At 36.9% G+C, this 72,089-nt stretch overlaps 3 protein-coding genes across 3 annotated transcripts in view; 1 reads left to right on the top strand and 2 right to left on the bottom strand.

The window, feature by feature from the left end:
- stard9 (StAR-related lipid transfer (START) domain containing 9) overlaps positions 1-10,974 on the bottom strand; it is a 45,963-nt gene extending 34,989 nt beyond the window's left edge. The window contains exons 1-3 of the mRNA XM_079632663.1: positions 10,680-10,974; positions 6,408-6,477; positions 1,395-1,523 (exon numbers count right to left, since the gene is read on the bottom strand). Coding sequence (XP_079488789.1) covers positions 1,395-1,523; positions 6,408-6,477; positions 10,680-10,726 — 246 coding nt within the window. The 5' untranslated portion in view covers positions 10,727-10,974. The remainder of the gene's footprint in view (positions 1-1,394; positions 1,524-6,407; positions 6,478-10,679) is intronic.
- Positions 10,975-11,977: 1,003 nt separating this feature from the next.
- Positions 11,978-24,599, bottom strand: cdan1 (codanin 1). Its single transcript, XM_079633235.1, has 28 exons — positions 24,437-24,599; positions 22,592-23,262; positions 21,117-21,308; positions 20,845-21,035; positions 20,110-20,229; positions 19,546-19,624; positions 19,341-19,461; positions 19,160-19,269; positions 18,978-19,067; positions 18,741-18,816; positions 18,456-18,661; positions 17,658-17,790; positions 17,429-17,572; positions 17,182-17,348; positions 17,022-17,103; positions 16,003-16,092; positions 15,824-15,878; positions 15,579-15,712; positions 15,383-15,486; positions 15,120-15,269; positions 14,978-15,041; positions 14,680-14,758; positions 14,348-14,556; positions 13,599-13,706; positions 13,408-13,471; positions 13,146-13,306; positions 12,677-12,784; positions 11,978-12,578 (listed from the first exon to the last, which is right to left on the bottom strand). The coding sequence occupies exons 1-28, from the start codon at positions 24,512-24,514 to the stop codon at positions 12,483-12,485; spliced, it is 3,882 nt and encodes a 1,293-aa protein (XP_079489361.1). The 5' UTR covers positions 24,515-24,599; the 3' UTR covers positions 11,978-12,482.
- A 2,660-nt stretch (positions 24,600-27,259) lies between these two features.
- Positions 27,260-52,382, top strand: rps6ka5 (ribosomal protein S6 kinase, polypeptide 5). The gene is made up of 17 exons (XM_079632959.1): positions 27,260-27,574; positions 31,151-31,222; positions 31,312-31,530; positions 32,820-32,935; positions 33,531-33,632; positions 38,845-38,928; positions 39,123-39,226; positions 40,285-40,435; positions 40,571-40,732; positions 42,347-42,472; positions 44,183-44,316; positions 44,426-44,519; positions 47,461-47,631; positions 47,937-48,128; positions 50,132-50,291; positions 50,392-50,555; positions 50,929-52,382. Exons 1-17 carry the CDS (start codon positions 27,505-27,507, stop codon positions 51,202-51,204), a joined length of 2,397 nt encoding a protein of 798 aa, XP_079489085.1. The 5' UTR covers positions 27,260-27,504; the 3' UTR covers positions 51,205-52,382.
- Positions 52,383-72,089: the final 19,707 nt, after the last annotated feature.

Here is a 72,089-nt window from a genome sequence, read left to right as displayed (position 1 = left end):
TACCTTTAAGTGGTCACGGCACGACGCAAGCTCACAGACTGTGAGCTGATCACTGAGCACACATGATGATTATGAGATTGTCTGGATTTATTTATTTTTTGCTTCAGATGGACACCCTCCCACAGGACTCAAAAAAAGAGGTCAGTTTCTCTCTTCCTGAGCAGGACCTGCAGGCCGCCTCAAGAATGCAAGCTACAGGCCTCTGCCGTAAAGCTCTGACTGTGCAAAATGAAAAGAGAGGAAGCGAGTGAAGAGAAAGAAAAGTGTTGTGCAGACAAGGTCATCCTCTGTACGTGGGCCATCACAGCTCATTCTTTCATACAGTGCGGACAAAGACACTCTGAGGGAAACACCAGGGCGGGACTGAGGAGACGATTCACTGCCTCTCTCGGTCTATCTCTCAAAAGGACAAAGGAAATATACAGTGCACTTGTTTAACAGTAAACTTGGTTAACTGTGAGTACTGCGTATATGAGATTCATGCTTGTTGTTGGTCTGAAGTTTGTGAGAACTTGTGATTTTTTTGCAGTAGTCCAACACAGTGTTCAATTTTTGTTGAATCAAAGATATCTTATTGTTTCAATATCCCACACAGCTGTATATTAAACATCAAATATGTTCTGATTGGCTGTCAGTTTGTCACTTACACTTGTGAATCAAATAAAAGGTTTATTTAGTTAAGGCCTGTTCACACCAAGAACGATAACTATAAAGTTTTAATAGTCGTTATAATTCTATGAGAATAGGGAAGTCCACACCACAACTATAATGATAACGACACAGGAATGATATCATTGAAGAAATTGTAAAAAGGGACTGCAGTGTGCAATATCATCCATTAGGTTGGACGCTAATAGTTATCGTTATAATTAACTTTAAAAGGTATTGGTCATGGTATGAATGAGCCTTTAAAGTAAGTAAAATAACCATGTGAACACAAAGACTTCCAGTTACGCAAGGTCTATTTCACGCACACAAATGTTTTCAAATACTTCATAACGCAATGTGCAAAGTACAAATATTCAATGTATTAAAATCATCTCAATTCATATGAGGTATTGATTAGGTCTTCACAACATGTGCAAACTTGTATAGAGTATGTTTCGTCCATCCAACAACACACCCACATACAAGTTAAAATGAACTAAATCTCAGATTAAGTAGGGAGGCGAAGACTCCCTTCACAGAGATGATGTAACATCTTCTAAGCAGTGTTTTGATTCTGCAGATCTTTTCCTGGTGGGTCAAGTTTTTTGATTAGGCTTGCACTTTTTTTTTGTCCTCAGGTTCTCATGCACTAGCCCCCACCCAGGCAACAGGAGATACACAATCTCATCAGCGTGTCATCAACATCAGCACAGATGCAGTAAACAGTCGTGAGAGTGGAAGCCCACCTCCTCTTGTGATGCATAGTTGGGAGCCGCTGGATCCACGGACCAGTAGCAGTAATCAAACCCGAACTCCATCAACTTCTCCCTGGAGTCAGCCAGTCCCTCCGATCGCCCGTCCAAACGCCCCTCCAACTATATAAAGGAGAGGGGAAAAAAGAGAGTAATAAACGGGAGGTGGTTAGCAGAATAATAGATTTGTACATTTTCTGAAGAGCGGTGGTTCCTCCTGGCCACAATGCTGTTCTGGGGTGCGTTTCCTGTACACTAATGTAACCCGCTGCTTAAACACAATATAACGATGGGTCATTGGAGAAACGAACTAGCTAGTAACGACAGGTAACTCGTTTAACATACTGTATATGATGTTGATGCCGTGGAGTAAAAACTTCAGTTAATTATTCCATAAGAGATTGAATTCATGTCAGATTATTGGTGTAAATAATGACTACATCGCTTTTTCTGTTTGGCTTTTGTTTTTAACTGATTGATTTAATGGCAACACAATTAACGCCTATATGACGCTCCAGCAGTCAGGTGGTAGGTGAGCGCTCTTTAAGTTGTTTATGTTCATTATTATTGTAATGTTATGTGCTTTGAGATATGAGGTAGTTAAATGCCGTCTCTATTGACCCTGCACTGCAGTGTTCATGTGTTTTGAAGGAGGAGTGGCTTTGAGGAGACGCTCTGAAGGGAGTGTGGGGTCACTAGCCACCCAGAAAACTGCCAACCCTACCTTTAAAAAAATGCCACAATGTTTGTTGGAACTATTATTTCAGGAAACAATTCAAACATATCAATGGAACTTGCGAACATAGCTGGCTGATGATGCTTCTCGGAAACGCACCCCTGGGTGGTTGCCGGGGAGTTGCTATGCTGTTGCTAACTCTCCTCAACAAGCCACACAATTTAAGGTCCATGCTAAAGTTGAATACTCAGGGTTAGTGGTTTGCTGAAATCCCCAAGTTTGAGCAGTAATGATATTTAACAACTTCACTAAAACACAAATCATATTACATCACATATAGTCACTGGCGCCAGTGATTTCATGTTTTCTGTTAAAATGATTGAAGAGGTTTCACATACTCCTCGTTATCCAGCCAGCCAAGTTTTCTATAATAGCGTTTTCGAATACAACAACACTCATAACAGCTGATAATAACCCTTCATTATGATTGCTTCTGATTAAGTGCTGCCACAAACTACATTGCACTCTATTGAGAAAATTGATTTTTCCATTGAAAGTCTATTTAGTCCATTTAATCAGTTACTGAGAGACCAGCCCTTAATGTGTTAAATCTCTCTGCTAATAATATTACAGCACACTGATGCCAAGAAGCAAGGCTGTGAGCCTGTAGCCTACGCCTGGGATACTCTTCAGTGCACTCAAAGACAACAATTAGGAAGTAGTTAGGCTGGGGGACAAATGACTTAAGCATCTGAGCATGACCTGACTGTCAGCATCAAGTTATTACCCAGATCTCAGCAAACAGAGATCACATAAACCTCAGCAGTTTATTCGCCCCGTCAAACAGATCTTCACTGCACAGCGTGTGCATTTGGAGGAGCGTGCAGAAACATGCCCGAGCATCGCCAGCCTATCACCCCGACAACGTTACTTTTGCGGCTCTGGTGTGTAATTATTCACGAAATGGCAATCCCGCAGCTGACTTAATGACCTCACAATATGGCCCAGCTACACTAATGAGCCCTAACATTGCACTCAGCACTGTTATATTTAGGCTCAATAATACTACACAAAATCAGATCTGATTATATGGCCATGCTCCTAGTAGGCCTAGTATCCTGAAACAATATGAAACATAAGTTTACTCCATGATGACTAGCATGTTCTTCCCACAACGGCACTGGCAGACCGGCTGGACCATCGTGAGACATGCGGGAATAGTCGTCGCGATAAAGAAGACCTTTTTCTTTAAAACTTGTGGTTTTAAATGTTTGTTAGTGTTAAATACTGCTACTGATTAAGTACCGGTACTTTAACTTCTCAAACTTTTATTTTCCACTGGCACAATGTGTTACTGTGATTTTACTGGTATGGCTGTAATTATTATTATTTTTTTGTTCATTGATGAAATGTGGTTCAGCAAAAGTAAAAGATGAAACCTGAATAAAGCTGTTGATGTGAAGCAATATATTGTGTTATTGAATATATAACAGTAAAATAAAATAAAAATAAATAACAGTATAATGCTGTACTTTATTTGACAGTATGCTTAAAGGGCAACTGTCGCCAAAATTGAACCTAGGCTCTTTTTGTTAATCTACCCGAGTCAAACTTTTGTGTAAAATCATAATTAGAATGGAAACGCCACTTTTAAGATTGACATCAAAATCGCTATTTTTAAAACACTAAGAAGGCTCAACACAACATGAAACTGTGCCTGAAGTATCACCAGGGGCTCTACACATTGACAACATTGCTTGTGTACACAAAGTTTACTAAAAAGAAAGGTTTTGTACGACTCACTTTATCAGTTAGTGTTTCCAGTGTCTGAAATATTGTCAGTCAAAAGTAGTCGATCTCCGAATGCAACGTAACATGAGGAGAGTAAAGATGGGAAGCTCCTAAAGCTTGTTTCCATTATATAAATTCTAAGTGTCTACGTTATCATGCTTTACATTGGAATTACAAGTTCATGACATTTCCTCATATGGAGTCAGTTCATTACGTTGCATTTAGAGATCGACTACTTTTGACTGACAAAATTCCAGCCACCGGAAACACTAACTGATAAAGTGAGTCGTACAAAACCTCTTACTTTACTACTTAACTTTAAATATCACTGTACATGAAACACTGTACAAGGCCATGGCTCTGACAACATGATTTATTTTGTTGATATAGATGGTGATATAAAACCAGATCCTAACTTTTTACTGAACAATGGATGAAGATAATACTGCATCTGATCTTTCATATTTCCTTGGACCTCTGAATTCTCATTCAAATGTTAACAATTTAAATGAGGTTCTGTTGACTGACACACACTGGACTCAAGGCATTCATCAATGTGACTGCCTTCTGCCCTGGGACTCTTGTATCAAAAATAACAATGACCCAGTCATAGACCACTTATCCTGTGTGCAGAATGAACAAATAATACAATGTCAATTTGTGTGGCTCTCTTATGCGGTTTTTATTTCTGTATGAAGTCTTCCTGTCAGCTTTCCACGCCTGTCTTTCGTTCGTTTATGTCAGCCCATCTTTTCCCTTGAAAACTGTCCTACTTTCTTTAAATAACTAGTGGAAAGCAAGTCTTTGTCTTGCTCTCGTGCTCACAGCAGGTGACCAGATGTGGCTCCTGCTATTTCATTAATCCATTAATCAAGTACTGAACGCAAGGGAGTATTTCCTGCTTCAGAAGTAAGAATGTAGCCTATGCATTAGTCTTAGACACACATACTTATTTAAATTTAAATACATTTAAATTAAATGTCTATTTTGGTCGGTAAAATGTTTTTAATGTAATTGAAAGAAGTCTCTTATGCTCAGCAAGGCGGCATTTATTTGATCACAAATACAGTAAAACAGTATTATTGTATTCCTGTAATGCAAGGCTGAAATTTCAGCATCATATGACCCTGAGATTTGCTGCTCAAGAAACATTTCTTATTATCAATGTTGAAAACAGTTGTTCTGCTTAATATTTTTTTGTGGAAACCATCATAAATTTTTTCAGGATTCTTTGAGAAAAAAGAAAAGAAAAAGAAAAAAGAATTATTTAATTGTAATGCACTCTTGCTGAATAAAAGTGTTTATTTCTTTAGAAAAAATATTTATGTATATCTTACTGACCGCAAACTTTTAAACAATAGTGTACATTTATTTTGTTATATTTTGGCCTGTAGTGCCTTATCACCCATATCATTTGATCCAGAGTCAGCCCATCTTAAAAGTCATCCCAGCGATCAGGTTTTGAAGCTCTTTAGTGAAGAATGAGGTGTGGAATGGCATTAGAAAGTGTAAGGCAAGAGTGCTGCTTGTTTAGGCATTTGGGGTTTTCAAGAGGAAAGCGATAATTGCATGGTCCTGCTATTCGAATGTTTATTCAGTTCATACATGCATGAATAAATAAACAACTGAGTAATCCAGCAGGAAGAGAATCATTTTTACTATAAACTTCCTGTCACTGAGATACTGCAAATAGCTGTAAAATAATCCTGACACTGACTCTTCTTCTATGTGAAAGAAAAAAAAATTCTATGCTTTCATTATTCATTAATCCCTCCATGTTCTAGCTTGTACTATTCTAAATGACTGCTAAAACTTTATGGCCTGGTTTCACAGACTGGGCTTAGTTTAACACCCCCACATTCGACACGGGGGTGCCCGCTATCTTGGAATGTGTCGTCACTAACAGTAAGAATCAGTGATGCCACAACATTGGATAGCTTCTGGGTTTGAAAAAAAAATTGGTTGTGCAACTGTCTAGAAGATATGGGATTGCCTTTCACAGGTGAGAATGTGTTGGTTTGCGTTTTTATATGTATTAACTCATTACAGGTTTTTAAACTATGCAAACATTTCAATGTTGTGAATTTGTCTTGTTGTCAATGTTGTGCATTTGTCTTTTTAAATTGTGTTAAGGCTTTTTCCGGAACTCCCAAAAATGAAATCCAAACGAACTTCGTTTTGGTCTGATTTTGTTCAAAATGACGTTACATTAGTTCGTTTCTTCGATTTCTCTTGGAAGCCTTAAGCAAAATCATCTGCTGGAGTCTATTGCAGATATAGATAATCATACAGGCATCTAACTACGGTTGCAGACTCAGTCAACTCGCTCTTGAGTATTCATGGACCGGCTTTGACCATTCCAAGATGGCAGATGACTTGCGTATCGCGCAACTGTGGTATTACCACAACTGTGGTATTTCTGTGTTTTATAAAAACAGGTACTTTCTGACACCATAAACTTTTAAACTGAAGGATTTCTCTAAATCTTTCATAAATAAGGCTCAATAAAATATATATAAAGAAAACTACCATGAATTTACCTTCACATTTCGGACCCTCACCACTTTGTCCTCCACTTGTACAGCTAACCGTCCTCCATCCAGACTCTCCCTGCAGAACAAAAACAAACAGACTGATATTCAGACACTGTACAGAGCACTGCTAAGTAAACATTTACAATACAAGCGTATTCATTATTTTTTTATAGTATCTTATTAATAAATGATCGCTTATTAATAAATGATCACTGTTAAAACACACTAAAAGATCAAGGTGACACCATAACAAGACGAGCAACAAAACCAATCAAATCAAACCAATCACAGCCAATCAGAAGAGTTTGTGGGCGGAGTCTCTCTGCAAACACACTGCAGTAGCAATGAAATAGATAATAACTATTACACCATTTTAACATTAGTAAAAATACATACTGAGTGACTGAAACAACCTTTGTCATAGAATGCACTTGTTTGTTTATATGGAGTATGTAAATACATTTTTGTGTAGTCATGATAGGGTGATGTAAGACATTTGAAAAATGATTTTGGTCAAACTCAGGTAAATAAAGTAACCATTATAAAAATTAAAAAAATTAAATGAAATGGAAATTCAAATGAACATATTAAATACGTATGATTCTAATGTATGGGCATTGGGCACTGTGTACATTATCTTAGACAATTCATGTACCGGCTTTGTCCATTAAAAGCACATTAGTTAATAAATTATCAGAAACTACAAATATTGTGAATGAATTGTACTTTCTCAAAAACGCACCATTTTATATTCTTCGTTTTCAGATACAAATGCCTGGAAGGTGTTTTTGTTTACTTTTTGAAGTACTGCAGCATTATTGATACTCAAGTACATTTTCTTTGTCACTGAATTATTAGTATGGTTTTTGCTGATTTTATGAAATTTAATGAAAGTGCTTAATAGGGTAGACAAAATAATAACAGGTTGGACAAGTGGTATAAAGAATGGAAGGAATGAAATGGATTTCCTATCTCTAACATACAACCAGTTACAATACTTTAGTTTGAACTGGATTTAGATGGGAAACAATAAAACATTGCCAAAGACCTTTTGTTCTGATATTGTTCAACGTTTTATGGCAGTAAGATAATCTTTATCATAATCTTTACTGGTGACACAAAAGGCACCGAATCCCAGGAATGACCACATAAACAGTACCTGAGATTATTATTGTCATACTTTTTGCTGTTCCAGCTGCAACGTTGCCGAAAAATATAATTTTTTTCTAAAATAGAATTGAGTATTGCCGTCGCGGCTGGTTGGGACAAAAACTTTGATTATGAAAAGACACCTTTTATCGCGTCACATCTGGTTAGGACATGGTGCGAAAGTGTAGAATGTTACGTTTCGAACAGTAAGCTACCAAGGTCAGAAATTAACCAAGAAGGCCATTAAAAATGTCAAAATATATTACCCATATATTTGAAATATGCATGCAAAAATCCCAAATAGAATTCTTCAGTTTTTTACACTATCATTTAAAAGTTTGCTATGTATGATTTTTTTCAACTTTTATTAACCAATAACTGATTCCATTGACCAAGTGACAGTAAAGACATTAACAATGTTACGAAAATATTTCTAAATATAAAATATGTTTTTTCAAATAAATGCTGTTCTTTTAAACTTTCTACTCAAAGAATCCTGAAAAAAAAATTAATCATGTGCCATGTGGCAAGATTAATTTCTGCACATTATTTTTAGACTTCTTAATTATATTGAATGGTTTCAATGACTCCAGGTTAACATTGAGCTTTGTAAACCCCGCAGAGGCATGTTTATTTGGCTGTGATCATAGACAGGGCAGCAGAGTGAGAGGCCAGGGGTCTGCACAGAGAAGGTCAGTTTTAAATGAAAACTCCTCCATGAGCCGCACAGCTGAGCTGAAGCAGGTGTGTGTGTGTGTGTGTGTGTGTGTGTGTGTGTGTGTGTGTGTGTGTGTGTGTGTGTGAGCGTGCAGGATATGCGTGTCAGTGTGTGAGAGAGCAGCGAGGACAGCTGTTCAATCTCTCCAGTATCGGGTTCCAGATAAACTGATGCAAGAGAATGAAATCCAGTGTAGGAGCATGGCTGTGTACAAACCGGAAGTCTGACAATGTGAGCAGGCTGGGAAAGGCTTTTTCATCTACACTGCATCCTAAAGCTAAAATGTGTCATTTTTCAATGTTAAAAATATGTTTTCTTCCTATCCAGCTCAATGTGCAAACACACGCACACACACACACGCAAGTCACTTGTATGTGGACTTTCACACTGTGGCACTTTCAAAACACTGCCAAACCAAATTCTGGCTCAGTTTGGGGTGGAACAACCTGTTCGTTGTTGATGTTTTTATGGAACCACAAAAACATAAAAAAGGCTATATATAAATTGAAAACACCAAACATTAATAAGAAATTAGATATTCTAAACATAAAATAATTAATAATGGCTCAAACAGTAGAGCATGGCGCTATAAGCACCATGCTCATCATGGGTTTGCTTCCCAGAGAACTGAAATAAAGATGTACACCCGTGAATGCGATGTAAGCTGCTTTGGATAAAAGCGTCTACTAAATGCATAAAAAAATGTAATAATATTGAATAAATTATTTAAAATTATTATTAAGGATGCACCGATATTAAAATGTTGGCCGATACCGATAACCAATAAATCTTTATATTTGAAAGACGATAATATATTGGCAGATAAATCTAAATCCACATTTTGAAGTACTTTGAGAGCCTGACAAAAACAAAAGGCTCACCATTAAAAGCCATATCCCAAACACTTTAACATAAATCATACAGGGGGAAAAAATACTATGGAAGTCAATGGCTACTGTCAACTGTCTAGTTACCAACATTCTTTAAAATATCTTCTTTTGTGTTCAACAGAAGAAAGAAACTCATACAGGTTTGGAACAACATGAGGTTAAGTCAATGATGACAATTTTCATTTTTGGGTGAACTATCCCTTTAAGAAATGGACTCATCCACCGAAGGCTGGGAGCTTGTTATGAAGCTTTTAGCTTGTGTAGATATGGGTTTGTTTCACTCTGCCAATGATGAATGAAGGCCCTGCCCACCACAACCACAACAACCTACCTCGCCTGTCAGTGTGTGTGTGTGTGTGTGTGTGTGTGTGTGTGTGTGTGTGTGTGTGTGTGTGTGTGTGTGTGTGTGTGTGTGTGTATACTTCTGCCTAGAAATGGTGCATTTTATCACATAATCAGTGGAAGGAGAAAATAACTCTCATTATGAGGAAAGCAAGTTTACAAACTTGGATTTCTGTGCCATTCCCACACAATTCCTGTCATCTCCAGCAATGAGTATTACTATTAGTTTGTTTCCAGCTGAATTCAAAAAGAAGGCAAAAATAAGTTGTATTTCAAGCATTTGACAAAAGCAAAAAAGTGCAAAGTCTCAAATATTTATTATGTGCATGCTCATAAAAACCAACGGCTGCCTATTAAAAGGCCATCTTCATTGGCACAATAGCGTTGGAAAGCCATGAAGTCGTCCTTTGTGATGCACACTTCAGGGAGACTCTTTAAATGTCAAGGCTAGCAGAAACGGCCAAACACACGCACACATCTTTGTGTCGAAATCTGGGAGGAGTTTCTTTACCCCCCTGTCCAGCACACACATACTGTAGTAATTTGGCTAATGCTGGAGGGTGGGGCAGTGGGCTCTTATGGGGCAAACTCTGTTTGAATACCCCCCTTTTAAAAAAAGTTAAAGCAAAACACATGCTTTGTATTTTTACGTACACAGCTTGCATAACATTTGTAATGCAATTTTGTGAAACTGATAAAAACAAGTTATTAAAATCACACAGTACCAGATAAACTTTTGGGGGAGGGGTTTTAAGGGGATTGAATGAGATTTTGGAGATTAAAGTAAATGTATTACCGGTATACACAAAAAGCAAAACACATTGTTCTTCAATCTCAATACAACTTAACATGCACTGCTGATACATTATCTCCATTTATGCACTGCTTATGCAGGTTTTTGAATAGGCTATGATTTCGGCTTTTTATCTCTAAATTGATGCATGTTAAAACTAGTTACATATATACATCACATTATATACATAACATAACATATGGAATATAAGATGTAGCTACGTTACGTGCAAAGATCAAACAATATTTTTTTCAGAGCAGGTCTATTCCCAGACAACAGTGTAACAACTCAACGCGGTGTATGTACTTCATAGGACATCATTCAGCAGTTCTTGTCATGCAATTTTACAATCAATTTCATATAAGATACATGAAAGCTGGTCGTACCTGGAGTTCAGCGGACGGACTCGAATCGCGACTTTCACGTTTGCCATTCGTTTGACACCGGGCGGAGGAGGGAAACGATGAATTGAAGTCCAGCTGTCCGTTAGAGTCCATTTATTAAATGCCTCCACAGCATATAATTATCCCGAGCAGAGTAATGAAACCGAATACACGTTTTTCGGGTCATGTTATTGATATCGTCAAGACAATAACAGAGCACATTATGAAGCCGTGGCCGCAGTTGAACTGCGCTAAAACTTCCTGCAGTCTCTTCAGGAGGGAGGATTAGACGAATCCTACTATAGCGACGGCTCTGCTCATGAATATTAAGAGTGCAACGTGACGTTAGTTCAATAGTACTTTCTGATTTGCGGAACGAGTAAGCTTACTTTGCATAAGGCGTGGCTTCTAAACATTCATTATGATTTTGTTACTAGACGCTCGTTCAGCTTTGCCATCGCCATAGTAGGAAACTAGGGCAAGAGAAACAAAGGCAAAGTGCTCGCCTGAAGGAACACGTTAAATGCCCGTCTGTCTCTGCTTTAGTCATTAAGACAATTGTTTTGAAAGAAATAAATATTTTCATTCAGCGAGGAAGCATTAAATTGAACAAAAGTGACACAGACATTTATAAAATTACTAAATATTTCCATTTCAAATAAATGCTTTTCTTCTGAATGCGGTTCAAAATTAAGCAGCACAACTCTTACATATGTAATGTTTCTTGAGCACCAAATAAGCATTAGAATGATTTCTGAAGCAATAGCTGCATTTGACCAATAATTTTCCATGACTTTCTGTTATTAGGACAAAAAAATGCATAATCCGACAGATATTGCACTCACATAGAGCAATAACTAGCCTACCTGGCGATGTATTTTAAAGCTGAGAGTAAATAAGCATGAATATCCACAATAGAAATTTCGCAGACTTCTTAGTTCACCCAAAAAAGAAAAATCTGTACCCATTGACTTATAGTATTTTTATGACACCACCCATATTTTTCTCTCTCTCGATACTATGGAAGTCAATGGGGACCAGCAACTGTTTGGTTACCCATATCCTTAAAAATATATTCCTTTATTTTCAACAGAAGAGATAACTTCATGCAGGTTTGGATCAACTTGAGGGTGAGTAAAAGACAGAATTTCCATTTTGGGAACTATACCATTAATGTATTAATTTCCATGACTTTACCCTTTTCACAACTGTCATGTACTTTGTAAGAGGTACAGCCCTGCATATGGACTCTAACTTTCCTATAAACCATATGAGGAATGTGAACAAAAAAGGAACTCACGCATGTTCACAATATCACATTTTATTACTTTAGATAGGTTTAGAATTAAACAGATAATAAAATTGTCCAACATGAACAAAGTGCAAATTTTTCACAAATATAGACTAAGAAATGCATACAAACCAACTCACCAACAAGCAGAAAAACATTTACAAACACTTAAAATAAATAAATAGAATTTCATGACAAAAAAAGCACAGTGAATGGTCTTTATCATGTTCTACTGAGAGGCTGTATGAGTGAAAATTGGCAAAGCCCTGTTAAAATTTCCCACAAAATGTTTTGAAGATTTATAATCAATGACTGGTCTATCAACTCAGCATTTTTTTGAGCAGCAAATATTCTACTTAATCAGACTTTAAAATATTTTTAAAATCATATATTTTGTAGGTTTAAACACTCTTTCTTTTGTTCAAATATTCATAACTCATTGCCTATTCATCCAATAGTGTTTGGTTGGGATTCATGTGTAGAGTTGGTAATGTCGACACGTGTCCCCCTAGTGGTCATTGCGAGACCTGCAGTATGTCCCTGTGGTTTGGCAGTGAAGGCACTGGGAACTGGGTGGTCAGGGAGAGCTGCTGAAACTTCTCTACAGACTCCTACAATAGCAAATGAGAAAAGCCAATTCCAGCCTCAGAAAATCATGTTTTGTTGTCTCTAAAATAATGAATGAACAGCATATGTAAGAAGCAATTACCTCTGGCCAAGATAACGCTGACAACTTCGGCCAGTTGGTGCCCACTACCTCCTCTCCTAAAAGGCCTCGCTCTATTAGCTGTCTTATCAGGAACAGGTAGTCAGTCCTCTGTAATAATAATGGATAAAACGCTGTTTAATCAACACGGTATACATATAAATATACAAATATGTCAACTTAAAAATAAATTTGAAATTTAGTTTTGGCAACTAACTGAAAAATAAATGTTTAAGTGCTAAATTTATTGTTATACAAAATATTTAATAACAAAAAAATGACAAAAGCACATTATAAAGTTATTAAACCTAGAAAATATAAAAACAAAAAGGCAATTGAAAATATGATTAAATATTCAAATAGTATATAAATAATATTAAAATAACTGTTAAATAAAATAAAAAAGCACAGGTAAAGAATGTAACAGCTCGGCAAAACTGCATCAACACCAAGGTTTGATCAGCGGTTTTACCTCACTATCTGTGGCACTAAAAATTGCAGTCAGGGTGGGTTCACTGTAGAGAAGGTGCAGAGGTGGAGAGGGAGTCCGAGTCCACAGAATTAAAAACTTTTCCAGAAGAGCAGGTCTCTTGTTCCCCTCGGCTGAAAACACCAGAGGAAGCTCCCCAGATACTGCACATGGAAACAAACCCAAACAGACACAATAGGGTATTGATCACTTTCAGAATTGACTTCTTGTACCGTTCTCAGTTTTCCATTAATTGTTCTCTCACCAAGTTTGCAGGCCATCTGAACAGTACAACGCAACAGCATCTGCTCGACCACAGGAGAGAGGAACTAGAAAAAGAGCAGGACACAGGAGAGAATTTGTAAGAAAGGTGTAAACCATTCTAAATAAAGGATTAAAAACTACTAAAAACATTGAATGATGTTAATACACTGTAGTAATATGGGGTCTGATTACTTTTCGGCATCCAAGTGTTTGTCCCACTCTGTCCAGCAGAGACTCAATCTGATGAACAGTGAAAACCTCCTCGTCAGACCTGGGTCCTACAGACACACTCAGAACCTCCTGAAACATGAGACAAAATTATTTGAGATCTGACAAAATTATATTAGAAAATTACTGTAAATTACCTTAGGTTTGCTTATTGCTGACTAGTCGAGGCTAATTAATTGGCCAAATGTCCTGATACTGCTGATCATTAATTCCAATGATTTCCAATTGATTAATTCCAAATTCAGCTGATAGCCAGTGTCATTGGTAAACAGTATTATTTATATACTATTATAGTATTTACTAATATTTTGAATTTGCCTTTATATATTTTCAGTTTTCAATTTAATCTAATTTATCATTTATATTAGTTGTTTGTAATATTTCTATTTAGTTTTTTTTAAATTCTGTTTTAGTCACTTAAAATTTATTTTTTTTGTAATTTAAATTTTAACTTCATTACAATTAACAAAAATGCTCTTTTTAATAGTTTAATTAACAATTACAACACTTCTAATGGCCTTGTCCAAGAATAAAGAAACATTTTATTGTTTAGCAAATTTGACTATTGGTGTGAATTATGCGTTTGATTTCAGCAATTTTGTGGATGTCTAATTTCTCACTCAAATTCTCTCACAAATTTATTATCAACCTCCCTTGTTAATGAAACCATTTTAATAGTTTTTTTACGTCGATTACCAATTCTCAATAATTACCTTAACTTCAATAATGATTTCTGATCCAAGTGGAACCTTGTGGTTGCAGTCTAAAACACATAAGGACCCAACACTGAGCCCTGAGGCACTCCTCTGGACCTGCTGACTCTTGCTTGATCCCTCACCCTCTTCAACATCCAAATTGAAGGTTGAGGGCACACTCTTAATCACCCTCTCAAACGCACTCTTCCACTCTCTCTTTAGCAGTGCTAAGGGAGACATTCATACAGGAATATTTAAGATCACTATATTTAAAAAAGCTACAAAATATGTAATAAGTCTAAATGGAGAATTTGTCATTTTAAAATGTGAATAAAATTAGGCTTCACTACTTGTGATGTTGGAGGACAGCCAGCTGCAAGCCTTTTCTGTAGCCAAACGAGTGGTGATGCTCTCAGCTGTGGTCAGGACCTAAAACACACAACAACAACAACAAATAATCATATCTCTAAGTAAATAAATTATAATCTTGAAGTCTTTTTTCTAAAATTAACCACAAAATGAGGTGACAAACAAGAGCATCACTGTACAGCAAATTTCCACCCAAGACAAACACTGTTTTTGAGCATCTCTATTTTTCTACAGGTTATTAAGTGGATTGAATTAAGGAAGAGAGACTGTTTAACTCACAGAAGGAGAGGTCTCCAGAGGAAGAAGAACTCGGACGGCTCCAGGGGCATTCTCACTGCAGAACCTATCATGGGAGAGGTGACTAGTCCAAAACATGTCCTACAACATGATGTATATGTAATGAGAGAAGAGAGCTGCTGACCTGGTGGCTCTCTCCAGAGTCTGCATGCCTGCGTCACACAGCTGAGCACAGATAGAATCGTTTAGTTTGGCCGTGTTGACACCCTGCAAACCCAAACTATCTCTGAGAGTTTTCTCTCCACCCTTCACAAGCTCCAACACAAGCGTAGCCCTGCCACAAGGAGTTAGGAAAATATGAAATTATGAAACGTGAATTCAAGTTGATTTACATGGAATAAAAAGCAGAAAGAGACAAAAAGACTGACAAAATGGCGGGAGACTAACTTGATGTGTTTGACGCAGTTGGAACCGACTCTTTCCGCAACAAACTCTACAGTGCGTCTGAGAGATGGTGGCTGGTTGTGAAAAAAGGCCTGTTCCAAATCGACCTGTTAAAACACATGGAAAAACATGGATGTCTGCGCATGGATGACATGATCTCAACTCTTCAACAGATGGAAGGCATTTTCTTGCAGCATACCTGAAGTTTTTGTTGTGAACGGGTGGTGGAGGGTCCCCTTAGTTCTGCAGATGTGGGGGTGATCTTGCGAATCAAGCCTCCGCTCTTGGACGTGCTACCAGCCACAAAAGCAGCAAGAAGTTTACGAAACTCCCCTGGAAAATGAACGGTGTAAAGGCACCTCAATCACCCTCAACTGGAATTTATTCCAACCAAAACTTAGTAAAAGACAGTGGATAATTTTTTTTCAAACCGTACGCTCTCACCTAAATATGGACAGCAAGTTAAGAGAAGCTGTTGGTCCACTAATGGGAGGGTGTCCTTCAAAGAAAATATACAGTATTATACACATTGTGAAGGAAAAGGAAAAGATAAATAAACATTTCTTTCCCTCCTTAAAAGGAAACAGTTAAATGTATCCAGAGCAGATCAGTGATCCACTAACCAGCCCCTGACAGCTTGTATTATTCTCCAGTTCCTTGATTTCTTCCTTTAGATCTGTGCTGAAGAAGAGATCTTCTGGGAAGATTGGGATCTAAAATAGGGAAAGCAACAGAAATATTTGACAGTCTCATTACCCCTTCTCTTTGTCCAGGCTGTATGATTTGGTCAATAATTGTAAATCTCTTTAAAAAAAAAAAAACCCACACACACATACTGAAACAGCACTTATTTCAAGTGTATGCAAAAACAAACTATCAAATGATGCCTTGTATCTCATACCGTAATTAAGTCCCATTTAGCCCATTTTCTGCTGTTCTTTACCAAAACCTGCAATCTCTTTGCATTCACAATGGCCTTTAACATTAAACTGGATCGAGATCACTATTTGGGTGGATTTTTATAAAAAAAAAAATTGCATTTTTTTTTTTTTTACTTTTTATATTATATTTAGGGCTGTCAAAAGATTAATCGCGATTAATCACATCCAAAATAAAAGTTTGTGTTTACATAATATATGTGTGTGTACTGTGTATAATTATTTATATATATAAAAACACACACAATCATGTATATATTTAAGAAAAATTGGTTATATTTATATATACAATATTTATATATAATATAAATTATATAAATGTATATACAGTATATAAATGCAAATATTTCTGAAATATATGCATGAATGTGTGAGTATTTATACATAATAATTATACACAGTACACACACATATATTATGCAAACAAACTTTTATTTTGGATGCGATTAATCGCGATTAATCTTTTGACAGCCCTAATTATATTATAGTATATCAATGTGGATTTATTATTATTTTAAATAATGCAACTTTCTTATGCAATATAATAAATTATGGCATGGTGTGATGTGTCAGAAGTCAATTTGTCCAATTGCAAACAAAGCAGGTCACACTGGAGGTGCCCATCTGCAACAGTTTTTACAGAATAGCAAAAGTTTTCTGCCTGGCGTTTGATTTTCAGCCCCACTGAAAATGAGACATCTCACCTGGAAGAGCCAGCCCAAAACTGCCACCATGAGCAGCTGATTCATGTAACACAGCTCCCCTCCTCGACCCAATACCATCCTCCTGAAACACACACAGAAGCATGATTAACATCACAATCACACAAAAAGATCATCTTTGACGTGTATGTGATAAACTCACTTGTAGATCTGGAGCAAAAGGCACAGAGCAGTCCTGTAACAAGGCAGAAATGGGCCGATATAATCCAGCATGGACAGGAACTCCACCATCCAGGGCACTGTCAGAATGGTGCGTCTCCGATACACTGAACTTCTCAACACCGCACATACATCCAGCACTGGAGAACTCTGACAAAACACGCAAAAAACAAATTAGGTCATGAAGAATACATAGCTTGCTGCCAAAATATAAAATCTGGCCTGTGTACCTTGCTCCGCAGAGTGACTGCAGCGTCCTGTATGTCTCTTGATGGCAGCTCAGAGGTCTGGTAAGGCAGAAAAGAGATGAAGCCCAAAAACTTGGCCAGAAGTCGTGCCGTGAGAAGCACAGAGGAGAAACGTTGCTTCTCGTCCTGAAACAAAGAGCCCAAAAATGTATTTTAAACTCACTTAAAGCCTTACTTTGGAGTGCTTGAATATTTTTCTTTCTGGTCTAACCTGTTGCTCCATGTCTCCATCACCGGTCTCCTCTCCCCGGGCAGGGCTGGCGTCTGGACCGAGGATGGACACCTCGTCTAACTTCAGCAGCTGCTGACACAGACCATCTTTCAGGTGCTGGTTCAACTGACAGCTAGAACAAAGACGACCGTAATTAGAGCCAAGAATCAAAATCACATTAAGACCGAAACCTTAAAGAATTGATAAAATCAAAATAAGAGTTTTGTGACTTTTAGTCTATTAAAATAAGCTTAGATACCATCCAAGCTACTGTACTCATAACAGCTGACAAAATGTACTTTAAGCTGGTATACACTAGCCTAGCATTTAAGTTAAGGGGTCAGTATTTTTTTTTTAAAGAAATTTTAACTTTTCAGAAAGGATGCATTATATATAAATTAAGTTTTGCCATCATAGAAATTAATTCGCTTTTTAAAATATATTAAAATAGAAAACAGTTCAAATGTATTTAAAAATAGTCATGTTACTGTATTTTTTAATTAAATAAATGCAGCTTGGTGAGTATTTTGAAATGTCCTTCATTGCTTTTGCCCAGCATACAAGCTGTGATTTTTTCTGTGCTGTTGTTAACAAATATCTATTTGCCATTTATACAAATGGAAAAGCACTTCGATAAGCACTGTCTTTTTCAACAGAAAATGCCTACACAGGAAAATAAACAGCACTCAAAGTAATTCATACAGCTGGAGCAAGACTTGCAAGCTTAAATTATGACATCATGAAAGCATCAATTGCACATCTAAGAGTCCCAACGAGTCCGGTGGATACAACATTTACCAGCTGGCTGTCTGAAGGAAGCCCTTGAAGAACTCCTGATGGCCAGGAAAGGAAGGTGGAGGGCAGGGACCAATGAGTCCCTGAGGCTGGACCAGACGCTGCTGCAGGCGCTTCAGGCGACACAGGCTGTCTGCCCCCAGCATGCCCAGGAGATCAGCGTCAGGAGCGTCACTGGAGGAGCCCAGCGCACTAGGGCTCTTACACATCTAGAAGAAGAGACAGAGATAATATAAAAGGGACAGATAGAGAATAAGAGGAAATGTGAAATCAGGCATTTTGGCTCACCTGGATCAGCTGTTTCTGGAAGAGTCTGGCAAAGTGAGAATTACTTCCTGCTGCTGTCAGCTGACTGACCATTATCCTGTGGGTATAAATCAAAACATTTTACATTTAGAATCAGAATCAAAATGATTGAGGGAGAAATTGTATATCATTCATATAAAAAGAGCAAAGAATATACTATTAGTTTTTACTATAAAATGTCCCTTTTAACACTACAAAAAAACAGAAAAAGAAAATCACCTGACTCTATTGCCTAATGCTGCCTCAAAATCCCAGCCAGGCTCTTTATGAGAGTCCTCCCATTCTCTGATCAGCCCGTAAAACACATCCCTACAACAGAGGAAGAAAAAAATAACATGTACCAACAACTGAAACATCACATATTTGAAACATATTTATTGTGTATTTATTGTTCAGCGTACCTCTGCTTTTTAAATGTGTGGAAGCCCCTATCGCTGCTAAAATTTGAGCGGTTATCTGTGGCGGCCTGGAACGGCACTGAATGAACGAACAAGGGTGGACTGGGGAGCACCTGAGGAAGTGAGGACATTATTCAGCATGAGCTTTCAAAGGTTACTTATTGGTTGCTTTTTTAATGCTTACTTTAGCTGCGCAGTTGTCCTGAGCTTGTGCCAGGCGATCTCTGAGGGATAAGGAGAAGGTCACCACTCTCTCATTCTCAGACAGAAGCCGCAGAGTGCATTTGTCCAGGTGTGACACCAACCTGACGAACAGATAAGACAGAAAGTCAGGCACATGGAATCCGATCTGAAGCAGCAAGCAGTAACGAAACTGTAATCAGACTTACTCGAACTGATTCTCCAACACTCTCACGGAAAAATACACACAGTTGTGGACATTTCCCAGGTAAGCTTTCTCCAGCACCTCTTCAAGACCATAAATGAACAGGACACAATCAGGACATGACCAAATTAATTAATTTTTAAATTGACCAGAATAAATAGCTAAAAACTAAAACAGAAATCATATTGTTTTGTTCTATTCCACTATGGAGTTAAAAACAATAATAATAATATAAAATAATTATATTGTAATTATTATTACTAATAAACAATAACATTATTACTATTACAAAAATACTATTGTACTGTAAAATAAATCAAGTATTTAAGAAGTTTAAAAAGGCAAAAAAAATAATACAAAAAGTGAATATAAATGTTTTAGCTAATTCAGCTTTAAGTGCAGAATAATGCACGAGTAATGCATTTTTAAAGCTGAACTCTACTAGCTTTGTGTTGACAGCAGGATTATGAAACGACTCATCTTTATGACATCTCTTCAGCATGATTTAACATGTAAGTGTAGTCAAAAGCCTTAAAGAATTAAATAAGCTTTTTAAATATTGACATACCTGGACTGTCTTCACACACACTGATTCCTGCCTCTGTAGATTCAGAGACAGACACAGCACGAGATGTCAGGAGCTGCAGCACGAAGAACAGCTCCAGGAAAACACACGGAACCAGATTCTCTACAAGCAAAATGCATTAAAACTTAAAACAGATGTAGCATGCTTATGTATATGCTTCTATCATTCAGAAGTTTAGGGTTGGCAAGAGACCCATTCACACTATAAAGATAACCATAACTATTACTATATTAGCATCAACGAACGAGAACACTGTTTATTATAAACGCGCACTGAAGTTTTGTCGTCTGCTGTTTTGCTCAAGCTCTTTAAATCAGGATGGATTGTGATTGGCTATCAATGTTTTTATTGTTAATCAGCTGGAAAAAAAATTCTGAAAGTGATTTCAACAATATAGTTTCTCTGTACCGTTATAGTCTGTGGTGCTATACTTTATATTTAGAATAATTTTTAGAACTACATCTTTATCGTCCTTTGAGAACGGGCCTTTATGCTCCTTTTTTATTTTAATACATGTTAAACTGTAATTTATTGTGATGGAATATAAAGTTCAAAAGAAAATAGATTATTTTGTAAATGTACAAGTCTTTACTGTCGCTTCTTTACTGGCTGAGCTGTGAATCATCACATTGCCAAATATAGTTTTCCCATTGCTGATTTTTTTGATCAACTGTAAATGAATAGCGCAGTATACAGCACCCTCTGCAGGCCACTTACCCGAAATGCAGGTACAATACAGCTCTGCCAAGAGATCCAACTCTGATTTCTGTGTAACTTTGTCAGGGTCAGGGCAAGGTGACTGGGGGTCAGGGGTCACTTTTGATCCCTGTCTGTGCACTGTTTTGGTTGGGGTACAAATGGCGGGGGTGGTTGTCAGTGGGGAGCTGGTCTGCTGGGCAAGTTTAGACCTAGAGAAGATGAGGCGGCAAATGATGACAGAACCACAGAGATATAATTCAAACTGAATATCACAACATAACCCAACATACCTTTCTCTCCTGAGCAACTCTCTCTCTTCCTGCAGACTGAGAGGACTGGCAGCCGTCAGTTTTGCCCTAGCGCTCTCTGGTCCGCTCTCAGGCAGGCTGAGCGGGGTGGACGTGAAGCAGCTCTTAGGTTTACAGTTAGGCCGCTCTGCACTTACAGGAGTTGGGTTAATTCTCCGTGAAGGTTTGGTTGCTCTGGAAAAACAGCAGAAAGTTTTCATTTTATCTCTCATATTTAATTCATCATGAAATTGCAAAGAATACACATTTGCATCACTAACTGGAACATTCAAAATATGCTAAATTAAAATACAGAGAGGATCTAAATTGTTTTATTACCAGGGTCAATGTCATGATGTAAAAAAAATAATTAATTAAAAAATACATTAAAAGCATGAAATGGAATTTGCCTTTATTTTTCCTTCCCTATTGTGACGTATATTCGATTAAAACAGCTTTTTTCCCTTCTTCTAAGGGGCATAATGCAAAATTGTCAGGGTGATACAACTGTCATAGTATTATAATGATGACGAAAAAAAGAATTTGACATATATATATTTGGTGTGTTTTTGTTATTTCTTGGACAAGACTTTCAAAACTGCTTCAAAATAACAAAACTGGAAATTATACATTAGCAGACTGTATGGGACAACAAGTCTCCTAAAACAAACAGAAAATTTGACCTATTTTATAACCAAACTAGTTTAACAAAGCTAATTCAGAAAACAAATATGAAAAATAAATAAAAATAATATATATATATATATATATATATATCAAATATACTGTATTTTTTATATATTATTTATATACTATAAATATATAAACATACATAAATACACATATTTGACAATTTTTTCATTATTTTATTGTCAATAAATGAGCTTGAAAAAGGTACCTGTATAAGGTTTTTCAAACCAATTTGAACCTAACATGAATCGGCACCTGTAGACTTTTTCATTTAATGTAGACGCTATGTTTTTTTCTTATATTAGTCACAGATGCCCCATTTTCCACCAGAATGGTTTGTGTTCTTGAGACAGAGCCTTTTCTCAGCCAGGCGAGCTGGAGCCTGCCACGAATCAGCCACGTGTTTCCACAGACTTGAGGAACGAACAGTAACATAACGCTGCTGTGTGTCGTTTACCTGACTATAACCAATCTAAAAAAAAAACATTGCGCATCCCAGTGTTTGTGCAGGCAGTGGTGCACTTGTTTTGCTGTTCACGGTACCAGGCGTGATTCTATCGAATCGGCAGCTATCATGTCTTTTTCTGAGATAAATTAAAACTGAAACCAGTTGATTCAATCGCTCTCTTGCACGTATAGTTTTATATATTTAGATATAAAAAGTAATATAGTGCAATGTTATTAGATTGCTCAACGAGACAGCGGTAGCGTTTCTCAGTTGTCAGTGTGTTTTTAGGGCTGGAGTTGAACCGATCTTTCTGGAAATTATGAAAAGATTCATCACTTACACTGGTGAAGACTTGGCGGCACCCACTGGAGGAAAGTCTTCCAAGTTATTGAAGTTGAGCTGCACCTGTGTTGGAGGTGACACTGGTTCAATCCTCGCTACACCTCTACTCCTCCTGCCACCTCCTTCCTCAGACACAGCAACGCGAGTTCCCGTCTGTCGGCCAGACGCGCACCCCCCAAACCCCCCACTCTTCCTGCGGCCTTTGTGCTGCTGTGTGGAGGAGCTGGGCTGGACCTCTGGGGGTGACGTCATGAAGTCGCCAAGACTGGGACGCTGGGCGGAGCGGCGCTCGGACGGGGTGTTGCGGGGAGCAGGGCTCCAGACAGAGCTGAAGGAAGGGCTGCTGAAGGCACTGACGCCACTCAAACGATGAGAGCTGGTAAATGGGGTCTCCTGCTCACTCCTCCCACTCACCGGAGACATAGATGGGGCAGGAGAGAAGAGCTGGACTCGGCTGGCGCTGCGCAGACCCTGGACTGGCGTGGATTTGTTGCCTCTCCGCTCAGAAGAGTGCTGAGTCCTGACAGATTTGGAGGTGCTGGGGGTCTTGGCAGGTGTGGTGGGGCCATGGGTCAAAGTCTGACTGCTCTGCTCTCGCAAAAAATTCAAAAGGAAAGGCACAAACTCCTCTCTGCTGACCTTGAATAGAAAGTCTTGAGATTCACAAACCTGCAAAAACAAAAAGAAACATCTAGTTAAGTCATGAAAAGACTTGAACAAACTTTGAACTTGAGCAAAACGAAATAAAACTTTTTTTTTTTTTACATTAAATTATCTGGCAAAAGAAGTAATTTCGCAGCAAAAGAAATACATATTTATGTCATAAAAATCTTTTTTTTTGCGTGAAATTCTAAAAACTAAAAACAAAACAAAAAACTGAATCTAAATCTCAATATATTCAATATTGCAATAAAACATTTTATCGTTTTATAGCGAGTTATAGTAATGCAACTTTATGTATGCATTACTTTATTTATGAATATGAAATATTATACTGTCTAAATAAGTTACTTCTCTTCTCACAGCAATTTTTTTTTTTTTTTTTTTGTGAAATATAACCCATCTATCTCTGTTTAACATTAGTGTTGTCATCATTAACTGAAACTAAAACTATTAATATTTGTTTTCAGTAATTGAAATAAAGCTAAAATATATAAAAATGTTGCCTTGGCATCTCACTGATATTAATCAGTTTCAGATAGAGTACTAAAATGACCAAAACTAAAGAAAAAAAATACAAATGTAACAAAAATTCAAAACACATAGGCTAATAAAATTACTTAATCTAAAATCAAAATGAAACCTGCTAAATCAAAATTAAACCATACCATAATTTTACTTAAATAATTCAAAAATAACACAATTATACCTCGTAAATAAGGCTTAGTTTTTACTAAAATGTTGTGTTTTTAAGACTAAAATGATTCAATTATGTTAAGAAATATTGAGAATGTTCTATTTTCAAATGATCACAAACATAACATTATGGAAGGTTACATTATAGCTCAAGTTAATGTTTTCAAATATTTACATTCCCCAAAACATGTTTGCAATTTCCCAGAATTCCCATCAAAAAGAAACTTGATGATGACAACGTTCCCCGTTATTGCTCGAAAATGTTCTGTGGCGTTAACAGTTACCATCCCAATGTAATACTTAAATTTAACTTAAAAAACAACTGTAAATAGCCACATATAAAATAATGCGACTCTTTAATGCTTGTTTGCTAACGTAGCGATAGATTAGCTGACTGAATTTCAGGAAAACAACCACTCATACACTCCGCTACGCAGTGACAGTTAAAAAGCACAGCAAAGAGAGAGAGCGCGGTGTAAACTCTTACTTGTTGTCCTTTGAGCCAGAGCACTGTCTCGCTTAACTCCACTTTACTGTGCAGTAACGATTCCAAAAGAGCCGCCATTCTTCTCGGAGTATCATGAGAGTCACGTGGCTCTTGTCAGGGGCGGGATTGGCTGAGCAGTGCAGCGCGCGCAAACCTCAACAACACTGAAGGCATTGCCAGTACTTCAAAATAATAGTTCAGAAAACACTTGCGTTGGTTTGTACCTTCCATGATTACTGAGTAGCCTATAACTTTTTCAGAGAGGGTCTTAAACATATATTTTTACATCTTAAAGTTAAAATGTTAACTTAATGTTAAATGTTAATTTAAATATACATACACAAATAAATTGTTATCTGAACAAATATAGGCCTACAAACATTTAACTTTAAGATACAGATTTGTTGTTGTTGTTGTTGTTGTTGTTGTTGTTGTTGGTCAAACTTAATTTTGTAACTCTTCTAACCCTTGTGTCCTTATGGGTTTATTTTGTTTTTCCGTTTTTTTTATTTTTATTATCATTTTGCCTGTGTTAATGTCAACTGCATACATTTAGGCACACTTTTGTATTACTACTGTGTTACTATTTCACCCCCATTTCCTTTAATATATCTAAAATTTTAATCCCTTGTCCATTTACATTTTAACTATAAAATGATGCAGGCTTTCATTCTGTTGACAAAATGTAAATTTTTACTATTTTACCAGATGGTGTCGTTTACTCAGGTTTGGCCTATAAAGCAAATACTCGCTTTATTTCTGTTTTTTTTTTTGTTTTTGTTTTTTGGTATCTGGATATTATAGAGCCAATTGGATAAATTATGCAGCTATATTATGTGGGTGTGTTGGTATGGATGTCAGAGTATGGTTTGTATGTGTGTAATATAAATTTCTTTGTGTGTGCGTGCATGTAATTTTTGAGAGATAAAAACAATACTGCAAATCACAAATCCAACCAAACGTGTATCAGTGGAGCTTTGCTGGCATCTAATGAGGAAAAAGGCATTATGTGTTTTTATTTATTTTTTTAGGCAACTGTGCCCTACAGACCTTCAGGGCCATATTTAATTATTCCACACACCTGTTTTGTACCTGGATGTCTATCATTATGACAAACAGATGTTTTATAACAACCTTGAACAACCTGTACGTCTAGCCTCATTTTCTTTTGCAGAAAATTGATTATAGTGTTTACTGTTTACCCTTAAAAAGATCTATTAAATCACTGTATTTGGAACAATTGAGATGTTAAGTTATGATTTGTACAAGCCAAACCAGAAGACTAATTCGCCATGGATTCCTTAGTAAAACCAGATCTGAGGTTAACATTGCAGTTTAACACTGTAAATTATCTTAAACAAACCTTAGCAAGTTGTAGAAGACCTGACCGTCTCTTAATGTTAACATTTTCTTCAAGTTCATGTTATTTTACTCATAAGTCAAAAAATGCTGCTATAAAAACCTATAAACAGTAATTTTTTTCATTTCTCAAAAGTGAAAAAAAAAATTATCTTCTGGGTTTTATGACTATAAACAGAACAGTTCTGTGCTGGATTAAATATAACAGAAGAATGCTGTTACCTATTGGCAACATGTAACCAAAAGGAACAACTTGTGTAGGAGACAATTATTGTCATATGGAAAACTGGAAACCAATAATTGAACCATTATCTCTGATGTAGACAATGAACAAACATTAAGAATAGTCATAAGAATACACAAGCTTTGCTTGTTTGCACTGCACAGGTTCTTATCCGTACATTGTGTAAACATCTAAATCAATATGTTTAGGGAATATTTACATTTCAAACTATCTATAACGTGTGTGGGCAGTTTACAACAAATACTGGAAGTACACTGGGTGTTTCCCATAGGATTGGACACGCCATTAACTTAAAGGTCCACATAATAGAAGTGCTGTACAGGCCTTTGCTTGTCCAAATGAGGACACAGGCTTCCCTTCCCCCCTGAGAAATTATAAACCTGCACTTTTCTCTCAGTACAGCCTAAGCCTCAGGCGCCCTTTACCAATCACAGTGTATGCACAATAACTAAATAAATAAATAAATAAATAAAAATAAAACAAAATACTTTGAGCTCACGCACACACAACAGAGTAGAAATAGGTCAATTTAAGTGCTCATTATATCACAACATTCTGTAGCTAATACACTACTAAACTGCCCGGGAAAAATATATATATTATTAAAAAATATATATTATTTAATAATACACTGTAAAAGGGAAAAGATACTTAAGGCATAAAGATAAATAAGCATATTCTGCAATAACTCTAAAGACTGCAGTCCTCCCAGTAACTTCTACCAATAGGGTAATGGTTTGGATAATATTCCTTATATATTCACGGACAAGGTTTAAGCCTAGTTCCAGACGAAAATGCATGATTGAGTTGAAAGCACTGAAAGCAACTTTTCCATCAATATCAGTGCCATTGTTTTGTCTCAAGCATAGACTGTAAAAAAAGTAATGTTTTTCTTTTCTTTTGAAGGCATCTTTATAAAAGCTACTTAATTGAAATAAGGCCTAATCCTGGTTTAATCTAAGCCCTCTCTGTGAAACCGGGCCTTATTTTATTTTAATCATTATAATAATGATAATTATTATTAATTTAATTTAATTTGTTTTAATATATCTAATATATTTGTATATATTTCTTTATTAATATTTATTCTTTAACAATGTAACATGTAATTTATCTGTTACATTGTTGTAATAAATATTAAAGTAGAACTGTACGATGGGCGGTGAGTGACAGTCGGGCGGTCCAATAGAGCAGAAGTATTTCTCCCGACAGCTCCAGTGGGCGTGTCTAATGGTGCTCGGCGTGTGGTGTGTGTATCTGTCTGTTAGTGTAGCTGTAGTATTTACAGCCCCACTGTCCTTCCCACGAGAATGCAGTTATTGTCATTTACATTATTTTCCCAAAGGTTGTTTTACTGCAGCAACTCCGTTTATATAATCCTGCTGTGATAGTCTGTGCTGTAGTATTTTGCATTAGTGTCGCGCAGCGAGCAGAGGAAAGAGTGTGCGCTCCGTTCACGCGAGTAATGCCGTCTACGATGGAGGGCTCGTCGGAGGAAGGTGACCTGTTTACCGTCAAACACGAACTCAGAAACGGTAAATGAACGCTTGCCAGTCCGTCCTACGCTTGTTTTTAAGAAACAGCGCTTATAACTTATATCTTGGACTGATAGTGTTTTCGTTATATAATGGAAGAGACAGCTTTAATGTTAGCTGGTCGGCTAGTGTAAATGCATTAAGTGCTATTAGCAGCCTATATTATTATACTGATATCTGTATCATCACAAATGTGGTGCTTTGAGGTTGGAGGATGTTCTACATGTGCAATTTCATATTTCACATTCACAACCGCAGAAGTGCACTTGCATTTTCAGTGCGTGTCGTGTTTGAAGCTGAGAAACATTAGTAAGAAATTAGATTGACATTAGAAGGGAAGTATTGTATTGCATGGAATGAATTGCATTTATTATGTGTCAGCGCTTTAATTAGTGTCTCAGTCATGAGAAGGATTTGAGTCCAAAGCAACCCAATTACTGGAGCTAATTTAATCTCTAGGGCCCTGATGATGTCTTTGTATAGTAAATGAAGTGACCAGGTGTGTGTACTCACTTGCCTGTGTTAGTGGTACAAATGCTTTGCAGGCATATGATATCAGATTCAGTATGGTATAGTACGGTAGGCTACTTTGTTGTCTCGTTACTTTTTACAGGCACTGTAATCTCATTCCATTAATTTTTTTTTGACTGCATTCAAACAATTCAAACAAAAAGTTATTATAAGAAAAAATTAGCAACCAAATATTTGTTAAACTGTATTTTGACATGTTCCACATTTTTGTAACAAAAAGTTAAACTTTTTAATGTATGTTTACACACTGCCTTGGCAAAACAAATCTATAAAAAACAAAATCGCTGTTTGAATTGAAATAGGCAAATGCTTTAGAGACTGTGACTGGGTCATTATTGCAGTGATTATTATGTTTCTAGCATGTTATATGTTTGGCAACAGTTCCTCTGACCCTAATTGATGGAGTGTGTAGCTTTACAACCGTAGGAAGACACATCATGGCCATATTCCAGGATGACAATGTCGAGATTCATCAGGCTCAAATTGTGAAAGAATGATGCATAAAGCATGAAGAATCATTTTCACACATAAATTGAATTTGGCACCAGACCTTAAATTCATTGAAAGTCATTGGATGTGCTGGAGGAGACTTTACAGAGTACTGGACTCTTGCATTGTCAATACAAGATCTTGACCAAAAATGTATGCACCTGTTGATTGAAATACATGTTATGATGTTATTTTCATCATATAACATGCTAATCACTGCAATAATGATCTAATCATAGACTCTTAAGCATTTGCCTATTTAAATCCAAACAGCGACTTTTTTTTGGCCGGGCAGTGTATTATAATTCAAAGTAATATCTTTTTAACATTCTATTGAATTGATATAACAATTAATTGTGGTACATTCTTTTACTCTTAACTAATTTTAATGACAAAAAAAAAACACCAAGATTTATCTTTGGTCCACATTTTCAGCACAACCCTGTTACCGCAGTTACAGAAAATACAACATGTCTTAAATTTGACCCCTATGAATTTTTTTTTGTCTTATACTTCAGCATAACACACATTTAGTTTAACCCGATGAGGTTAACGATCAGTGTTTTCTGAAGGTTAAGAACGTCCTTTTTTGTTCCAAATTTGTACCCTATAGAGATCACCAGTAACTATCATTTGAGCACAAATGCCACCCCGACACTGAAGATCTCATTTCTAAAGGTCTGTTTTGACTTCTATATAACATCATAAAAATGGGGTTTTCAACTATTGATGTATCAGGCAGGCCGAAAGATCAGTCAGTATTTTCAGATTGTTGTTGGCCCATAACTGTGCAGATTAACAGTAATTTAATCCACTAATCAAGATCCAGATCTTAGACTTTATAGTGCATTACTGTATCACTACTGTATCTGTATACTGTACTGTATAATGCAGATGATCAGTTTACAGGCACTTTATTGTTTCTGACTTGTTATGGTTAACAGACTGTGTAACATTAGAGTGAAGGGCTAAAGACAAGAAGTCGGTCATCTGATAAGTCTCATAAGAGCCCAATGGGGACCAAATTCTCTCCATTAAAGCCTTGGGATCCTGAGTGGAGAAAGTCAGGGTCTGGAAGCTTATTAATAAACATTGTAGTTCCCATGGGCCTCTGGGGTGTTTTCAAAGGGGGCTACACACACACACACACACACACCTTGAAGATGCTGCTTGATATCCAGTCAGAGGATGTGGTAATGGTATATGTTTTTTTTTTCATCTAAAATCAGATAATTTGCAAAGACAGAGAAAGATGTCAGTTTTGCGTGAGATGCTGTGCTGCTGTGAGTGAGGATAACAGCAGGAATGCGTTCACCTCGCTGGGCAATCTACTGCATAAAACAAGCGACCTCACTTCAGCCCCAGCTAACGTGTAAACATATCCCACGCACATGCTCACGTTCTTCCATGCTCATTCATGAAGGCTGTTTTGTTTCCTCTGAATCATCAAGCTCTTCTTTATTTATGAGCAGGCCCACAAAGAATCAGTGCCTGCAAAACTCAGATTTCTGCAGAATTCAAGTGCCTTTAATTCATAGTTCTGGCTCTTGTTTATTTACATTACCATTCAAAAGGTTGGCGTCGGTCTCTCTAAATCTGCGTTTATTTGATTAAAAATATAGTTATATTGTGAAATATTATTACAATTTAATATAAATGTGTTCTATTTGAATATATTTTAAAATGTGATTTATTCCTGTGATGCAAAGCTGAATTTTCAGCATCTTCAGTGTCACATGATACAGAAATCATTCTAATATGCTGATTTGCTGCTTAAGAAACATTTCTTATTATTATCAATGTTGTTGATAATAGTTGTGCTGCTTAAATTTTTTTTGGAAACTGTAATGCATTTTTTTCAGGATTTCTTGATTAATAGAAAGTTTAAAAAAAGCTTTACTGTCACTTTACATACATTTAATGAACCCTTGCAGAATAAAAGTATTATTTTGTTTTAAAAAATCAGTAACACTTTATTTTACTGTGTCCTTGTTGCACGTTTCATATAGTTACTATAGTAATAACTGTATAAACTATGCATAATTACATGCAACTAACCCTAAACCAAACCCTAATGCTAACCCCAACCCTAAAGTAAGTACATGAAGTTAATTATTATTGCTCAGTACTTAAAATTTATAATTACACTATTACATGGACACCTTAAAATAAAGTGTAACTAAAAAGTCTTATTGAGCCCATAGTAGTGTATTACATTGTGTTTGCTGTTTGCCTAATTTCATAATGCTTTCAGCTGCCGCGTCATATTTTACCATGTTTAAATATTTAAATTCAGTGCAGAAAATGCATAAAGTCTGCAGATTCCATCTGGACCTGTTTATAAGCAACATACTGTATTTACAAACAGCTGCAGGCTCGTCCCAAGAGTTGGCCATTTTCAACATTTTTTCTTTTCTCGCTGCTGTGAGAAAGTGGCAAGGGTTCAAGTAACTGAAGTTGTGAAGGTTTACGGGAGGTTTTCTTGTATGATATCCAAGTGAAAAACACGATTTCTTGGCTGCGTGACCTGATGGATGCGTTTAAATCTTTCCCCAGCCAATCTGACTGGTCACGTGGAGCGTGTGGGCATTGAGAACTTTGAGCTGCTGAAAGTGCTGGGAACAGGAGGTCAGTGGTAGTTCAAGTATGTGAACCCTGTGTTCTCTCCTTTTCTTTGTTCCTACTCCACTAACAAACTGTTCTCCTCCTCCGAGCAGCCTACGGCAAGGTGTTCTTGGTTCGCAAGGTGAGCGGCCATGATTCGTGTAAACTGTATGCCATGAAGGTGCTGAAAAAAGCCACTATTGTGCAGAAGGCGAAGACGGCAGAACACACACGCACGGAGAGACAGGTCCTCGAGCATATCAGACAGTCTCCTTTCCTGGTTACACTCCATTATGCCTTCCAGACAGACACCAAACTGCATCTCATTCTAGGTACGTTGACGCTCTCTCTCTCTCTCCTCTCTCCTGTGGGGATTGTAAAAATGTGAATTGCATGTTATGCTTCAATTGTACTTTTGCATTTAAAAGAGTGCAATCTGTGCAGCAGAACTTTTTCTCTGCATTGCTCACCAGTATTGTTACATTGAACTATACGTTCCAGTGTCTAATAGTGCTCTACGAAGTGGACTTTATATGGCCATCAAGTGTGATTTAGTCATTAGAAGCATTTAGGTCAGTCTGATTGCAAATAGCTTAGTGAGCAAGTGTACACTGATATCTCACTTCACAGGAAGTGGGCAGGGAAATTTACCCATCAGTCATTGTGCATAACCTCAGGCATTTTTATTCAGCTTAATTAACCTCAGAAGTGGTTTACTTAGCAATACGAGGGAGGGTATAAAGTGCACCAGATATGTGACCGTTATAAAACCATTATTACCATGTCCATCTGTTACAACAGTTAAGAATATATACATATTAAAAATATTATTAACATCGCACAGTATTTTATTAATTAATTAATTTATTTATTTATTTTACAAAATTCAGGGGATTCAAGTTATATATAATATAATCTTTATATTTTTATATAAATAATACACATACACTACTGTACAAACATTTTAAATCAGTAAAAAAAATTATGCTTTTTTAAAGAAGTGTCTGTGTTCACCAAAGCTGCATTTATTTGATCAAAAATAGCTAAAAACAATAATATTGTGTATATTGTGAAATGTTATTACAATTAAAAATATACATTTTTCCTTTTTTTTTAATGTAATTTATTCTTGTGAAGGCAAAGCTGAATTTTCAGCATCATTACTCCCGCCTTCAGGGTCACATGATCCTGAAAAAAAAAAAAAAACCTGACTGACCCCAAACATTTGAATGGCACTATTTAATTTATTTACATTTATTTTAATTCATTATTTGAGTGAAAAAATTTATTTAATCAAACTTGAAACCCCTATCTGTGTGACTCAAGTGTCGTTTGATGAGTTGAAGGGCTTTCCAAATAAACTGAACTTCTATCTAAACTGAGTGTGTAGATAACAGTGAACACCCTGCGACCCTGTGAATTGTAACACCGTTTATTTGCTATAATAATGAAAAGCACCACTGTATACCACTATAGAAACTCTTGGCTTTTGTGGTATTGCTTGGAACCGATGTTGGCATGAAAGCAGGATTTTGCAGGACCTGCACAATACCAGGTGCATTTGAAATATAAAGGTATCATTAACCAGTTGCCATTTTGTTTTCTATATCTTAAATCGCAGACTATGTGAATGGAGGTGAGCTTTTCACACACTTGGTCCAAAGGGTTCGCTTTAAAGAGCAAGAGGTTACCTTGTACAGCGGGGAGATTGTACTAGCACTGGAGCACTTGCATAAGGTAAAATTGCACACTTATTTTCACTCTTCATTTCCTTTGCAATCTGACTGAACGGTGCCTCATTTCGAGAGAGCAGTGAAAGAAGTTCCTTCCTTTACTCAGGAGGAGGTACTTCTCTCTCCTGCCTACTCAGATCAATTCCTCACTCAGATAACCAGGCCAGGCCGCGTGTATCTGCAGTGCTCAAAATGTCTCGAATGCTGTGTTTACAGAAAGAGGAAGAGAAGTGTTTTAAATGCATGCTTGTTCTGTGCACAGCAGCCATTATTCAGAGAGAAGAGAGTTGCCCGGGGGCCATTACAGAGTTTGTAGAAAGGACCTTGACAGTGAGATTAACTTTGTTTTGGTTCAGTCTCATTTTTTGTCATTTCCTATTATGTTGCCATTTATTATTTATTAAAGTAGCAGTACATTTTCCAGGTGAATGGCTGCATTTTATGACCCCAGACAAGTTGAGGTTGTAAACTCAGCAATTGAACAAGTAATTTTCGCAAAGACAAAACAAAAGAGAAGAGGAATGAATGATGACATGAAATTGAAGTATTTGGTCTCACATCTAAACATAAGACCTTATTCGGTTCTGTTTGTTTTTCAGCTTGGAATCGTCTACAGAGATCTAAAACTTGAGAATATACTTCTTGATTCAACCGGTCACATTGTGCTGACGGATTTTGGCCTTAGTAAGGAATTTCATGAGGTGAGTTTATCTTTGTTTATTTTTCTCTTTTCAGAAACTCATTTTGCATTCTTGCCAGTTCTCCAAACTTTATCAAAACATAAATTATCAAAATCTCTGTGTTTGTTCAAAAACATTATGAAAAAAAAGAGTAAAATTCTGTCAGGTATTGATAAGCTGATAATGATTGTCACGTTATGGCCAATAACCAATATATGTAAAATATTATAAATCTATACAATATTGTCTTAAAAATAAAACATTACTAAAAACAACTGAAATAAATGTCAATGCTACAGGTGATTTTAGGCATAACAGCATTATAATGTTCTGTATTTGTTAAAAATTGACATTTAGTAGTGTCATTAAAATAGATTATTAGTGTTTTTAAAGATTACATTTAAATGGGCATTAGGTAATGGCAAAGGTAGAAGTTTTTAAAAAAATCACTCACACAGAGTAACTGGTAATAACCTTCCAATAAACTGTGTATCAATATATTGTGCATCTCTAAAGTACAATGTTCCCTCTAAACTTCACTTGAAGGGAGATAAAACCGTTTTCAACGTTTCAACTAGAGTCTGTCTGCATGTGTGCACTAATTTTCAGTATGGAAGTGAAACTGAGAGAAATAATGTGCAGAAATACACAGTGCTGATTCATTCATGAGATAAAGACTGCATCCTAGCACAGTCTTCCTAGTTCATAGTAACTGGATTAGGATTATTTTTCATACAATTCTGGATCAAATCACTTATAATTCTGGTTATTGAAAAGCATGCTCAGGGCAGAACATAACAGACACAGATAAAGAAACTCAATTTCTTTATTATGCCATTTCAGTTTTAGAGGTTTGAGGTACCGGTAATTACATTTTTACAGTAACTAAAAAAAGCTTTATATTTATATTTACAAATATATTTAAATATACATTACTGTTGTAAAAATGTAATAAAAAAAATTGGGGTCAGTAAGATTTTTCTTTTTCCGAAGATTTCGGTTTCAAATAAATGCTGTTCTATGCTGAGCATGCTCAGGGCAGAACATAACAGACACAGATAAAGAAACTCAATTTCTTTATTATGCCATTTCAGTTTTAGAGGTTTGAGGTACCGGTAATTACATTTTTACAGTAACTAAAAAAAGCTTTATATTTATATTTACAAATATATTTAAATATACATTACTGTTGTAAAAATGTAATAAAAAAAATTGGGGTCAGTAAGATTTTTCTTTTTCCGAAGATTTCGGTTTCAAATAAATGCTGTTCTATGCTGAGCATGCTCAGGGCAGAGCATCACAGATACAGATAAGTGCCGTGCGGTGTGCAAAACTGCTTGTTAGGTGGATCTGCCACAAAACCATGTGCTCACCCTGTGCAAACAAACATATGTGGGAGCCATCAGATAAGTTGCTGTCCAGCCAAGGACAAAAATGCCAAACAAGCTTTATAAGTAAAAGTGTATCACATTCTTGAAAGGTTATCTTTTGTGCACAGCCACAGAAAAAAAAGACAAGCACTGATTTCACCCACTGGTTCAAGAACTACCATCCTGACACAGTTAGCCTAAATATTATATAATAAGTATAAAGCCTATTGTGAAATATTACTGCTATTTAAAATAACTGTTTTCTATTTTAATATATTTAAATTGTTTATTCCTGTGATTGCAAAGCTGAATTTTCAGCAACATTACTCCAGTCTTCAGCGTCACATGACCCATTCTAACATGCTGATTAGGTGCTCGAAATTGCTATAACAGTTTTTGCTGCCTAATATTTATTTTGGAAATGGTGATGCATTTTTTTTCAGGATTCTTTAAATAGAAAGTTGAATAGAACAGCATTTATTTGAAACCGAAATCTTCGGAAAAAGAAAAATCTTACTGACCCCAATTTTTTTTTTCATTTTTACAACAGTAATGTATATTTACAGTACATATATTTGTAAATATAAATATATAGCTTTTTTTTAGTTACTGTAAAAATGTAATGACCTCAAACCTCTAAAACTGTAATGGCATAATAAAGAAATTGTGTTTCTTTGTTAAGAATGACCCATTGAACTGGTTGCATGGGGTGTTTCTGCTCAGATGGTTGGCCACCTGGACTTGTCCAAAAATAAAGTTTTTTACTGGAACATTGTGTTAGAGTGACATGCTAGTTTGAGAACTACTGGGAGGGTGAAAGCAAGTTATTTAACTAGACAAGGCCAACAAGTGTTTAATATTTCACAGCTGTTGTTATCATGATATTTGGAACATCTCAGTACTCAAACTTTCATGGCTTTTATGTATGCTTGAAAAGAGTGGTTCTATTAAAACATTAAAGGTGGGCTACACTATGTAACTATGCATGTATTTTGTGAAAGAATATTGTTTTGGTTGTGCTTTGGCTCTGCTTGACTGTGCGGATGAATATGGTTCTTTCTCATAACTAAAAAAAGAGAGAAATTATATTACTACTCATAAAACATTCACTACTAGGCTTAAGAGATATTACCAGTTTAGATGGAAAGGATCTGAAGCTGACTAGCTGATGACGTTACTGTAGCTTTACCCATGAATAGACACGGTACTTCCTTGAAAATGAATTCCAGCGTGAATTCTCCCAAACGTGAGATTCCCTGGAGGTTGGAGGTTTAGCTGCTCCATGTCGACCTTTCTCGCTCATTGTGACAACTATGGTACTCCCACACCATGTCAGAGTAGCCGGAGCAACTTTTCTCTTTTTATGCATGCATGCAATTTCCCTTGAAAACCATCCCGTCAGGTCTAAAATACAAACACGTATAACAGGCTTAACATTGTAAATCAGAGTTAGACAAAGACACGTTTTGGAAGAAGGATTGATGATATATTGACTCATTATTTCAATAGTGTACCTTTAAAATGTCCCTTTAAACTGTTCCTTATTAGAAAACGCCCAGACTTTGTGTTATGGGTGTATGAGGCAAATGTTTACAAATCTGTATTGAGAGAGTTCTTGTTGCATCGTTGTCTAGGGTTTTGACATTCATCCATGAGAAGAGCTAACTTAGGTATTTCTTAGCTAAAACATGATTGTTTATTCCCAGGGACCACCCAATATCCTGCACATGCTGGTCCTGGCTGTCAGAGATGTTCTGTTTCAGTAGTTCACAATGAACCTTCCGCCGTCCCATGGATGCAATTATAGCACAAAGCTGTTTACTCAATGCTGTAATCGCTTATCATGCATGTTTTGATTGTGCTCTTTATTTTAAAAGATTATATTAACTTTTTGTTTTTCTCAGTTTGACCTTTGTTGTACCAGCTAACAACCCATTTCAGCCAGAATTTCTTTTTATGAGTGTGGTTTGAAAACACGCCTGCGACTATTAAGACTTTATAGCGTACATATAAACCAGCACACATAAAACGAGTAAATTCATCCGGCAGAAATATATCCTGATTATGAGATGCATAAAAATAAAAGCAATTAATAAATGTACTCAGGAACTTTTAATTATAAAAGCCATGTGCTTTTATCAGTATTCAAATGTGGCAAGAATGTTAAATGCTCATAGGATATTAAAGAAGATTGTTCCAGATGTTTTCATGTATTTCATTCCATAATACCGCATAATTCAGAAAGCAGTTTTGCCCAATTTAGAAAGCACAGATGGTGTGTTTAGTCTTAGCCACAACGCCATCTGAGTGCAGTAATTAATCATAGACTGAAGGATCTTGTTTCGATGTGTAGGTTTACATTTAATTGTATTTTTAACTTTTGAAAGACTACTGTATGGTGCAATTGAAGTGTACTAGGAAACTGACTAATATGAAATGATACACTCAAAAGTTTGGGGTCAGGAAGATTTTCTTTTTGTAAGAATTTAATACTTTTATTCAGCATGGACACATTTAATTGATCAAATGTGACAGTAAATATATTTATATTGTTACTGTTTTAAAGGAATGCTGTTTGTTTGAACTTTCTAGTCATTAAAGATTTCCACAGAAATCTTAAACAGAACTGTTTTCAACATTGATATTATAAATAATGATGTTTCTTGAGCATTAAATTAGCATAATTAAAATGATTTCTGAATGATCATGTGATGTGACACTAGTAATGCTGGAAATTCAGCTTTGCCATTACAGGAATAAATCACATTTTTAAATATATTCAAATAGAAAACAATTATTTTAAATTGTAATATTGTTTCACAATGTTTTTACTTTGTTTTTGATCAAATAAATGCAGCCTTGGTGAGCATAAGAGACTTCTTTCAACATTTAAAAATCTTGCCAACCCTAAACTTTTGAATGGTAGTGTAAATATTGAAATAACTTCTGACCGTTACTGTCAGCAGTGTATGCACAGACAGAAGACATACTTTAATAATAATCCACAGGAAAATAGTCCAAACGATAGCAGCAAACATACTCGACTCCAACATGTCCGGACAAACACCTGTGCTGATTAAATGAATTACCATGACAACAAAATAGTGGCGGAAAATAGAACAAAGGACAATAGGAACTAATGAATACAAACTAAAAGTTTGTGAAAACAGGAACTAACTGAACACAATTGTGACCGTCACAGCAATGCCAGCTCATGACCAAACTCATGTGAAAAAATAATTTATACTTGTAAGTTTTTTTTGGTCACACTTTATATTAGGTGTCTTTAACTACTTGCATAAAAAATATGTACAATGTACTTATTGTGTCCATGTTGTATTTCAAAACTTGTGCTGCTATTGAGGTGGGATGCAATTATATGCAGGTGTTCTTTAAATATAAGTACAATGTAAAAAGATGTATGTAAGTGCATATGTTAGTTGTTAGTTTATTGTAGTTAAAGATACCTCATTTAAAGTGATGCCAGTTTTGAAAAAGTAGTAAACAAAGAAATTCTCTCTCTTTCTGTGTGAATTTTGCCTTGATTTTAAAACTTATTGGTCCATAGTTAGTGAACATTGTGAGATTTCACTTCCACTGTAGAAGACAACTGGCTTATGGTAGATGAATGAGAATTTTGAATTTATGATGTATTGAGTCATGACTTGCTGTAATGGTGTAACATGGTGTAATTGCTGATACCCAGCCCTAAACAGCACATTCTTTTATATCTACACTTCCTACAAAAAATAAAAAGGCAACTGTGAAAACTGAAACTGTAGAAGAAACAGTATATATATATTTTTTATATATACATACAGGTTTTTACAAACAGTAAAATAAACACTTTTTTTGTCTTGTAGGTGGAGAGGACTTATTCCATCTGCGGCACTATTGAGTACATGGCTCCTGAGATTGTAGCGGGAGGAGAGTCAGGACATGACAAGGTAAAGAGAACTGCTCATCAATCCATTCACCACATTTTAATTACATGAGTAACTTTCTTAAATTATACACAGCAGCTTTAAGTTTGACTTTATTGAACTGTGATTCATTCATTCGTTTATTTAAATGATCCAGCATACATTTGAATGTGCTGTTGGGAATATAACCAGTGTGATGTACCAACGTTCTCCTGCAGGCGGTGGACTGGTGGAGCATGGGAGTTCTGATGTATGAGCTGTTGACCGGAGGCTCTCCTTTCACTGTCGATGGCAATGAGAACTCTCATTCTGACATTGCAGAGTAAGACCAGCGCATACGTACACCAATACATGATGGGATGAGAATTGTAAGGAATTTAAACGGATAGTTAGCCCAAAAATGAAAATTCTGTCATAATTTAGTCACCTTCAAGTTGTTCCAAACCTGTATGAATTTATTTCTTCTGCTGAACACATACTATGGAAGTCAATGGGGTCCATCATCTTTTTGTTTACCCATATTCTTCAAAATATCTTCTTTTGTGTTCAGCAGAAGGAAAAAATTAATACGGGGTTGGAACAACTTGAGGGTGAGTACGGTAAATGACAGAATTTTCATTTTTGGGTTGACTAAACTTCTAAGCAACTCTGGTTTAATTAATAATTCTTTAAGTTCTTTATTTAACTAAATTAAATATTATACTTATTTAATATATATATATTTTTTATAAAATACCACATACTAAAATACAACAAAAATCATAATTTGTATCTCACTGGCATATAAGAAATTTAAGTATCATGAGCCCTACATACAGAAATTTCTTTTTTTTGTTGTTGTTGTTAATTTCGAATTGGACATGATGAAATTTGAAGACTGATAAGAGTCATTTATTCAAGAATCAGACTTAAATGGATCTGAAAGCACATGGATCTTAAACGGATCTGAAAATTAACGTTTTTAAATGGTCACTTTTTTGTGGAACTTGCTCTGAATGAAAACTTTTTCTTGGTTCTTGTTCTCTGTACGCCTTTATGTGGTTAAACACCAGTTTCCTTTTATTATCTAGAAGTCCATCTTGTCATCATGAGTTGAATATTTGGTAGCATCAGCATGTTTACAAAATAGCATCAAATTACTTACTTTACATTTACGCTTTTTTATCCAAAGCGACTTACATTGCATTATCCTATACATTTATACATAGGTATGTGCAATCCCCTGGGATCGAACCCACAAACTTGCATTGTTAACGCAATGCTCTTACCACTGAGCTACAGGAATGCGACTTAACGCTGCACTTGTTTTTTTATTACAATTCAAATACGAATCTGCATGAAGGGTATGGTTTTGATGAATTATCTCTCTTTGCCCAACAGGAGAATTATGAAAAAGGATCCTCCATTCTCCAAAGACATGGGGCCTCTGGCCAAAGACATTATTCAGCGACTGCTAATTAAAGACCCAAAGAAGAGACTGGGCTCTGGCCCCTCAGGGGCCCAGAATGTGAAAAGCCATCCATTTTACCAGGCAAGACTTGTTTTCACAAAAAATAATTTTAAAAGAGAAGTATAACTATTTCCCTTGTCATTTCGTTGGCTTGTTAAAAGTTCATTCAGGCTTTGAGGGACCAACATCAAAAATGTTTGACTTTTGTTGCTTCAGAAAATGAATTGGGAGGATTTAGCTGCTAAGAAGGTTCCAGCTCCTTTTAAACCTGTAATTCGCGATGAGCTGGATGTGAGCAACTTTGCGGAGGAGTTTACAGAGATGGACCCGACCTACTCTCCAGCGGCACTTCCAAACAACTGTGACCGCATCTTCCAGGTAGTGGAATTAATAACTACTCTGTAATGGCAGATATTTTTGGTCTTTTCAGATTGGGTCTGAAATTATGCGTAAACGTGAATTAAAAAACGTTTAATAAAAAAATATAATTTATTCATAGACAAAGCTGAATTTCCTTTAGTCTTTACTCCAGTCTTCAGAGTCACATGATCTTTCGGAGATCATTCTGAAGATGCTGATTTGCTGCTCAGGAAACATTTCTTATTATTATCATCAATGTTGAAAGCAGTTGTGGTTCTTAATGTTTTTGTGGAAACCATGATACATTTTTGTTTGGATTCTTTGATGAATAGAAACGTTCAAAAGAGAACAGCATTTATTTGAAACTGAATTTTGTTGTAACATCATAAATATTTTTTTAAATCAATTTAGTGCATGCTTACATATTTCATTAATTTCTTACCGTCACCAAGCTTTTGCAAATATACTCAAATTTCACTCAAAATATTTCTGCATTCGAGCAGAATAATCCCAAAATGTCAGCTGATTCCTTTGCCAAGCCAATACATCAGAAAACACTAATGTTGGCCAATGTGTGATCTACCTAAACCGATGTTGATTCACATTGAGCATTTATTTATGACACTGAGAATACATTTCTGCACACGAGTGGACATTTGATGTTGCGTTAGGATATAATTGTTCAGTTAACCCTTCATTATTAGTAAGCAGGATGTACTGAAGAGGAAATGGGCAAGCCAGCCTTTATAATGATCACTTATACAACGTGAGCCCGGCTGTCTGTGTTGGTATTCAGATGAATTAGAGAGCTTTTTGGAGATGTAATTATGGTGATATGGAGATGGTTTCAAGCATCAGATGTGAATGACTATTTTTGATGCGGCTTGATCCATAACGTTGCCTATAGCATGATGCCAGCTGAAATGGGAGGCTGCGAAAGAGATGGTGTCTATGATTGCCTTCTGAATCCTTCAGTCTGGCGGATCAATGCCGCCATTAAACGGCTCTGTCATGGAATAAAAGGTCGGCGTCTGCGAGAACAACCATGTCTGGCTCAATTACTCCTTCAACCTTTGATTACCAACTTCATCTTGGCTTTTCTGAGCGTTCGCCTTTCATGTGCGCTGGAATTTTGATCCTTCATAATTCTCGGGCGGTACAATTTGCAGCGACGTCTGCAATGATAACTTTCGAAACGCTCCACCACGCACACACATGCATAGCCGCTTATAAACCCAGCCACCCCCTCCAACTCCTCACAAACTGAAATTAAGCTGCATTAGAGGACTGTGATAATTTGAAAAGCAGGGCAATCAAATACCTTGGCTTAGCAATTAAAAGCATTTCAACCATTCATCTCCTCATCCTTCCGTCCAGCCAGCCACTCTTCCGCCCATGTAGCACACAGCTGCAGTCTGGCCGCGTAAGTGGGACATGGGCTGGCGGAGGCTTTATTTAGATGGGTGCACATGATGCAGTCGTCGCAAACAATGTGACTGAGGGACTCCAGTATGTAGGATTTGCAGAAATGCAAAAGGCTGTTTTTAGAATTCCTTCAGTGACCCTGAAACTTCCTCTGCATTAGTTCCCTCTTCTGTCAGTGAGTGTGTTTATAGATGTTTGTATCTCCAGGGCTATTCCTTCATGGCTCCCTCCATCCTTTTTAAGAGGAATGCGGTGATGGACGACTCGGCTCTGCTGTGCGGTGGGTCAGAGAGGCCGGGCTCTGCTGCTGTTGCCCGTAGCGCTATGATGAAGGTTAGTCTTCATATTGCTGTGTTGTAAAAACATTACAACATTTAAAGCTGAAGTGAAGAAAAACATTTTTTTATTTTTTATTACTTCATCCCATCCCCATTTAATATGCAGAGACTAAGTTAGCAATTTGTTGGTTGATATCACCAAAAAGTGTAAACATTACTCTGCTTGTCCAACGAGACAAAGTCCAACCAATGGAAAATGGGTGAAATGTTTGGGAAACCGGTTTGAAACATTCATTATTTTTACAAAAACACTAGTGATAAAACCAGCAAAATTGTTTTAGGTAGTGATAGACTAATACATTAGCATTTCACAACTGGCGGATGGCAAGACTTTTGAGTGGGTCGCGGTGTGTGTAGTCAATGAAACGACAACAACAAAAAAACATAATTGTTTTTCTGATGCAAGACTTTTATTTTGAAAGGCACGCATGAAACCTGTTCACTCTTCTGTCAGACCCAGTGCTGGAGAAAAACACATTGTGCTGATTCTTCAGTAGCTGCTTTGAGATGAGATGTTGTCAGGCTATATGTCAGTGTCATTATTTTAACATTATTTTCATAACTTGTTACTAAATAAAAAGTCTCTAACTTCAGAAAAAACAAACTATCCTGTCCTGTCAGATGTTATACTATTATACTCTTTACTTTCGCACACTGTATATCACTTCACTTTAAAGAGCAAGTCAAATTATGAGCATGCAACGTCGTGCTAATGTTGTCAATTATTAAGTCATGAAATTATCAAAAAGAACTAATACATTATGTATCTGGTACGTCGTGTGTTAGCTTGAAGGCTTTACGTTCATTCTATTCATCAGGGTCAGTGTCCAAAAGTTTTATTAACAGATCATGTTAATAAAAGTATATTGTGTGAGCTCATTTCGTCCATTAGATCAAAATATCTGAAAAAACCCCACAGACAAACATGTACCACCCATAGACCCTTCCTTTGAAGAAATCAGGACAAAAGTGGTTGAAAGTGGACAAAAGAGACTGATTACAACACCAGGTGTAAACGTGAATGTGTCTCCCTCGTCAACTTGTGATCCGATCAACCAAAACGCATCTTAATATCAGGTGTCAGGGCCCTAGTCCCAGACCATTTATCACAATAAAGCTGCAAAATGGGTCGTTCAGAAATCATTGTGGTTGTGACATCAGAACCACAAGCACATCAACACATGACCGCCTGCATTTAAAACAGTTACGCATGAACGGTTACTTGACTTGAAATTCACCCGCATATAGTAAGGAGGCTAGCCAATCAAAACAGAGGTCATTTACATACATAAATGTTAAAGGTACGCTAAGAAAAAAAACTGTCTAATTCTAAGGGGCAGACATAGAGTGATGTGAAAGTATATTACAATTGTTTTGGTGCAAGAAACCCTGATTAACATTATAAGCTGATTTTTGGGCTAATAAAATAAAATGCTACAAAAGTGTAGAACAGGGGTGTCAAACTCAGTTCCTGGAGGGCTACTGTCCTGCAGGGTTGAGCTGCAACCCTAATTAAACAACTGAACCTGGTAATCAAGGTCTTCAGGGTTACTGCAAACTCACAGGTGTTTTGGAGCTGGTTGGAGATAAAATCTGCAGGCCCCCAGGAGCAGAGTTTGACAAATGTGGTGTAAATATGGTCCCTTTAAGTAAATAATGTCATCTCTTTTCCTTGACCTCTAAACTTCTGACAAACTGACCATAGGACTCTCCGTTCTACATGAACTATGAGATGGACCTGAGAGAGAACGCTCTGGGAGAGGGGAGCTTCTCCATCTGCAGACAATGCACTCATAAGAAGACCGGACAAAAATATGCTGTAAAGATTGTCAGTAAAAGGTACCTGCTATGCAGCCTGACAATAGAGTATTTTTGATGTATTTAAAGTTCAGTTGTATTATATAATAGTCATGGAAGTGATTTGTTGTGCTCATTTATTGTTCTGCAGAATGGAGGCACAGACGCAGAAAGAGATTGCCGCTCTAAAACTGTGTGACGGACACCCCAACATAGTCAAACTACATGAAATCTACCATGACCAGGTATGACAGTGTTTGAGACTGAAACCTAGAGCTCCTGTACACATCATAGCCTCATTCATTCAAAGAACTGGGCTAGTCTGAATAAGTTTGAACCCTCTTTGTCCTCACACCTGCCCCAGATTTAATTCCTTCCTGTTCATAAACTCTCCTCTTGCTTTTCATTGTACTTAATCTTAATTACCATTCATTCTTTATCAGATGCAGCACAAAAGAAGTTTAAAACTAACTAAAAGCATTGGGGACCAATGGTCTCTACAATCATCTTAGCTCACAATGCTTTTGAGAAACTCAGGTCTGGAAGAATAACACCTTGGTAGGATTTCATTACACAACAAAAAGTTATCCTATTTACTTTTTAATATGCGTACTCGGTCTCTTTTCCTAAAAAAACAAAACAGATTTACATTTTCTAAAGGAAGTACGAGTCCTCACAAGGCAGCAAACCAATGGAATCTGTTTTCTCATTGTTGTGACAGCTGTGTTTGATAGATTAAACAAATGGGGAAAAAAAAGGCAGATTACAATACAATATGCCAATCTAAGCGAGATAGAAGACAAATCAGAATTCATTATGTAAAAATTAATATGACCTCGTATTATGAATTCGATTTCTAATGCTTAAAATGAAAAGAATACTATATACAATATATAATATATATATATATATATATATATATATATATATATATATATATATTTTACATATGGTATATATATTTATATATATATATAAATTTTTTTCTTGTGATGGGAAATCTGAATTTTTTGCATCATTACTCCAGTCTTCAGTGTCACATGATCCTTCAGAAATCATTCTAATGTACTTATTTGGTGCTCAAGAAACATTTTTATTAATGTTGTAAACCGTTGTGCTGCTTAATATTTTGGTAAAAGCATGATCATTTTTTTTTAGGATTTTCTGGAGAAGAGAAGGTTCAAATAAACAGCATTTATTATATAAATATATTTTTAATTTGAAAACTTTTGTAATGTTATTAGTCTTTACTGTCACTTTTGATCAATTTAATGCATTATTGCTGAATAAAAGTATTAATGTATTTAAAAGCAAATAATTTATTTATATTTATCATCACTGTTGCTGGGGGCTAATTAGGCCTTTAGGTGTTTAATGTGTGTGTGTGTGCCAGACATCCTGATCCATGGTTCTATTCATTAGTATGATAATATAGAGTCAGTTGGGCTCCTCTTTAGATCTGTGAAAGTGTGTATGTGTGTGCGTGCCCACTTGCCAATTGGAGGTTATCAACCCCCACGTTCTGTACCCAGTGCCGTGCCCCAGATGAAAAGCAGAGCCGCCCTGCCCGGTCAGGGTCTTTGTTCCTCTATACCAGAGATAATGAGAGGCATTAGCTTGCTCTTTTTCATTTGCCTCTCTTTTTTTCTTCTGTGCACACACACTTGCACACTCATACACTCTTTTCTATCTCATCCCACCCCCATACAGCACCCAAACACTTGTTCTGTCATTCACTTATTCACACTCATTCAGTTTATAATGAGACTGAAGCCCATTTTAAAAATCATCTTAAATCTGAACCTTTGCCAAACGATTTTTCCAGTCCGTCAAAGGCATTATTCCCTGTGACTATCTGTCATTAAATGTACATCTGTGCCAGGATATAAGATTTTGCACTTAATAATATCTATCTGTCAGTTTTGTGTAATTGCAATCATATACCATTTCATGTGGTTATTTTTGCAAATGTTGTGTTTACCCGTGCTCTCTAATTTTATATTTGGACTCTAGCATCTAGCAGTCTCTTAGGCAGAATGATATTAGAAAGCAGGGTCAGAAATTAACTTTTATATTAAGGGGCAACTTGATTTCGGTCATTTTTTACCTTTGTAAGGGTAGTTTCTATGATTACCTCATTGAATGTGTCTGTTTTTTTATGTCAAATACTTATATTTAACAAGTTTTTTTTCAATAAACCAATTTTTTCTATTTATAATATAGGCTAAGGTTATCAACTTAGCTCCAGTCTTGTTCAAACTTACCTGCTTATAATTTTCTAGTATTTCTAAAGACTTAAGGTGTGTTCGATTTGAAGTGGCGGTGCGCAGACCTATCTGTTTATGACATTAAAGTACAGCTAGAGCGATTAGAGAGGACACGTATGATTTTGAATCGCTCTTGCGATATTTAATGTCAAACACGATCTGTCTGCGCAACGCCACTTCAAGTCGAACACACCTCTTGATTAGCCTGTTCAGGTGTTAGATAAGGGTTGGAGCAAAACTCTGCAAGAAACTTTGAGGGCCAGAGTTAAAAACATATGTATAAGAAAACCAAGACTTCCAATTGGTTATTTTAATAGCATGAAAAGTTATTCAAATTAGGAATAATTTATATACAGAAAGCTATCAGAAAGCTTTCCCCATCAATGAAGCGGTCTATGACTTCAGTCTAGCGTAAGTTATAACTCCCATTTATAATCACCAAAGCTATCTACACTGCGAAGTAAATCTCGTTTACATTCTGCTCTTTGTTGTTTATGATTATGATATGAGTGCAGAATTCAGTTAGTGATCATGCACTGAACAAAACTCAGGTGTTTTCAGTGGATTTCTTGTTTACTGGTGCCCAATCTAAATGCATCTGACTGGCCGTTGCATTCATACGCTCAACAGAAATGTGTGTGATTGGTTATAATGCTTATAATGTTAATATGGTTATAATGTTTAATGTTAATTTTGGTGGCAAGCCCCCCTTAATTTCCAACCCTGGTAGAAAGTGTCAGGAAACTGTTGGAAGGGGAGGAGAAATGTGATCAGGATGTGTTTGAGGCCAGACTCTAACCTTATTGCTCACATGAGCACCAAGGATTAAACGTTTTGGAGCACATGGATAAATCACGGCAGCATGGCTAATTACTTGAGCTCTCTAATATGGTGAATTATTGTTTATGTGTTTGTATAGCTACACGCATATCTTGTTCTTGAGCTCTTGCGAGGTGGAGAGCTGCTGGAGAGGATCAGAAGGAAGCAGCACTTCAGCGAGACGGAGGCCAGTCGTATCATGCGCAGACTGGTGTCTGCCGTCAGCCACATGCATGATGTTGGCGTGGTGCACAGGGACCTCAAACCAGAGGTACAGCACGCCACAACACATCCACTGTCATTATCGTAGATATACAACCCACATGTCACAGCGCATTCTAGGCCGATGGGCCCCAAAGTGCAGTTTACATAGTAGTTAGGCCTCATACTTCATAAGTCTTGCTTAATTAAAAGGATATGTTTTCAAGAAACTTCTGCATTTTTAAGTTTATGCTCCTTAATATTGCTTGTGTTTCAGTTTGGTGAACAGTGAATTAGTAAATGTTTATATTGGTAAACTTTATTTTTCTGACTGTGTAATGGAGATGTTCTTCAGTCTCTCTTTTCTCTTGGTAGAACTTGCTCTTCACTGACGACACTGAGAATTCAGAGATAAAAGTTATTGACTTTGGCTTTGCACGACTCAAACCCCCCGACAATCAGCTCCTGAAGACTCCCTGCTTCACTCTTCAGTACGCCGCACCAGAAATCCTGAAGTACGATGGTTACGATGAGTCCTGTGACCTCTGGAGTTTAGGAGTCATTTTGGTAAGGCCAGTTTTCACATTGTAATTGTCATGCTGGTATAGTATGTAATGTATGGGCTTTAGGAACAGATGTGTAGACAGGTAACAGCAAGGAAGCACGCTAGGGTTTGAAACAGCTGTGTTCTCTATAGAGTGCTTCTGACGTATTTTTGTTGGCCAACACAGGATTTTGCATCACCCTGGTTCCCTTACCAAATACCCAGTAGGATTTTTCCATTGGCTTTTAGATTAATGAAGAAAGTTCTGTGACCAACAAACGTTTATGATTCTTACACATCTTGTTCATCATGATAATCTTCACTAATGAACAAAACGTCTGTAAAAGTGGACTAGTGAGGAGATGAGTTTACCTGTTCTCAAGTTCCAATTGGCCACTTGTTAGCATCTGCCTTTTTCAAGACAAGTAAAAAAACAAAACAAGGGGGTATTACTGATATATTTTATATTGTAGAAGCTTGTGTTTAAAACAGACTTTTTTTCAGGTATTTGCTAAAAAACTGACCCATTTCTGCGTTCATCCCTGCAGCAAGGGCAAGTAATCCCTGGGGCAAGTAATAAATGTGACCCACACCACTCTGCTTTAGGTCTTTTGGAAGTATCTACTTGTTCAGGCTTTTTAATGGAAATAAAATATTGAATGGTGAAGATATACGAGTGCTTCTGTACACTCAAGCTTTTATCCTGCTTCATGTAGATTACTTACTCATTTTGGATATGAATGCTTGTCTTGCTGTTTCTGACACTTATTCAGTTGAACACCAACCAAAATAAACAAACTATCAAGCCCTTTTCCAAACAGCTTAGCATTGCTGATTGGAGTCACCGCAGCTACCCTTAAGCAGAAGTGTTCAGCCAGAACTTCATTGAGAGAAAGATGAGAGGAGATAGCGAGATGAGCCTGGGGGGAGATGTCCATAGCGGAGTTATTTTTGTGGGTCCATTTCTGTCTCGCTCTGTATTGAAGAGCAGGACCTGACTGGGGGGGAGAACAGAGTAGCGCAGCAGAGTTTGACATGATGATCTCTGACAGGCTGTGAGCTGAAAGACCCTGGAGCTTTGCGCAGCACGTCGAGAGACGAGAGCTTATTTAGCTGTGTACATGTTCTCCATTTTATTTTACTATCATAACAATAAAATCTTATTAATGTCAATATAATTATAGCGCATACTGATCAACTTCTGTTGTTTTTATAAGTGCTGTGCTGTACTCAAATACAGACAAATGGAGGAACGCACATTACATCTGTCCAGCATACAATGACTTTTGCAATGTCTAGCAAAAACAAATGTCACATTTTAAACATGTTGATGATGGGGGAGGACCCAACAGACTGCGATAGGCTATTTTATGACTCAACACAGAAGGCACATTACCTTTAAACACTAAGTGCCACCAGTGAGTGAGGGGTAGCTAGTTGGCACATTTAAGAGACCTTTATGTAGGATTTCAGATTGGTAATAGCTCTAAGCTGGAAGAAGCAACTCTTTGAAACAACTTTAATATGCTTGTCAAATTAAAGGGCTTAATCAAACAAAACCTGTTGGTTATAGATGACGATGATGTGTGCTGTCCAGGAACTACAAAAACTTTATTTTTTCAATTTAAAAGGATTTAAAAGGGTAATCATTGATAGTTTTAAGTCAATAGGTAGCAAGTTTAACAATCCCTTTTACTGCTATAATTTACACATTTACTAGTGAAAAAAATTAAATGACTTGATTTTATGCATCAGTAATTTATTGGATAAAGAATAGTGTTTACAATCACTTGTGGAGGATTATTCTCTCCATATCAACAGTTGGTATTTGGAAAATAAATTAGGTCACTTTTTTCATTTCATGTTTACTTGAAAAGTTAGATACAGCTCAGTATCATCAGCAGCATAACTGTGAAGATTTTAATTAAGCCAAAGAGAAGCATATATGAAGAAAATTAAAATGGGTCCTAAGATAGAACCTTGAGGTACCTCACATTTAGTTGCTCTTGTATGCTTTTTGTTGCAGTACACCATGCTATCTGGCCAGGTCCCATTTCAGTGTCAGGAGAAGAGTCTAGCGCACACCAGTGCAGAGGAGATCATGAGGAAAATCAAACAAGGAGACTTCTCTTTTGAAGGTGAAGCCTGGAGGAATGTGTCCAACCATGCCAAGGATCTCATACAAGGTGAGACACAGCTGGAGATTTTTAGAGACCATTGGGTAGTGTAAATAGGAATGCATTTGTTAAAACTAAAATGTTAATGTGGGGCTTACTCATGGTACAGAGCTGCTGACGGTGGACCCTAACAAGCGGATCAAGATGTGCGGCCTGCGTTATAATGCCTGGCTACAGGACGACAGTCAGCTCTCCTCCAACCCTCTTATGACCCCTGACATCCTGGGATCTTCTACCAGATCAGTGCACTCTTGTTTCAAAGCCACCTTCAATGTAAGGAAAAATTTAAGGAGACTAGAAAATAAAGATTACAACGTAATATAAAAGTTGATGGGTGTGGATAAATGTTAATGATAAATACATAATTTGTTTAGGCATACATCAAAAAATATATTTGGTCATTTTGTTTGGGGAAATAAATAGTGTTCAGAATAAAGCTTGAATCTTAATTTTACATTATATATTTTTTTACTGTTTAATAAATGACCTGTTTTAATTAGAAAAAGTAATAAAATAATAATAAATTATTATTATAAATAATTCAGTAAGCTTTGTATATCATAACTGTAATTTTGTCAGTCACTGATATGGTCATCCATTTTTTAATCCCTAGTTTTGAGGTGTAATACGGTTATGTCTTCCCCAGGCCTTTAATAAGTGTAAGCGGGAGGGATTCCGACTTCAGACAGTTGACAAGGCTCCTTTGGCCAAACGCAGGAAGATGAAGAAGACCAGCACTAGCACAGAGACCCGCAGCAGCTCTAGCGAGAGCACGCAATCCTCTTCCTCTTCCTCCCAGTCTCAGGATAAGACGCCACAGGGCGGAGAGACGGCCATCATTCCCCAGGCCTCCGTGAGCACGCCTCTCACTCTGGGCCCTGACGATGAGCCTTCTCAGGGCGAACTCCAGTTTACAGAGTGATAGCACATAACTTTCCCACTGTCTCATTCTTTCTCCTCACACTCTGGCAAGGCTGTACTACTCCAGAATTTGCATGTGGGGACCAACTCAAATCCATCATTAGCAATAGATGCACACCATGAGCGCTGAAGACCAAGCTGGAATGAACTTCTGGCTCAAGTTCTGCATGGCTGAATATCACTGCTTCCAGAGAAGAGAAGTTCACTTTGAGGAGCATCAAGACCTTCCACTGATGGAGAAAGAAGAAAAGCCGGCTTGTGCAGTGTCCTGACAGACCAGGCGCTTTGCTTTAGGCAAAAAAGATAAGGAATATGTATTTTAAATAAATATATGAATAGAATTTATTTAAAAGGAGATTTATTGTTATATTGACTTCTCGCAAATTTGGTATATAGATATTTGGTATATTTGACAAACTGCTTTATACCAAATATAACAGCTCCATTTGTTTTGGGAGCTTTATGGTGTTGATTCACATATTTAACTTCAATCATTGACTTCTTCCAAAAGATTTTACTGAAGTAGCAACAACTAGGTGTAATAGTTTTCGTGTTCTGTGTAAAACTCTTGTTTATGGGCAAGATAAAAGAGACCGTTTGTGTCACATTTACGTGTTATTTGAATTTTCTGTTGAGATACCTTCCTCAGGTTATTTATTTGTTCTTATAAACTTGAGCTCATTTCTAAAGATTTGAAGACAAAGCCACTGGCTGAAGGTGCGGTCACATTTACCCTTGCTCTGTGAAATTGTGTCGCTGAAATCTAATTTTGTATTTGGTTTAAGCTTTCACACAGATTTTCAGCATTGACCAACAAGAAACTGCTTGGTTTGAAAGTGACTTCTGTATGAGCATTTCTTTGTGCATCAATACACTATTGACAGTGGACAATGGAACAAGATTTTTTGCTGAAATTTCGTTAATGTGACCGCGCCTTAAAAGAGAAAACGCTAGAGGTGTTGACTTGGACATTGAATTTCGTTACTCAAGGTTTTATGCTTGAGTATAAGATTAGTCTGAGCATGAATCTGCTGATGGATGCTTAAAGTCTACATGAATTCAGAATAGACCCATTTTAAATTATTAATGCACCTGGTTCTATTGTGAACGATTCTTTGGTGCATGTTATTACAAAGAAAAAAAGTTTTTTTATAGTTGAATAAAAATGTAATAACTCTTTGCTTCCTCTGCAATGACTTTTCTATTCCAGTAACATCACTTAGGTTACCCAGGCTATTGGATAACTCTAACCTCAAACTCACTTTTGATTCTGGTTTGTATCACTGCCTACTTTTCATGATCCAATCAATTCCAGATGGATAATCAAATTTCTTGAAAATGCGTTATATTAGAGGAAGTACAATGGGTTGCAATTCACGTAGACTTTAAACTATGCGTCTGCAAAGTCTAATGATACGCTTATCGTATATAAGATAACCATGACTGCAGGCCACATTTTAGCCTGAAATGAAGTGATATGACAGAAGACATCTGTGGCTTCCTGTTTGATGGTGGCACGTTGTGTTTTTTGGCCCTGTGTTAGTTGACTGATGCTTCAAAACAGGTTGCGGTAGAGCCTGTGGTGTTTAAAACGATGCGCTTGCGTTTTTACATCTTTGCATCGTCTGTTTCACAAGCCGTGGAGTTTTTGTGACACTGAGCTGAAATCTTATAGTACTCAAGTCTGGACAAGATCAGATTATTTCAGGAGCATTTGAACAGCCTGGACTTGGACTCGAATGAGCTGGTCTTGACTAGTCATAGAAAATATGGTCTTGGATTTGAGTGTGAGACTCTTAAAAATAAGTTCCAAAAGGGATTTTTCGCAGCAATGCCATAGAAGAACCATTTTGGGTTCCCTAAAGAACCGTTCATAGCTCTTTTTCACCAGAATAGTTTGCGTTCTCTGAGCCAGAGCCTTTTCTCGGCTAGGCGAACTGGAGCCTATAACAAACTGGCCACGTGTTTCCACAGACCTGAGGAACAAACAGTGATGTAATGCTGCTACTTGTTGTTTACCTGACTTTAAACAGTCTAAAATCAAACAGTGTGCATCCTGATGTTTGTACAGGCAGTGCGGCACTTCTGTTTTGCTGTTCACAGTACCGGGAGTGCTTTTAGTCTATTGGCAGCTTGCATAAATTCCTGGTACTATCATCTGTCCTTTTTGGAGATATATTGAAATGATTCACTCTCGATCTCTCTTGCGTGCACAGTTTTATTTATTTAGATATAAAGACCAATGTAGTCCAATTATTACATTGCTCAACGAGATTGCCATAGAGAGTGACAGCTATTCTTCGCCACGGCTCCCCGGCTCTGTTCGAGACCAGCAAGTTGTTAGGCCCGGAGTTGAACCAATATTGAATGGAATGGTTCAAGAATGGACAATGGCCGGGAACCCGCACCGGAACCGGTGGAAAAGTATGAAGAACCTTTTTCCACTATAAAGAACTTGTACAATGGAAAGTTTCTAAGGATGTTAAAGGTTCTTCATTGAACCATGGATACCAACAAAGAACCTTTACTTTTAAAGCTGTGTCCCAATTGAGAGGCTGCATCCTTCAAAGAACACAGACTTCAAAGGCCACTCCTTCGAAGCCCGCAAAGGTCCGACTGAGCGTTTTTAAATGAGACGGTCTAGCCTACGTAGGATATTTCTTGTCACCTAACAACTGTGACAGCTGCCGTTGAAGAGCGGCAGTAACGTTTGTTCTGGACTTTTTTGAAAGTTATATTTAACTGTCTGAAAACAAAGCAAGGTTCAAAACCTGTCTAAATATGTTCACCGTGGTCCATTTCTGAACATAATAAAGAGTGAAACTATATAAAATCGCATCTTAGATGTACCATTTGAACTGCTTTATATATTTTTGGGTATTTTAACATTTGTATTTGAGTAAGTTGAAACCCAATACTTGCATTTAACAGTATGTAATCCGGAAATTTCTCTCCAAAAAATCCTGTTGTTACCAGCACGCAATTAATTCTGATGTAGGCTAGGCAGCAAAGGATTCATGTGTTGTATCCTTCATTGCTCGTGAAAAGAAGGACTCATTTCGAGGTCACATACGAAGGAGTCTTCGAACTTTGGCGTGCCGCTGTGATGCAATCGATCTTCGAATGCAGTGTGTACAACACTGTTGAGCTGATTACAGTATATGGTTCTCTGAGTTTGTGTAGATTGTATTTTCTATTCAGTGGTGGCGTTCTATAGTTGAAAAGGAATGATTTTATCTTTGGCCCAAAAGGACCATCTGTATTATTCAGAGCATTATTCTATAATTCATCTTGCTAGCACTACAAAACGATTTGAAAGGCACTTGAACTCTACATTGCTATGCAAAGTTATTTTCTTCCTTTCTTATGTTTGTTTCTGTTCATATCCTGAAAGACCTTTAGCATTAGAAAATAATGAATATAAACGGTGCCTCATCATCAGGGCGAACATACCTGCCATCTTTAGGGACAGTCGTAAGGCTCCGGTCTCTAAGTAAATCATGCATTCCACTTCTTGTGCACTAACCGAGACAAGACATCAGCATTTAAATGGCGAGGGCTGGATCAGGACCCAGTGGCTGTACGCATTCATGCACGCACACATTCAAACACACACAAACTGGTGCTCCTGCCCACTCGAACCCGGGCAAAGGACAAGAGCAATAAGAACAGCATGAGCTCGGCTCACTTTCATGTGGCTGAAAGCCGCCACATTTGGCCTCTTCCCCATCACTGTTCTCCCTGAAGCTCCCTCATTACTGCCTCCTCTTTTTGTTTGGGTGTATTAATAGAACAAGAATGATGGGAGGCCGAGAGAGTCCTACATTGAACTCTCCTCTGGGAGTGAAGCTTTATTAGATGATTTGCTGTGCTGCTGTTTGTCCCACCGGCTCTCTGCGTTCAATTGCACAAACATGGAGCTTGCTTTACGGTCTGATACGTTTTTAGGGTTTTTTGTTTTAGCTTGTTTTAGCTGTTATGCGATTAAAGGCCAGACGTGGTTTTTCGTTTAGTGTATCTAAAAGCGTAGTGAGCATGTTGTGAGCATTGGCCCTTAAACTGAACCTCACTCCTTTGATCTGAGCACTTCGTTTTTTGTTGCTCTATTTTAGTGCTCTTGGGTTCTTGTAAATTGTGTTGTGAAATGTAACCCTGTGCGCTTGTATCTGTGATAGCGGCGGTTGTGGGCGGCTCATCTGCCCGTGGAGGTGGGGTGATTTGACTTTTGAAACTCCACCTTGTTTTTTAAGAGGTTGTGGATTTGAAGAGTTGATGCTGGAATGGAAATCGATTTTTTTTAATTGCATGGAAACTTGTTCCCACTCTTCTTCATGATATCTTTAGTAGAATTACCTTGTTTTAGAGGTAGCTATGCTTTTGCTGTAAAAATTCTTGAAATGTAATTTAAGCCACCCAAATACAACTTTTTTTTACATTCTTTCTGACACACTACCAGTTGGGTTAAATATATATTTTTTTTTTAAGAAATACTTTTATTCAGCAAGGATGCATTAAATGATCAAAAGTGAAAGTAAAGCATTTATAATGCTACATTGTGTCTATCAAAGAATCCTGAAATTATGCTTTCTACAAAAATTTTAACCAGCACAACTCTTTTCAACATTGATGATAATACGACATTATTATTAACGTTCCAAATCAGTATATTATAATGATTTCTGAAGGATCATGTGACACTGAAGACTGAAGTAATGATTCTGAAAATCCAGCTTTACCATCACAGGAATAAATTATATTTTTTAATATTTTAAAGGGGCTTTATGTAGAAATTCAGATTGTTATTAGCGACACCGGTGGCTGTTAAGTGAATTGCAGCCAACAACTTATTGCTCGTGCTCGCACTCGTCTCGTGCACACACGTAACGTAAACTAACCTATTTTTTTACAGTCTATGAAACTAACGTACAAGAGACTGAACGTGATTCAAGGCCTCGCCCTCGATATCTGCTCACGAATATCGTTCTTCACTTAGAAGTAAAGAAGAAGTTGGAAATACCTTTGCAGGATATACTGTTAACAACATCCAGACGTGTCCACTCCACGCTGCTGAGAGCGACGGTTAACGTTAACGGTAGATGAAAATATAAATGTGCGGCGCGCTTTCCTCTCAATAACAAAATAAACAACAAAAATGACAGCAGTGAGAAAACAGCAGTTCAGAAAACTTCTGATCATAGCGATGTGGATTTGTTTACACTAGTTTGCAATTCATCGGGATCATGTCAACAGATGAGGTAGGCCTAACGTTAATTCAATTTACACCGCTATGATAGCTCGATTATAAAGTAACGTTATATTTGAGACGATTCTATAGACCTGTCAGGTGACTATGTGAGACTTTAGTTTGAAGTAATCACTTTTCTTTGCATGACACGTACAAAATGGCTCTCTGCATTATCTTGAACATATATTTCATCTGTCGTTTAACGGAAGAGAGGCTCTCTTGAACGCGCTTAAACACATCACATCCTTTTAATTTTAAAAAACGTCCCGAGTCCTTCACAAAAAAAGGCTTTCGTAGACAAGTCTGTGGAATATCTCGTTTTTTATTATTATTATTATTTTTTAAAGTTTCGTTACAAGCTGTTCACACATTGGCAATACAAAAGCAATTAATACATGAAAACTCTTATAAAATAGTCCCTTTAAAGCATGCAGTCCGTAACTGTTGGCGCTCTAGCGGTTAATAAACAGAACTGCATGCGTCTTGCGGAATAATTGTAGCCGGATCTACTTTTCTCTGTTTGTGTGTAGACTGTAAGGTACTGGGCTACTCCGCAGGGGTACGATCCGACCCAGTCTAAATGGTCCGAATATAAACACTTATTATAGGTGTAGCTGCTACCTATTCAGGATAAGACAAAAACGCTCTTTGGAAAATGGAATTATGATGTAGCTACTCGCTCATTATATATTTTATGTAAATTTTAAACACAAAGTTACAGACTGCAGCTTTAAAATACAAAAGTTATTTTGAATTGTAACAATATTTCACAGCATTACAGTATTTATTTATTTTTATTTATTTTTTGCTTTATTTTTGACCAAATGCAACTTTGGTGAGGATAAGAGATTTCTTTAAATAAAAAAAAGTGACCCTAGACTTTTGAACGGTAGTGTATGCAGTATTATTGTCTTTTTGGCTAATGTGACCAGACAAACAATTTCATGATAGTTTGTTGGTCTTGACACAAAGCTTTTATTCTAAAACATTGAAGTTACATTAAATCACAGGCATTTATTCAATATTGGAAATCCTTTAACAGTTTAACATTGAAAATGGATTATGTGAAAATGAAATAAACACAGACTGTATACACTGTTTTGATGTATTGCTCCGGCCATTTTCCTGTAGCCTGTGTTTTTCTATTCTAAAAGCTTCTGTGCATGTCAATGCCCTGTCTCCGCTCCTGAATCTATAGACAAGGTGGTTTATAATTTACATATCCGTTTTATTTTTACCAAAGACATGATTTGTAGCAGTGACATTTTTTTCAACATACACTGAGCTTTAATTTTCTTTGTTGTAAAGTCTTTAAAAATCTGTTGGTTTGTTATAGGTTCTTGTCCATGTGCTTCCTTCCTCCAGCATTTCCTGCTGTGAAACACATTTATAAATTATGTTTGTTATAAGAGTCATTTTAAGAAGCATCTTAGATAAGTTGCACAATCCCTCCAGACTTTTTTTTCCCCCGTCTGACGTAGAAATGGACCCGGTAGGCTTACTGTACTTTCATTGCACTTTCCACAAAGCCACCAAATAGTGCAACCAAAAAGCATAATACAAATTGTACATCATACGTTCCTGCTGTTTATGGGCTTATGTGTTTAATAGTATAACTGCCGATATTTGTTGTCGCAGCAAATTCAGATATTGTGAGCGTGATGATCTAAAAATGTAGGCTAATGTTTTGCAAAGATGCTCATTTGTAAAATATGTATTTTTGCTGTTTATTGTCCAGTTGTTGCAGCACAAGCTGCATTAAATCTTGAAATTTTGAGTAAATAGAATTAAATAGATTTTTCACAGGCTGTTTTCCTACTAGTGTACAACCAAACGCTGCCAGCAAGCGGCGCTGTTTACACAGATTTAGATTTGCCTGTTTGCATCGATGGCCGTTTCTGAGGAAAGACATTTTTTATTATGGGATGTATAGGTGAGCTTTCCTGTCTTTAAACTCTGTACTAGTCTTCAATGTGCAAGATGTTTAATGTTTAGGCATGAAGACCGATTTGAACATGAGACCTGAATGGCTTATCACAGCATTTTTTTTTAGCTAACTAGCTGGGCTAACTAGTTTTACTCTCATTAATTTATTTAAATTGAATTATTATTAAACTATAATGATTAAAAGCACCAACATAGTCCTGTTTATAGTGATTTGTAATGTGTTTTGTAAGTGATAAGCCATATACTTCACCACACATGACACTGAAACCTGTTGACGTGTCCAGTGCTTTGTTTTTAAGATGATATACTTTTGAAATAAGAGGACACAATATACATGAAAAGGTCATATTTTCAACGATTGTGTGGTTATATTAGTCCATTATGTTGATACAAATGCGAGTTGGAGTGTCTTGCATGAGTGTTTTAGTCTCAGATGAGTTGAATCAACTCATGTTTCTGACTGATGTCAGAAAGTGTGCTCCTTTTATTAACTGGTCTTGTTAGCAACTGTTTTCCCATTTGTTTTGTGATTCAAAATATGTTTGAGGTGGTTGTTAAAAAATAAGGGCTTAAAGTTTTATTGAACAAAGAGTAATTTAAATTGTCACAAAATGGAATAAAACCTCTAAATTCACAAATGCGTGTGTATTTATTCTGATTTGTTTTTGTAGAAACAAATATTTTACTATATGTTTTGTATTATGTTCTCAGTGTTGGCAATATTCATACTCATTATTATCCAATGCGTGCAGCTTTTAATTGATAATTTTTTAGTATTGAATTTATTAAGCGTTTGATTTAGTTGTAAGTAAATTGACAATTTTGTGAAAATGTAAGAAATGGCAAAAAGAAAGCAAAATTCATGTTTCATATTTTCTGAATAATGTGTTAATGTTGAATAATTATTGTAATTTTGGGATATTCGTTAAAATATAATCTTGATATCCCCAAACTCTTTGTTTACTCAGATTATTATATATGAAATAGCCTAAAAAAAAAAAAACGACTTTTTTTATATAAATATATATAAAATATATATATATATATATAAATATGCCTATATATATGGTGTATATTAGTTTGGGGGGGTCAAAATTATGTTTTTAATATATATCTACAGCACAAAAAATAATTACATTTATCAAAAGGACAACATGAAATTTGCCTGAAATATTTGTTGCTATTTATATATATATATGTATATATATTACTATTATTATATTTTTTTGTATGTCTGAGTAGTAAGATTTTGGATGTTGAGATTATCCTTCTAAAATGCTGACCTTTGGGGGAATAAATGCCCCTCAAAAAGTTATGATACATTTCATTAAGCCATACCAGAGTGACGTCATTCACACACACACACACACACACACACACACACACACACACACACACACACACACACACACACACACACACACACACACACACACACCACAGTTGCAATCAAAAAGCACAATATCATTAAGGGGAATCAAATGTTTGAGAGCAACTGAGAAAAACCCTCAATTTACTGCCGAAGACCTGCAAGATTAGCCGATGATAGGAGGACATTTTATGAAAACAATTCAACAAAGTCATCAGTAAACCATTATCGAAAGTTTATAAATAAACATTTGAGTGATTATGAGAAGGTAAAGTTGATTTAAAAAAACCCGAATTGGATCTAAACATTTGTGTTAATTTATTTAACCCCCAAATGTCAAATTTTGTGCAGAACATTTTCTTTTATAAGCGCCAATGCCTGTAAGAGCTTAGAAGCTTTAGTCACCTCTCTACTGCAATCTCGGCCCATTCCTCGCTTAAAAAATCTTCCAGATATCCTTCAAACAGTCAAGATCTCCGTTTCTTTCAACAGTAAAGCACCCCTATAAGAAGACTGGAGCACCTCCATGTTTGACCGACGGTGTTCTTCTGCTTATAAGCTTTGCCTTTTTTTTGGACCAGATATGATCCATGAGTCCAAAAAGTTCCAGTTTGGTCACATCACTCCATAAAACATTCTTCCAGAACTCCACAGGTCTATCCAAAGGAATATTAGCATATTCAAGTCAGCCTTTTATGTTCTTGGTCAAGAGTGGCATCCGGCAAGATGTCCCACAATGAAGGCCATGCTTGTCCAGTGTTCTTCATACATTGAAATGTTTTTTCCTCTTTTCATCAGATTACCTTGCAGGTCTCGGAGTAAATTGAGAGGTTTTCTCAGTTGCTCTGATCAAACATGTTATTCCCCTTAATGATATTGTGCTTTTTCTTCAAAACCGTCAACAATACAACAAATGTTTAAACTTATGAATAATGCTCCCAGCTGTGTCTCTAGGAACTTGTAGTGTTTTGGTAATCTTCTAATAGCCATAGACTTTAAATAAAACAATTTGTTCTCTATAGCTTTTGTGAGATCTCTTTTTACTTGGCCATATTTGGTTGAATCATTTTGATTGCAACTGTATATATACGCACATAAAAGTATGTTAAATAATCAGACCATGGCATTAATATTGTTTCCTCCAACAAGAAACTCTTGAAAAAAAACTCAAGATCAATATATCAAAAAAAAAAAAAAAAAAAAAGTATCCCAATTTTACACGATTCAAACCACTGACGCACAGGTCCATAATTTTATGTGTAGATTTGAGCACAGATTGGTGTATCTGTATTGGTGTGGTCTAAAGTGGGAGGTGTTGAGGAGTCAATGGCGGGAAATAAGGGATTTCTGCACGGGACCCACGTCGCCTTTTGTCTCCCTTAAATTTTGACCAGGCTGCCCTGGCGAGCAGTGATGGGACTCTTTCTTTTCTTCTCCACCTCAGTCCTCCTGTCTCGCCCGGCATTCCACTGGGCCACCAGAGAAGCTGCTTTAGAGACGGGCTGCTCGCTCTTGGGTGGCCTCTTGTGCAGGGGGCTGCAAAGGGGAGGAGACGATGTCTTATTAATTGACTGGGTGTCTTGGAAGGAGTGTAGGAATTTGGCTGCGGGAGAAAAAGGAGAGGAAGGACTGCCTCGCAGCTTAGCCTGGACCTCCTACTCAATCATAAATGTCAACTAGATATTTACATTTTCTGAGAAAAAAAATGGAAGCAGTGCTAGGAAGTCAATGCCACAATACTAGTGCTGTGGATGGTTGCTAGGGTGTTGCTAAAGGGTTCTGAGTGGTTGCTAGATTGGTGCTTTGTTAAGCGGTTGCTTAACAAGTCTTTATATCCATTCATTCATAAAATCAAATATTCCAACAAACGTTTAAGGATTTCCTGTGTGTTTCTGCATGTTGATTGCAACATTTCTTTAAATTTTGCTTTTCAAATGGTCATAATATTTTTTACAAAAATTGCTTCACTGTATGTTTTTAAAAAAATATAATTATGAAAGATAATGGCAAACTACTAATTTTCATGAATTTGAATGATTATTTTAATGAAACAATTTTCTTCATTGTGATATCTGTACATTGTCATTCAAAAGTTTGGGGTTAGTAAGATTTAAACTGCTCAAAAGATTTCAGAATAAGATGCTGTTCTTTTGAGCTTTTAATTGTTTAAATACTCCTGAAAGTACTTTCCACTAGAATATTAAGCAGCACAACTGTTTTCAACATTGATAATAATAAGTAATGTTTCTTGAGCACCAAATCAACACATTAGAATGATTTCTGAAGGATCATGTGACACTGAAGACTGGAGTAATGATGCAGAACGTTCAGGAATAAATTACACTTTGAAATATACTTAAATATATATATATATTGTAATAATTTTTCACAATATCACTGTTTTTACAATATTTTTGATCAAATAAATGCAGCCTCGGTGAGCATAAAAATGGTTTAAATTTTTTTTTTTAAATCTCCCAACCCCAAAATTTTGAACGGTCGTGTGTGTATCAGTTGTATTGCTTTGCATTTTCTGCCCCCCCCCCCCCCTCCCTGAATTTACTTAGAAATTAAGAACATGCTCATCATAGGAAAGGTGTATTCAAATCATTGTATGAATTGCATTTGTTAATGCATTTTTGAATAAAGTAGTAGATCCAGACCATTAAACTATTTCCATGATTAATCTGTACACTGAACATGTCAAAACACCTCTTAATGCTATTTCTTATTGTTGTCCAAAACCCTAACCCTATAGTGAGGCTCGCTTTACAATAGTTTTGGTTTTCTACATGCACTGATTTTGACTATCAACCTTAAAGGAATGAGACAGCTGCTGTCATTAACCTTCCTTGTATATGGCAAGTGGGATTTGAAAAGAAGCAGCAGAGGTTTTGGTGGAGCGGGCTGTGGGAAAGGCCCGTTCAGGTTGGAGTGCTCCTGGAGGCTCTGAATGGGCCTGCTGTGGCTGAGTGTGTCAGTGGGATGTGATTGAGTGGGAACTTCTCAGGGTACGGTAGGGGGGGCAGACGAGGGGGAGGTGTGTAGAAGTGTAGTAGCTACCAATGTGGTCTCCCCCCTCCCCAACCTTTACCATCAGTGACCAGAGCCGTAATCCCATTACATGTGTCCCCATTAGCTCCGACGGGAGCCTCTATTGTCTCCTTGTGAGTCGGTCGGAGTCACCGTCCAGGCCTTGCCATGTTTGCTCTAGCTTCCCACACCCAGCTGTCCCCATGGCAATCCCACACACACAAACGTGGGTCGCAGGGTGAGGAGCGAGGTGAAACGCCGCTCAGCAAGAGTTCATAGAGCTCATAGAAACTGAGGACTATGCATTTCTGTACCTTTTACCTATATGTAATGGATAATATCACAGATTTGTGAGTCCACTCTGTCAGATGTTATGATAATGACCAGCTAATGATCCCATTTCTAACACAGAAAATAAATATATCAAATATATAAAAAATTGTGTTTTGATAATGGAGCTTTGCAGGGAAATCGTACAGTTCAATCAGTGATCATTATACGTGTATATGGTATCAACATTTTAGGCCTATATGCCATGATATTCTTTGAAGATTTGAGTACTATGTAATTACATGTAAGGGACGACTGGCCATATTCATCCCGAATCCCTTATTTTGTGAGAAAGGGACTGTATATTATCCCACTTATTGCATGGCTACTTTCAAAACAAATGAAGGTTCAAAGATTTTTTTTTATTGTATAAATTATACACACACTACCATTCAAATGTTTGGGTTCAGTAAGATTTATTTAAAAAAAATTAGTCCTTTTATTCAGCAAGGACAAATTAAATAGATCAAAATTGACACTAAAGACATTTTTATCAGAGAATTCTTAAAAAAAAGTGTCATGGTTTCAACAAAACCGTTTAAACAGCACAACTTTTTCAACATTATAATATTAGGAACATTTTCTTGAGCACCAAACCAGAAATTCTGAGGGATCATGTGACACTTGACACCTGTCATCACAGGAATATTACACTTTAAAACATATTCAAATATAAAAACATTTTAAATTGTAAAAACATTTCAGAATATGACTTTTTACTGTATTTTTGATCAAATAAATGCAGCTTTGGTGAACATAAGAGAATTCTTTCAAAAACACTTAAAAACTTTACATAATTTTTTGAGACTTATATTAGATGCTTTTATCCAAAACTACTTGTAAAAGAGGAACAAAGCATTCATCAAAGAGCCAACAATCGTTGTTGTGCACAATGCCTGGTTAATTAGGCAACTATATTATAGGAACCAGCTAGAGAAGAGAATATATTTAAAAAAAAGTTTATATATACCGTGGATAATGGGAATACGTTAATCTTATATCATGGAACTGCACAGTAGTTCCACGTGGATATTGCTCATGAAGAAAGTGAAGTTTGTAGATGTTTTGAGTCCGTCGTCTCTGTCCACCGTACAGATCCATCATGTGGTTGATGGAAAGCTGGACAGACAAAGCTGACCCAGGCCTGGTCACCACAACCCCCCTGTGACTTCAGCACAAAGCCTGCTCTCATGCAGACAAACACAGCAACAGCTCTAAAAGCATCTATAAATTCTGATACTGCTTTCTCTTTCCTTACTATAGATAAATATCAACAAAATCTTTAATCAAATTTAGCCCATTGCTCTTTGTGTGCATGTGTTTGACTTTTCAGAGCAGTGTAAATCTTTTGCTCCTTCACCTTCTCTTTATGTCTCTGTGCATGTGGATTTGAGTGTCTACCCAATTAGAATATATTAGCTGTGTAATTTGAGGTCAACCATTTCACTGATCCATGCCATGCATTTGAATGAAAGTCATTTGTGTGGACTCGAGTGTTGTTTTAAGGAATCTGGCCCTCTGGAGCACATGGCAGCCAAATCTAAAAATATTATTATAGATTATTATATGCATTCAAAGATGGCTTGTGCTTACAGTATTCACTACAATGTTTGTGCAACACATTTGACCATTTGAGAGTCTTTAAGGGATAGTCCACCCAAAAATTAAAATTCTGTTCTCATTTATTCACTCTCATGCTTGCTCATGCTGAACACAAATACTTTTTGACAAGCAGTTTTGGTTCCCATTGACTTCCATTGTTTTTTTGTTTTTGTTTTTTTGTCCATATATATGTCAATGGGAACCAAAACTGCTTGTTTATCAATATTCTTCAAAATATCATCTTTCACAGAAGAAAGTCAAGTTTGGAACAACATGAGGGTGAGTAAATAATGACAGAATTTTTCATTTTTAGGTGAACTATCCCTTTTAAGTGTAATTAAGAGGAAAAGTTAATCAACTTTGATTAGTTAGAGTGTCTGGGGCTCGCCAAACTTCGCTGGAGTTTGTTTATTGTGAGTGTGTGTGTGTGTGTGTCCTCTGTGATCTGAAGTACTTTCCGGTTACCATGACAATAGCGCTCGCTGAGGGTTCGGAGAACAATCACCTGCGAGCCGCTGTGCTGGTCGCTGAGGTCTGTGCAGCCTTTGAGAACAATTGTGCCACTATACTATATGTATTTTTTCGAAACGAAGGAGCCTCGTTACAACAAGCTAATTATTGTACGAATGACCATGGAATCTTAGATTGTAAACAGAACCATTTGGATCACATTTTTTTTTATTTGCACAGCACTATTCACAATTCACAAACACTTTCCATAATATATTTACATCAGAAAACCAGCAGAAATGAAACGCAACACCCCTGAAGTCCCCCTCAACGCTTGTTTCTGTTCAGACCTCTTTTTGAGTCATGTAATAAATGCCTTGCATTTTTTGCAAATGACCAATTACTCTCTTGAACAGTCACTCTTCACTTTGACAAAACTGGACGGCGCTCAACGCCTGTCTATGGGGCTTGTTGAGACCCAGTCTCTGGCCCCTAAATGCTGGGCTGAGGGTCTCTCTCTTCTGACCTCATTTGCAATGCTAATGGTCAGGAGACAGCTGCCATCTTACATGGAACATGGCCTCTCAGAATTTCCCAAAGGGGGAAAGAGGAATAAAAAACAAAGGCAGCTGATAAATGGGTTTGCCTATTATTCCCCAGGCCTTGTGTGCACTGGGTCCTTGAGAACATGAATTTGAATGACAGTCAGCGAGAGAAACCGAGAACGGCGCAGTAAAAAAAGCAAAGATGTCAGTATGAATATATAATATCGGAAAAACAAAACACCGAAAAGTATGATTTTTAAAAGCGTGCGAGTTGAGCTCATCAGCAGAATGCTGTTTTAACAATAGCAAATAGAGAGAGCTCTTAATTTAGTCCTCATTCTCTCAGTCACTCAGCCCCGCTCCCATGCAGGCTATAAGTGTCTCCGTGAGTGATTGCTCCAGCTCTCGCCGAGTGGAGAACACTCGTGGATATTGTAGGGAATATGACGCATATGTGCATATCTGTCAGAATGGCTTTGTGATATCAGCAGTGGAAATATCTCCATTTACTTCTGCTCATCAGAATTAGAGACTGCCACGACACTCCAGCTGAAGGTTAATGGCTCAATGCGCTTCATGCTGCTTTTGCTAAAACTCTTGTTCTTTGGCTTTAAGGGATGTCCTGTCACAGTGTTTGGTATACATAACCACTCACAATCAACAAAACAGTGATTTGTTAACTCTTTGTTTGCTGATGTTGGCTATATGTTTGTTAAAGGTGATTTATTGGCTATTATCATCACAGCTGGAAGACAAAGTTCTTGTTTTGTAAAATACATTAATAATTGATTATAATCTCTGATATATGTTTGTAAAATGCAGGAAACATTAAATGTGCTCTTAGGTTCCATTCAATTATACACATACTTCCCTGTGTATGTGATAATATGTCCAAATTCACAGAATTCATAAAACAGTAAGCAAAAAGCAGATGATACTTCTGGTGACTTTCCAAATGTGGATCAAAGTCTCTTTCAATGAATATCTGTTCACTAGGGCATCCAAGACCAAGTCCTATCTACTTGAATGGGAAAATCCTGAAATGAATGCTTGCCACACTATAACATATTTAAAACAGCAACAAAATCTCACACGAAATGTCCCATGCTCAAATAACATTAAAAAAGCTCATATATTTCAGGCTGGACCAGCCAATGTGCATATGTAGTCCAAAGCGGGCGTTTCAGGACACTGACTATTTCTATGGCTGTAGCGCAGCTGCAGTGACTTCACCAATTGGTGATTAGCTCTTTTAATTAGAAGGTGGGACATTTCCGCCATTTTGTGTGTTGCACTTTCTCTTATTCATGAGTAATATGAGTCCACTGTCTTTGTATATCTAAAGTCTTTGGTGTGGATCCAATGGACACTTTACTATTCCATTCCCAAGAGGCCACAGGAGAGGAGTTGTAAGCGGCAGTGAAGTGCTGACGCTGTAAGGTCACGTGACAATGACGATAGTAGGCTACATCCAGATTACATTCATACTACACGCATACTACTTTTTTAACATTGCAAAGTAAAAGAAGAGAGTATGCCATTTCACAGCCTTAGTATTTGTTTTCCACTGTTTCACTGACAGATGTGTTTTTTTAAATGTATACTGACACCTATTGGTGTGGATGCAGTATTACGCCAAAGATTTTGGCTACTGATGCTATTGTAATCTAATAACTTATTTACAGGTATGTTACACTTATGATAATAAAAATAAAAAAATCCACCCAAAAAATTATTAATAGGTTGTTTAAAGAGTAACTTTTTGGCTAGTCATGTGATCTCAACATGGTTGTCACTGTGAGGTGAGTTTTCCCCAATGTAAGACAGGACAACTTTTTAAGACCACTGATACTGACCCGATACTTCATCTTATTGTGAGTACATCATTTTAAACATAGTTTAATGTGAAACAATGTGTACTTTTAAAGTCAAACATGAAATGGTATTTGCAACCTATTTTACTTGTATTACTAATATGATGAAAAATGAGTGAAACGGGATGTTTAATAACAATAGAAATGAATGGCAGGTCTTAATTCTTGGTGATGTCAGCATAAAAGAAAAGTAATTTCAGAGGCAGAACAACTATTACTTCTTGTTGCAAGATTACAATACATTTTTAATTATACGCAAATTATTTTATTTGACAATGCACTTATGAATTATATAAGGTAAGATCAGATGTATTAAGAAAATAAATAGGGTCAATTCTGATTTAATGTTTCATATTGGCATCATATTTCTCAGATGAATCTGAAGAAATGTTGGGGTGAGGAGGACACAGTCATAAAGCTGGCTTCGGCCCTGCGTGAGTGTGTGGAGATCTGTGGATGTATGCAGGGGCCATAGGAAGTAAGAGCCTCTCTTCAACTCTTTCATTATTGTTACAATTACACTAGCTCTCTTCAGTGCCCACACTCTCCCCTCTTTATAATGTTTGCTCAGGCTGCAATTGGGAAATGAGGTGGAAAATGATGTGTGTGTGTGTGTGTGTGTGTGTGTGTGGCTATAACAGTGGGAGTGAATGTGTGTATCCCAGCCATTGATACCACAAGTTAAAGAGAGAGTCTAGAGATGCCAAGTGCAAAACACAAGAATGTTTCCTTTAAAGACTTGCTGCCCTCGTGGGGGTCCGTCTCTCTCTTGCTCTCTCGCTTCCCACCCTGTGGGTGTCACAACCATAATCTAACCCCGCTACAGCACCTCCCAGATCATTATAGACTCTGATCTGGAGTCAGTGAAAGGGGGAATTAGTTTGGAACACAATCCCAGCAACCTTTGTGACCCCGGCACAAAGCCAGGACCGTTGGGGGTCCCGGCGGTCTAAACCACTCCATATGTCCAGACAAAACTGTTACAATGGCCAACACAAAGGAAACACAGTGGGAGGGACGGACTTTCTGTGTGTGTCTCGGAGGAATTATTTAATGTTCTGCCCGTGTATTTGATCATTACTGCGGTTGCGCTCACCTCTGGGAGATTAATTGCTGGCATTATGAACATATATATAAACAAAGTTATAGTGACATCGTGATGATGCCAGCTTTGGATGGGTTATAAGCCCCTCCCTCTCCTTCCCTGAAGCTTTCCTGCTGTGTGGATGTTAAGTAGCTCTTTGTGTGTGTTAAGAGTAGGGATATCCTCCGTCCATCCACATCTCCCACACACTAGACGCTGCATACTAAAGCCGCCACTGTGACTGTACAAGAGAAAATGGTTGTATCACTTTCCAGTGGACATCTGAGAGATTAGAAGGTAGTATGGCACTCTGTGCTATTGTCCATGACATTTTCCTTTTTGTCAGTCTGGATGTAAAAAGTATGCAAATATCTATTGTCGCCTCAATACACATTTTATTTCATTTGAATACAGTGTTGCAATTTAAAGCAAACTATTTAGTGATTCGATAGTTTAAAATTTACAATTACGCTTGTATTTCCCCAAAAATGTATCTGTAACGTGATAAGGGATGAGAAAAGGCAATAATCCAAATGTAAGCAGTTTATAAAAAAAAAAATGAAAAAGGCACAAACAGATAATCCACGTTATGTGGGAAAAAATGTCTCCCCGCATTATTCATTTGTGGCCACATTTTATTAATTAATTTTCTTATTTTAGTTATTGTGCACACGTTGTATTCATTCGTTCCCTCATTTTATGTAAGTTAAATCTATGACTAATTATTCATTATTATCATTATACAAATTTACAGATTAAAGGGACTAAAGGGACATGGTGATGGAAAAAAATATGAGATGGGAGGATTTTTATTTAAATTTTTATTATTTTGCATTCTCTCGCAAATTGTTGGCGCTCCCCAGAGAACGCAAAAGCATTGACTTACTATTTTTCCTCCTAACTAGTTTTTTTTTCTCCCAACACCCACATAAAAAAAAAAAAAAAGTGATTTAAAATCTTGATTTAACTCTTAGAAGCACCTTTAAAATTTGAGTAAAGAAAAAGAAAGGAAAGTAACTAAAACACAGTTAAAATAGTATTTTTAAACACCAGATATTACTTATGGTTAATTAGTCACGAGAAATGAATAGTCAATCTGAGCATTGCATAGATCCAGACTCGTGTATAGATGGACAGGATGCATGCACACAAAGACAAAACACCATGAGAGGAACACACAACACTATTATAATGCAATCAACATTAACCAAAGAACATAAAATGTAACACATAGTAACAAAATAATGAATGCTACTACAATAATAAAACTATTTAAATAAAACATTATGCAGAGATATCTGGAAACGTTTTTTTTTAATTGATTTTCCTAGTAAATTATCCTTCCAAAAGCCATACATTTGACAGTTTTTTTCAGTAAAGTTATGTATAATGCAATGTTAAACCATAACCTACAGTTAACCATTTAATGTTATAAATCATGCTTAGTCTTTTTCTGTATTAAAAAAAATGTTAGTGTATGCTATTCCAAACATACAGTAGGTTTTTTTATTTTTTTTATGACAGTGGCTGTTACCAAGTTATCACAGCTTATTAAAGCATCCATTGAAAGAAAATAAATGACCATGGTAATCCATTCTCTTTAGATTTGCTCCTACATGAAACATGCATGTAAAAGGGCTTCTCCACTCAAGACCATCCTAAGCTTTAGTTTCTAAATAGCACATCAGCTTATACCCTTAATATTATATCTGCTTCATAATTAGGCCAATAGAGCAGTCCCTGTTTACCCTTTCCTCTTCCATCTCTCTCTCTCTCTCTCTCTCTCTCTCTCGCTTTCTCTCGTCTCTCCTCTTCAGCCCTTTCTTATTAGAAGGCCCCCAGCTGTGCGTCGGATAGGATCAGAGGCTGCCTCTATTAGCCTGGTCCATTTGTTGAGCGATTGAATCGCTCTCATCCCTCTTCTCTAGTATGGCCTCTAACCCTCTCTCTCTACCTTAGCCTGCCAGAAGGGCCTCTCAGTGCTCAAAACACAATGGAGCCTGATAGAGGCCTTCTCCCTGAGGCAAACCAAATGCAAGGTGTGTGTGTGTGTGTGTGACTGTGTGTGCGAGAGAGAGAGAGAGAGAGAGAGAGATATGAAACCTATGATTCCATGACTACTGTTTCATTTCAAGAAACCATGCAGAAGTGGGTTTCTTGGCAGTTGCTCGAGTTGCAGTTCGCTTACGATCCAGCAGGTGGCATACTTGCACAAGCACAGAGGACAAAATGCCCCTCCCCCCCTTCTGTGTCCTTTCTACCACTCTTTTTGAGTCCTACATGGGAACCACAAGTATCCTCAACCTGTCTACTCTCCAGAAGTTGTACAGTTAGCATACGTCTCTCTCTCTCGTTCTCTCTCTTGCAGTCTTTCGATCTTTCTACTCCAATCATGAAGTGTCGTTCAAAGGGAAGAGAAAGCACATCTGTTTCTAAACTATGGAACAGGATTTACACGCTGACATTCCTGAATGTCATTTCCAGCACTGCACTGACAACGTCAGTCGTAAATTCAAACATCGGTGGGTGTGTTTGTGCTGCCGAGACGTTTTATCCTTCGTCAATTACTGGAGGAGACTTCAAGATGGTTCAAAGACTTTAGGGAAAAGGCTCTCGGAGCTTCTCTTTACTCTCAACCCCCACCCTAACCCATATTCACGTCCTCTCATATTCTGACTTGCATTCAAGAGAAACGTCTCTGCTTGAGGAGGAATGGCACTGAGGTGTTCTGCATGGTTGCATCTGAATGTCCCTTTTTTCCAGTTTTGAGGGGCTCACTTGACCGCCCCTTTCTGGCACACTGAGAGATGGAGGAGAGAGGTTAGAGAGCTGCTTAAAGCTGTCAGTCACACACTCGCTGACTCCATTGGAGCCTATTGGGAGTCAACCGAACTGCTTCTTGAACTGCTCAACGCATGACCATAATACAGTGGTGGGTTGCAACCCAAAAATGAAGCGCAGACCTGTACTCATATTGTCACGGACTGCAACATGCTTAATATGTGCAAATAATAATATGTGTATGTCTGACTGATATAATGCTGCATAGTTAGGATAACAAAATCAATCTTTAAAATATAGGCGAAACACTTCCCATGTCACATGTTGTTGACAAGCTAAAAGTAAAAGCTTGAAAAAGTGAGCAGATAGCGACATGGACAGGTTGCATGATGTCATCATCTTAAAAAATAAATAATGCAAGTTAAAAATATATACAGCCTAGACTACATTAAAAAACATTTGTGCCCCAGTGTGTTTTAGTCAATTATTAATATAATAAAATTATTAATTATTGTATTATTATTACATAATACGTAATGATAATTATTACTAATATTGATAATGTAATGCTACATTTCTATGTTCATTTTTGTTTACTTTTGAATGCTAAACAATGGACCCTTTTT

Source organism: Phoxinus phoxinus, assembly GCF_949152265.1.
Source record: "Phoxinus phoxinus genome assembly, chromosome: 13".
NCBI lineage: Eukaryota > Metazoa > Chordata > Actinopteri > Cypriniformes > Leuciscidae > Phoxinus > Phoxinus phoxinus.
The sequence above is the reverse complement of the archived record's forward strand: the minus strand, read 5'-3'. Positions and strand labels throughout refer to the sequence as shown.

What these genes read in the sequence shown, in the direction of transcription:
- cdan1 (XM_079633235.1), bottom strand. Translation starts at nt 24,514, where the DNA reads ATGGCGGCTCTTTTGGAATCGTTACTGCACAGTAAAGTGGAGTTAAGC. An exon ending in GAGTTGCTCAGGAGAGAAAG is followed by an intron (nt 21,036 to 21,116) that starts GTATGTTGGGTT and finishes CATCTTCTCTAG; the next exon opens with GTCTAAACTTGCCCAGCAGA. An exon ending in AACTGCGTCAAACACATCAA is followed by an intron (nt 15,270 to 15,382) that starts GTTAGTCTCCCG and finishes TCCTTGTGGCAG; the next exon opens with GGCTACGCTTGTGTTGGAGC.
- rps6ka5 (XM_079632959.1), top strand. Translation starts at nt 27,505, where the DNA reads ATGCCGTCTACGATGGAGGGCTCGTCGGAGGAAGGTGACCTGTTTACC. An exon ending in CAAACACGAACTCAGAAACG is followed by an intron (nt 27,575 to 31,150) that starts GTAAATGAACGC and finishes ATCTTTCCCCAG; the next exon opens with CCAATCTGACTGGTCACGTG. An exon ending in TGCCAAGGATCTCATACAAG is followed by an intron (nt 50,292 to 50,391) that starts GTGAGACACAGC and finishes CTCATGGTACAG; the next exon opens with AGCTGCTGACGGTGGACCCT.